This window comes from Procambarus clarkii, chromosome 44 (genome assembly GCF_040958095.1).
Source record: "Procambarus clarkii isolate CNS0578487 chromosome 44, FALCON_Pclarkii_2.0, whole genome shotgun sequence".
NCBI lineage: Eukaryota > Metazoa > Arthropoda > Malacostraca > Decapoda > Cambaridae > Procambarus > Procambarus clarkii.
This window is the reverse complement of record NC_091193.1, coordinates 6,638,763-6,710,851: the sequence shown is the minus strand read 5'-3', so window position 1 is coordinate 6,710,851 and position 72,089 is coordinate 6,638,763. Positions and strand designations below refer to the sequence as shown.

At 45.9% G+C, this 72,089-nt stretch overlaps 4 protein-coding genes across 4 annotated transcripts; 3 read left to right on the top strand and 1 right to left on the bottom strand.

The window, feature by feature from the left end:
* Window positions 1–22,652: 22,652 nt before the first annotated feature.
* LOC138350101 (uncharacterized) lies at window positions 22,653–23,966 on the top strand. Its single transcript, XM_069300394.1, has one exon. The coding sequence runs from the start codon at window positions 22,653–22,655 to the stop codon at window positions 23,964–23,966; it is 1,314 nt and encodes a 437-aa protein (XP_069156495.1).
* A 9,586-nt stretch (window positions 23,967–33,552) lies between these two features.
* On the bottom strand, window positions 33,553–39,114 carry LOC138350100 (glutamine-rich protein 2-like). Its single transcript, XM_069300393.1, has 4 exons — window positions 38,979–39,114; window positions 35,678–36,016; window positions 34,958–35,596; window positions 33,553–34,907 (listed from the first exon to the last, which is right to left on the bottom strand). The coding sequence occupies exons 1-4, from the start codon at window positions 39,112–39,114 to the stop codon at window positions 33,553–33,555; spliced, it is 2,469 nt and encodes an 822-aa protein (XP_069156494.1).
* Window positions 39,115–45,702: 6,588 nt separating this feature from the next.
* On the top strand, window positions 45,703–48,790 carry LOC138350099 (uncharacterized). Its single transcript, XM_069300391.1, has 6 exons — window positions 45,703–45,975; window positions 46,176–46,236; window positions 46,433–47,101; window positions 47,323–47,688; window positions 48,166–48,379; window positions 48,517–48,790. Exons 1-6 carry the CDS (start codon window positions 45,703–45,705, stop codon window positions 48,788–48,790), a joined length of 1,857 nt encoding a protein of 618 aa, XP_069156492.1.
* A 102-nt stretch (window positions 48,791–48,892) lies between these two features.
* Window positions 48,893–53,136, top strand: LOC138350098 (uncharacterized). Its single transcript, XM_069300390.1, has 8 exons — window positions 48,893–48,924; window positions 49,062–49,276; window positions 49,528–49,642; window positions 50,165–50,529; window positions 50,664–51,223; window positions 51,325–51,784; window positions 52,512–52,725; window positions 52,863–53,136. The coding sequence occupies exons 1-8, from the start codon at window positions 48,893–48,895 to the stop codon at window positions 53,134–53,136; spliced, it is 2,235 nt and encodes a 744-aa protein (XP_069156491.1).
* The last annotated feature ends 18,953 nt before the right edge of the window (window positions 53,137–72,089 follow it).

Here is a 72,089-nt window from a genome sequence, read left to right as displayed (position 1 = left end):
TTCTGTGCAACATCTCTCGTCTCGTATTTTACTTTGGATGGTGTTTTAGAATTCAACATGTTCAGTGCACTACATTGTGCAGTGACGGTTGGCGTCTCAGCTGACTCATGGTGAAAGATTTCTGTGTCCCCCACCATGGTTCCCTGAGATACCCTATCACCTGCCCTGAAGCGAAAAGTCTTATGTGAAAGATTGACAACTGGAATGAGTGCCCCTTTATCGAGCACTACAACTAAGTGATGAGGAATTAATAAGTTAACACATCTCCCAGCCACCTGAAGGGTGGTACCTGGTTGTATGTGACGTCCCACGGCTACTTTAATAAATTTAACAGAATGTGGTGGGCAACTCTGTTTGGTCAATGCATGCAATGCGCATGACCTCTTAACTGTGTCTGGAAGAGACTTAAAAATCAATTTTGGATAGTGCGCATTATATTTCAGCTTCCGTTTAATTGAAGCTACAACTGGGGGATGGTCGATCATCTCCACTGGGTAGAAAGTCTGTCCCAACTGCAACCTGCAGTTCCTAGCCCCTTTTTGAGCAGACAAGGAATAATCAAATCGCGACAGAAAATCAGTTCCCATTAAGATGTGACCAGGAAAATCAAGGTTCTCTACGATCGTACATGTGTGAGGCTGCAATTCCCCATCAATCTCAAAATTAACCGTACCTTGACCTACGATCTCAATCTTTTCCCCATTGACCGCTGTTAATGTCTTTGCGCAACGTTTAAGACGTGCATACTTAAAATTGCTGAAGGCTGACTTTTTAATTACCGTCGCCTGGCTTCCTGTATCAACAAAAGCTGTCAATCTCACACCTTCCACTTTCACCTCAAAAGTAGGCCTACCCTCACTAGGAGCCTGCTTTCATGCTCTCGTAATAGTGACTTTACAGTCCCTCTGTATATGCCCACGCATCCCGCAGGAGTAACACCTCCGCGGATCCCTGTTGTTACCCCGCTCAGGGTGGCTCGAACTTGCAGCTGAGGGCTGCTTCCCGCCTGATGAACCCGCGCCACAGTTACTCTGCTTGGCTCCCTCGCCTTTACTTACCGCCTCTACGTATGGCGACAACTGAATGACCGATGTCCCTGCGCGCGTCTGCCTGTCTAGGGCTGTGGCGGCCTGTTGGACTAGGTCTTTATAACTCTCACCCGCTCCCCCCGCAAGTAACACTGGCCCCATATCAGAAGGTAACGTTTTGCAGAACAATTGTTTAGCGAATCGCTCTCCCTGACTCGAATCTAACCCCAGTTCCTTAGTGAGGTCGTCAACCCTGCTCTTTAATATTGACCCAAAATCCTTGACAGTGCTTCGGTCATCCCTCTTAAGTGACTGGATATAAAAATAAGCCTCATCCTCTGACACCTTGTCCTTGAATCTGTCCCTAATCGCTTGGACAAACTGTGGCCAAGTCGTCAGGTGCTGAAACTCTGTCAGTCTCGCCAGTGGACCGGCTACGTCCACGCAAGCCCCCATAGCGAGAGTAATTTTCGAACTATCCTCTGGGACAGCCTCCAGCATCGAACTAATCTCACAAAGCCAGTCATCCACTCGGCGGTGGCGTTCCACCTTAATAAGCGGCAACTCCCTACCTCTGAGTGTCGGCAGAGTCAACTTGGGAATCAGACTCACAATTCCCGGTTTGTGTGACGCTGGGCTACTGGCAGTGGGTGGGTCCTGGGGTTGGGAACTGGGTTGAGGTTGGGGTTCGGGCTGAGGTACGGTGTGGGTGGCCTTGGGTTGGGGTGTGGATGGAGGTTGGGGTGGGTATGGGGTGGCCTGGGGTTGGAATGGGTATGGGTATGGGGTGGCCTGGGGTTGGAATGGGTATGGGTATGGGGTGGCCTGGGGTTGGAATGGGTATGGGTATGGGGTGGCCTGGGGTTGGAATGGGTATGGGTATGGGGTGGCCTGGGGTTGGAACGGGTATGGGGTGGCCTGGGGTTGGAATGGGTATGGAGTGGCCTGGGGTTGGGGGAAGGGTTGGTATGGGAACTGAGGATGGGGTTGGTATGGGAATTGAGGATGGGGTTGGTATGGGAATTGAGGATGGGGTTGGTATGGGAATTGAGGATGGGGTTGGTATGGGAATTGAGGATGGGGTTGGTATGGGAGGTGGGGTTGGGGTTGTTCATGTTCCCGTTGAACGGGTTGCTGTTCTCTACCGAGCGAAGTGGGACGTCCTACCATACTAACTGAGGCCCCCTGTCCATCTCCCTGTCTGCCCTGTTGGCATGGCGTCGATGTTATTTGTGGGGGAACCCAAGACGGCTCTCCCCACTCTTGGGACGACTCCTCGCAAGACTCCCCACTCATGTCAATAATAGTATCTCTACTGGGATGGAAAGATACCCTCGACTGCCCAGTCCCATGTAGAACCCGTGAACTCGTCGCTTCAGTCCCACTGACTCCACCTGTAACGTCAACTGAGCCACCTGAGTGGTCCCCAGTGGTGTCGGAAGAGGTGCTGTCCTATACACTTCCACTCCCACTGGTCCCTACTGACTGGTCACTGTCTGGGTTAAACATTTCCTGAGATTTCTGGTGTGCCATGTCTCTTGTAACTAACCTTTAGTACACCCTCGACCCGGACTCACTACAACCGTAACCTTATACAATATGAAAAAATCACAACTCTTTTTCCAAGAGAAAACTACTAAATTCCCAAAGTAGGAAATACACCGATTTATCGAGAGAATCGCTGAAGTGAATCCAATGAATGAGTGTCTGCCCCGCACTCGTGTCTGACTGTGAAATATCCCGCAGTTCTATTGCTGAAACCTAAGTCCTGTACGTTAAAAAAAATTAAAGAATCTAATTTATATAAAACAATTAAAATGATAACGCAACTAACGCGCAGCACTCGTGATGGATTAATAACGAATATTTCCTGTACTTGAATACTAAACGCGCTTGAAGTGAGCAGCGTGGCCCCTGATGACTGATGGAGCGGGACCAGCTGCGCTGAAAAAAAAACTAAGTCCCGCGCTTTTTCGCTTAAACGCTGAAAAATCAACGTTTTTGTTCTGAAGGAAAATAACTAGTTTTACGTCAATAAACCGCTCTAGCGATTAATATAGACACCCAGGACATATATTTGCTTACCAAAGATTGAATTTTTATAAAAAAACTGCCTTTTTACTCAAATACTGGACTCTGCCAATTTTCCTGACTCCGAGAGAAAAAATTCTATCACCCCAAATATCACAAAACGCCTTTAATTCACAAAACATTGGGGTTTCTCGTTCACAGATATAAATAAGTTATTATTTACTACTGACGTTGCATACAGAACAATGCTGACACATCGGGCGGTTCCAACACTCACTAATTCGAATTTTCGTCAAAATCAGAGATTTTCACCTCAAGTGGACTCTGACAAAATTACAACACGATTTTCTCGAAAAATAACTAATTCGGCAAAAGATGTAATTATCACTGTTTAATGCTTACGGACAGAATTACGTCCCTTGCGCGCACTAGAGAGTAATACTGACCCTAGAATATACACAAAACATGAAAATTCGAATTTTCGCCAAAAAGTCAGATTCTAGCCCAAGGCTGGACTTAGAAAATTTTTCACCTACGTTTCCACAAAAGAAAATTCAAAGTCTAAAAACACAATCCTACCGTCTGTGGTGTTTGTGTGTTACTGAGGAAGTCTTGGTTGTAGGGTTGATGTAAAGTCATGACTTGGTTACTGACTTTAATACTTAATATGATTACATGACTAGTAGCTACCAAGCTTGGCGGGCGTCCTGTACGCTCTCTTGTTTACCTCCTCTCTCTGGCGTCTCAGCCGCCGCACATAGAAAACGGATGGTACCATTTTCTGTGAACATGACATCCCTCCTTTTCTTTAAAAAGAATGAATACAGGATGTCTACCATGCTTGTAGCACAAAGCAAAGTTATTGACACAAAGTAAGTTATTACCATATCAAGAGATACTGCATACATTTAACATTAATTAAGCACACAAAGAATTTAAACAACTTAATCTTTTCCACAAATGATTTCAATGTTAAAAATACATATGCAATGTTAAACAAACATGAAAGAAACTGTAATACAAAGTTACAAAATATTGAATGAGAGATCTGCATTATTCAAACAATATTAAATTTAGTTTAGCATAATAAGTAAATACTTTTCATTACATAGGAACACAATTAATCATCAAATCGTGTAGGGCGTTTAACATGACGTTTAGGACGAGAGTCCTTAAATGCAATAACATCCCTTGATGAATTGTTTGTCGGGTTATAACTATTTTTTTCTTTTTCTTTTGCACGACTTTGCACTTCATCATTTTCTACACTAGTTGGAATCACTTTGAAATAGGCCATATTACGTGTTATACTATGATCTCTATTACTAGCTGTTACCATAGTTCCTTTTACACTAATCACTTTATATGGTTTTGTATCATACGGCATATCTAACTTTCCCTCTTTTTTCTTTTTAACGAGAACAGTGTCACCAACCTTTATGAACTGTTCCTTTGCACGTTGATCATGAGCAATTTTCATTTTGCCCTTGGCTAGTGCATCCTTCTGAGCGAGACGTTTATCCGTTACCTCGGCTGGCATGACGGGTAGTGCGATTCTCATAGGACGTCCAAATAAAAGTTCGCCAGGCGACTTGCCCAGTGTTCCATGTGGTGTTGCACGGTAGTTCCTGAGAAAAGCATACATAGCTTGTTTCCAGGATCGTCCTTCGGCATGAGCACAGCATACCGCTTTCATGAGAGGTTGCATGAATCTCTCAACTTCTCCATTTGCTTGAGGATGTAGTGGCATCACACGGCGGTGTTTGAATCCAATATGCTCAGCAAAGTTGACGAAGTCTTGTCCATTGAATGGCGGTCAATTGTCTGTCTTGACAACTTCAGGAATGCCAAAGTTTGAAAAGATCTTGTCGAGTTTCGGGATGACAGCCTTTGCAGATGTGGAAGTGATGATTTCTACTTCTGGATAACGTGAGTGATCATCAATGACTACCATCAAGTACTCTCCAGTTGGTAGTGGTCCGCAGAAGTCCATCGATACTTCCGTCCATGGTGCAGCAGGTAGTGGTGAAGGTTGTAGAGGTGTTGGTCTTGAAGCATCCTCTGCAGCTTGGCAGGGGACATAGGCATCATGCATATCCTTTGCTTGACGATCAATGCCAGGAAACCACACCTTTTCTCGTAGCAGCTGTTTCGTCCTAACAAGACCTTGGTGTCCTTGATGTGCAAGCTTCAGAGCACGTTGCTGGAGAACAGCTGGAATCACGATACGAGTACCTCGCAGCACAGTGTCGCGTTGTTGCGTAACACTTAATTCTGTCTGGATGCGTTCAAGTGCTTTGAATGCATCTTGGTCAACTCCTGAAGGTGGGATGCGTGGAAACTTTTTCTTAGTCAATGCATCCACTGTTGCTTGCAGAGTTGGGTCCTCTAGGGTTGCAGTACGGATTTCATCAAGAGTAAGAGCCTTAGGGACTGCATCACAGGTTAATGAGTGTACATATTCCTCGGCAACTTGCTGATGCTTGGTGATGGTGAAACTGTTGGCAGGATGTCGACTGATGTAATCAGCGGGATTGCCTGCACCCGGCTTGTATTTCACCGTAAAGTTGTATGGTTGCAGACGAAGAGCCCATCTCTCAATGCGAGCTGGTGGTTTGGACTTTGGATTATTGAAGATGGTCTCCAACGGTTTGTGGTCAGTGACCATCGTGGTGAAAGGCGCACCAAGCAGATACACATTGAAGTGTTCACAGCCCCATACAAGAGCAAGAGCTTCCTTCTCTGTCTGACTGTATCGTTGCTCAACATCTGTGAGAGAACGGCTGGCGTAGGCAATTACTACTCTGGAATCTGGTTGACCAGGTTTGTGTTGGGCTAAAACAGCACCTAATCCAACAGGACTAGCATCCACCGTTAACTCAGTGTCCATTGATGGATCAAAGTATGCAGCAGTCGCATTTTCTACTAGTGCATCTTTCACAGCATCAAATGCATTTTGCTCGATATCGCTCCAGTACCATGATGCATTTTTCTTCAGGAGCTCACGTAGAGGCTTCGTAATGGTAGCAAAATCTGGAATGAAGCGAGAACAGTAGTTTGCCATTCCCAGAAAACTATGTACTTCAGTGGACGTTGAAGGAGGTGCAGCATTCTTGATATCTGCAACTTTCTTAGGATCTGGAGACAGATCTTTGTCACTAAGTACATGTCCAAAGAATTCAATTTTACGTTGATTGAACTCACACTTTGCTCGGCTTAACGTCAGATTCTTTTCTCGTAAGCGTTGCAATGTTGCACGAAGAGCTTTGTCGTGTTCAGCTTGGGTACGGCCATAAACAATGATGTCATCAGACATGTTGTCAGCATTAGGTATGTCTTGCAATACCTGGCTGATGATGTGCTGGAATACCTCGGCAGCACTGTTAATACCAAAACTCAGGCGCTTGTACCTATACAGACCTCGATGTGTCGTAAACGTTGTGATGAATCGACTCTCCTCATCAAGTTCAAGCTGATGATAGCCCTTGTTTAAATCTAACTTGCTGAATACAGTTGCACCATTCAAGCGGTAGATCATATCATCTACAGTCGGTGTAGGATGGCGTTTACGCATTATTGCCTTGTTGGGAACACGCATGTCCACACAAATGCGTATCTCATCTGGATTCTTCGGCTTTGGTGGAGTGACAATTGGGCTTACCCATGGTGTTGGGCCTGTTACTGGTTCAATGATATCTAGTTCCATCAGCCTATCCAGTTCGGCATCAACTTTCTTGCGAGTATGGAATGGTTGTCGGCGATGTGGTTGGGCAACTGGAATTACATCTGGGTTGATATGCAGATGTACTTTGCTATCAGTATAACAACCTATGGATTTAAATCGATCCGAAAATTCAGCAACAATACCATCAACATTGTTTGCAGATTCCACTGCTACAGCATTAGAAAGCTGAAGGAGCCCCAATTTGGTTGAAGTCTTGTAACTGAGTAAAGACTCCTTTGCATTCCTAACAACATGGAATGTAGTAATGAGCATTGCATTCTTTGACTTAATCTCTGCAGTGAAAGTTCCAATCACTGGCAAGGCTACCTTTGAAGCATAGGCAGTGGCTTTGCCATTATAGTTTTCAAGCTTTGGGAACTGTTTTTTAAATTTTTCATAGTGGCACTCAGCAATGGTATCAATGTTTGATCCAGTGTCAATGAGAACTTTGAGACAAATACCAGCAATATATACTATAGTCTCTGGGTTGTTTGGAAGATCATTCCATTCTGTGATTGCTTGTACTCCATAAGTATAATCACATTCACTGTCATCTGAGACTGGTTGCAATGAAATGTTGTCTTGTACATTATTAACATTCTGGATATGAGGTGCAATATTGTGTTTACCACCTCGACCCCTATGACCTGATCCTCGTACAGTGCTTTTATTCATTGACTGTGGTTTCTTTAGTGCGGAACGACACATAGCACCAAAATGACCTAGTTTTCCACACTCATAGCACTTCTTACCTTGAGCAGGACAAACATTATCTTGGTGTGGGTAGTCTCCTCCACAATTGTAACATTCATTGTTGACACCCTCTGATGTGGGTCGTTGTGACTGCTTGAGCCTTGTTCCTTGACCCCAGTTGTGACGTGGTTCTCGGCTAAATTTACTGTTAGGTTTGCCATGATATCTTCTTTGATCACGGTGTCCTCCCTGAACCTTACGTACCTCATCACTGTTAGTAACAGTGGCAGAACCGTTATTAGCACTGCACTCCATGACACGAGCATCACGTGCAGCATCTTCCATTCGACGAGCAATATCCAGTATCTTGGTAAGAGAACTGTCATCATCAACAAGTTCTAGAGCTCTTCGACGAAGACGTGTAGATGTGCATGATTCAATTATTTGCTGTTTGATTTCTTTGTCAACATCAGCAAACTCACAATGGGCTGCTAAACCCTGCAGACGTGTGTGGTATTGATCCACAGTTTCATTAGAGAGTTGTTTTGCTCTCCTGAAATGCATAATTTCCATAGCAGTATTTTGCCTTGGTTTGAAATGCTCTGTTAGTTTGGCTTTGGCAGTGTCATAATCTTTGGCACCACCAGTGTCTTTCAGTGTGTCAAAGATGTCACAAACTCTATCACCTGCATAATGAAGTAGAAAGGCACGCTTTCTTTCAGCACTTTTGAAGTCAGAAACTATCAACAAATTTTCAAACTTTTTAAGCCATTTGACCCACCTCTGTGACAGGTTTGTCTGGTCACAGTCAGGATCAAATGCAGGAAACTGAGGTATATTTGCCATTTTTACTGAATAAATGTAACTTATCACTTAACTGTTCCTCAGAATATTAAACACTTACTGCACTGTATATGTTAGTCAAGAATTCACTGTAATTACTTTAATTTTGCAAAGCACACAAGCATTTTAATGCAAAAGTTCACAACAGTGCACAATATAGCAGCAACTGACTTCTTACCTAGCCCTTGTGTACATGTGTTGTTCCTACTCACAGCAGCACAGCAGTTGTCAGCAGTTGGTACAGCAGCAGCACAGCAGTTGGCACAGCAGCAGTTGGTACAGCAGTTGGTGCAGCAGTTGGTACAGCAGTTGGTACAGCAGTCAGTTCAGTGTGATGAATTTTGTAGCACGAAGCGTCGTTTCGTAACCAAAACATCAGGTTTTGTACACATCAAAGCGTCGTTTCGTACACAACGTCGGCAGATTCCTCAGTACACAGTTTCTTCAGCACAGCTTGGGTAGCACACAGCTTGGGTAGCACACAGCATTGGTTAGCACACAGCATCGTTTAGCACACAGCATTGGTTAGCACACAGCATCGGTTAGCATACAGCATCGGGTATGGCGCTCACAGCTTCTCTTCCTCCTCCAGGCAGCATGCTTCTCCCTTGTGTTTGAAACTGAACAAATACCTGCGTTCACAGTTCATCCTCGTCGCCAATGTGGTGTTTGTGTGTTACTGAGGAAGTCTTGGTTGTAGGGTTGATGTAATGTCATGACTTGGTTACTGACTTTAATACTTAATATGATTACATGACTAGTAGCTACCAAGCTTGGCGGGCGTCCTGTATGCTCTCCTGTTTACCTCCTCTCTCTGGCGTCTCAGCCGCCGCACATAGAAAACGGATGGTACCATTTTCTGTGAACATGACACCGTCTTACTGGTAAACACTAGAATAATATCATCCGCATCGACTGGGGAATCCTAATGATACCCAGATCATATACTTGACCCGCGAATACAAATTAATTACAGTTAACGACTTTCCGACGTTGACTTAGCCGAAAACTTATCCCGAAATACTTAGAAATATTTCCATAAGCTCTATTAAACATTTACACGAAATTACTATCCCTTAAACTCCTTCACTTACTATAGTGACCGACCTATAGCCCTAAGTCCAGAGGGTTAACTATGCTCTAGAAACAACGCCTCTGACTTAGACTAATACAACAGGGAATAGCAAAGCTTAGTGTACGCACTTAGCCTAATATGCAAGAAAATGCTAAACACTTGGATAAAAAAAAAAAATTTAACCGGGGATTGAATGTAAGGAAAAAAAAAAATTAATCTCTAGAACAACGCAAATAAACGGAATTACTTTATAAATTTAAGTATACTTAATTAAAAAATACACTCGACTTAATCTTATAATTGCTCCTACCGACTCGCCGTACCACACCTAGCCTAGGGGTCTCGACCATCTAGGTTCTAACAGAGCGACACGCAGCTTTCAGCAACAATTACGACTAGGGACGACTCAACCTCCACTAAGTGTGCGATCACTTAGTTGTTGAATCGCTGCTAGGTAGGTTACTAGTCCGTCCCTCGGAGGCCGCAACGCCCTTCACGGATTTACGTTTTTCCTAGCGTTTTGGATCGTCTAACAACGCCCTCGGATCTATCTCCTGGCGTCCCACAGATATATCCACCCAGACAGCCCACAAGGAACTGCTGTTGAGAGTATGGCGGCTCCCAACACCTCTGAATTAATTGCAATGGGTCGAGTATGGTACCCAGTCCAATCAACTCGGAGCGGTCTCCTATTCAATAAATCTTAACAGCCTAATCTTACTAACTAAACCTTAATCATATCAGCCCGCATGACCCAAGATTCGCCAATCCCCACTCAAATGCACTGTTGTGAGGCGCATGACTAATCCAGGCCCGCGGCTGTCTCCTTAGCATCCACGCACGTGTTCGAATGGCTAGACGCGTGAGCCTTTCAACAATTTCAAACAAAATTGTTGAAACCACCGCTGTGCACCATTGTAACACGGGGAGGGTTTCTCGATTTATCTAATCTTTCCTTCTTCTCCCCCTCTAGCCGTATTCTTACTTTTTATTCTCTACAAGGGACTCCAAAACTTTTACTAAAGCCGACTCCACGCCACGTGGTCCTAAGACGATTGACCGACTTAGGATTCTACAACCCGTATGACGTGACCTAGGCTTTGAGCAAAACCCTAGAGTCGCCTCCGCCGCCACCACCAGACCAGTAACACAGAGCAATGATCGAGGTCTGGATCGATCATGCGAATTAATCAACCTTGGGGCTTGATCCCCACTAGTAAACGATGACCTTGGAAACTTAAGAGTGTGGAATTAATTACACGGTAAAGATGACTTCCGATTTGGTATTAGAATCGGCGCCCAATCCAACTCTGCCTCGTGTGGACCACGTGACCAGGACAAGTAAACACATAAACACATGGAAATAATAAAAATGCAAAATATTAACTAATTAATTTATTAAAAGAAAAACTAAAACAAAATCTAAATGGTTATCACTCCCTACTTGACCTGAACGGCAATGAGTTGACTATCCCTATAAATAACAATAGCAACTATACCTCTATGTTTGTCCAGCTAAAGATGTTGGGCTGGTCTTGGGGGAGAGGTGAGATGGGTTGACCTTCCCCAGTTGATCTCGAGTTCACACTGATCTCTCCTTATCTGGTCTACCCCAGACTAGAGCATTGTATCCTTCCGCATAGTCTAAGTTTTACCAAGTTACTAGCAAGGTTTAAGTTATAACAATTAACCTCTGTTTGTACTGAATTGATCCAGACTGGTTGAATTATTTTACTGAAATTAAATTACACAAGTATCTAACGGCAGAGCTGTTCCCGTTCCCCAAAATGGTTAATTGAACTTTGAGAAATAGTAGACATGTCAACTCTGATGACCTATGACTGCCAGGTCACTCCGCCTTACAACTTAGATCTGATTCGTGATGTCACTGATGGTGACTTAACTCAATAATTAGAATACTCTTGATATTGTACCCAGTAATATTATACAATACAATTTTAATACAAAATGAATAAAGGCTAATTTCTCTAAATTACTGAATACTATAGGATGATTCATTATACGCAACTATGAACAGAGACGCCCGCCATTTGTGACTCAGACCTGCTAATCCCCAGGGGAATGTGTGTTGTAGAGGTCAGGTCCCTACACGAAACTTCTGGAACCTTCTGGAATAATTCTCACAACCAGCCTAGTTTGTTACAGTGGGTTGAGGTCTAAATAAATAAGGGTAGTATCGTCAGCAAACAATATAAGTTTGAGAATATTAGAGACATTAGTCAGATCGTTTATATATATAAGAAATAGAAGAGGTCCTAAGATACTGCCCTGTGGCACTCCAACGGTAATTGGTAGAGTGGAAGAAGTTGTATCATTGATGGTTACATATTGGTGTCTGTCACCAAGATAGGATCGGATGTAGTCAAGGGCAAGGCCTCGGATTCCATAATGCTGGAGTTTAAGTAAGAGGTAGTTGTGATTAACAGTATCAAAGGCTTTTCTTAGGTCAATGAAGAGTCCAATCGGAAACTCATTTTTGTCAAGGGCTGAGTAGATAACGTCAAGGAGACTAATGATTGCATCGTTGGTGCTCTTTTGGGACCGGAAGCCAAACTGGCAGGGGCTGAGTATGTCGAATTTTACGAGGTAGGAATAGAGCTGTTTGTAAATAATTGTTTCAAATATTTTTGATAGAATGGGTAGATTTGATATGGGTCTATAATTGTTTATGTCCGCCGGATTGCCTCCTTTATGGACTGGCGTTACTCTTGCTTTTTTGAGGATATCAGGGAAGGTGTGACACTCTATAGATTTGTTGAACAGATGGTTGAACATGTTGAACATGTTATCATACATACAGATTCGAGAACCGCCATTGAAACCTTGCAACAAGAACACATATGTGATAACATACATCTGATCACAAATGTCATATCATTAATGCAAACACTCAAACGACAAGGCCGACGGGTACTTATCAACTGGATGCCAAGTCATGTGGGAATAATAGGAAATGACATTGCAAACGAAGCTGCAAAACTTGCAACTAAGAGAAGAAATGTAGACATTTACATACCACAGAGTCTATCACAGATTAAAAAAGTAATTAGAAACAGAGCAATGCAAAAGATGTACAGTGAACAGAACACAGCAGTTGCAACATCAGGATCTGCGGGTTGGTACAAGAATTTAACCAACTACGAATCACTTAGTTTGATGAAAGGGAGCAGTAGAGCAACAGAAGTACACTTACATCACATCAGGCTTGGATACCCATGTGCATGGGAAACAGGCTTACAGGTTCCGGAAGATGAGAGGAAATGTCAGCACTGTGGAGAAATGCCCGACAGACCACTGGAACATTATCTAACACAGTGCACAGTTACAAACCCATTAAGATTTCAACTTGGATTCAACAGAGCAGAAGTTGTTAAACACATGGGGCAAAATCTTACTGAAGCGACCATACGAGTCATAAATACTCATACTCCGCCCAAGTAAAGCAGAAGCAACACTTAGTGGGCCAGCCAGAGGCTTAGGGCTCACGCAGGAATATCCCTGCAAAAAAAAAAAAAGCTTTAGCCTTTCCTCATAGATCATACCTCTCAGTTCCGGGACGAGCCTGGTGGCATACCGCTGAATCTTCTCTAACTTTGTCTTGTGTTTAACTAGGTATGGACTCCAGGTTGGAGCTGCATATTCCAGGATTAGTCTGACATAAGTGGTATACAGGGTCCTGAACGAATCCTTACACAAGTTTCTAAAGGCAGTTTTTATGTTGGCCAGTCTAGCATATGCCGCTGATGATATCCTTTTGATGTGGGCCTCTGGGGACAGGTTCGGTGTGATATCAACCCCCAGATATTTCTCTCTATTTGACTCTTGCAGGATTTCACCTCCCAGATGGTACATTGTGTTCAGCCTCCTGCTCCCTTTGCCTAATTTCATTACCTTACACTTTCCTGAGTTGAACTTTAGCAGCCATTTTCTAGACCATTCCTCCAGTTTGTCCAGGTTTTCCTGTAGTCTCTGTCTATCTTCATCCGTCTTGATTCTTCTCATAATTTTTGCATCATCAGTAAACATTGAGAGGAACGAGTCTATACCCTCCGGAAATTCGTTTACATATAGTAGAAACAGGATGGGTCCAAGTACAGAACCTTAGTAACATCTCGCCACTCTGATGTCTCCCCCCTCACCGTTACTTGCTGTTTCCTGTTGCTTAAGTACTCCCTTATCCATTGGAGCACCTTCAATTTTACTCCTGCCTGTTGCTCCAACTTTTTTAACAGCCATTTATGGGGTACTGTGTCAAAGGCTTTCTGGCAGTCCAGGAAAATGCAGTCGGCCCACCTTAAACTTTCCTGCCTAATTTTTGTTGCTTCGTCATAGAATTTTATTAAACCTGTAAGGCACGATTTACCATCTCTGAACCCATGTTGGTGGTGCGTTACAAAGTGCTTTTTGCCTGTCACCCTTCCTGTATATTGGGACTATGTTAGCTGTCTTCCAACTTTCTGGTAGGTCTCCTGTTTCCAGTGACCTGCTATAAACCATAGAGAGTGGCACACTTAGCGCTTCTGCACCTTCCTTTAGTATCCATGGTGAGATTCTGTAAGGCCCAACAGCCTTTGTTACATCCAGCTCCAGCAGACACCTTTTGACCTCATCACTAGTGAGGTTAAATTCTTCCAAGGTTGCTTGGTTTGCCTCTTCATTTAGTGCAGGGGCTTCTCCTTGTTCTATTGTGAAGACCTTCTGGAATCTCAAGTTGAGTTCTTCACACACCTCCTTGTCATTCTCTGTGTATCTGTTCTCCCCTTTTTTCAATTTCATCACTTGTTCCTTCACTGCTGTTTTCCTCCTAATGTGTCTGTGGAGCAGCTTTGATTGGGTCTTGGCTTTACTCGCGATGTCATTTTCATACTGTCTCTCTGCTTCCCTCCTCACTCTGAGGTACTCATTTCTAGCCCTCTGGTATCTCTCCCTGCTCTCTGGTGTTCTGTTATTTCTGTAGTTTCTCCATGTTCTTTTACTGAGTTGCTTCGCTACCTTGCATTCATGGTTGAACCATGGGTTTTTCTGTTGTTTTTTCGTTTTTCTCCTTGTGGACCAGGATAAACCTGTCTGCAGCTTTCTGGCCCTTCTGGGTGACAAAATCCATCGTGACCTGCACATTCTTGTCTCTAAGTTCTGTTTCCCATGGTATTCCCATTAGGAAGTTTATCTCGTCATATTTTCCTCTTCGGGAGTGTTGTACTTTGTGGTGTGGTCCTGTACTATGGTGGTGTGTGAGCCAGGAGTAATTTCACCAGTACTCGTGCTGCATGCGCCTAGGGTTACCTTCCCTAGGTGGCCTGTAAGTACTGCCCTTGTGGCTTGGGGCTATCGTCCACAAGTTGCTTGGGGGCTACCTCTCCTGAGGTCTTTTACTGCTCAGTAATTGCCCGCCCTTGGAGTCAGCTCTCTTTTTTATCTTCTCTGTTTGCTGTGGCCCCTTCGGTTCAAGATTACTTTGCGAAGTCTCTTTTCCTGTTGGCATTGGCCTCTGGGAGGTCGGGTTGGGGAGTTTCTGCTATTTTGGTCTTGGTGGTAGGTTTGTTTCTTTACAGCCGTCTCCTTCTTTTCTGGCGAAGAATGAGTTTACTGTTTTCCAGAGGGGTCCTTGGGTTGTTGATTCTTGGTTGGTTCGGCCAGGGGTGCATCATGTGTTGTGTTCGGTTGCGGCTCTTCCCAGTTACCTGTCCGCCACGGCCTCGGTGACCAGGGACGCACTTTGGGTTGACTCGGTTTCCTTTTTTCCCTGTTCCAGGGCTCGGGTCACCCAGGTTGTCTGCAGGGCTATTCGGTCCAACCAGTCTGCGGTCTATCCTCGTGCCCATGACGTTCGTAAGTCTGCTGTTTTGGCTGCCATCTTCGGTAATATATCTTCGGCTGACATTCGGGCACGGGGATTTTGGAGGTTGTTATAAATAATGGTGTATTGGCTTCTATGGGGAACTGGTACTATTAAGGGGTAAGGGTAGTTAGAAGACAGAGTATCAAATATGGGAGAGCTAAAAGGCCCGGCCCCCAAAATAAACTATCCACAGTAGTAATAACTTGCTACTAGACCATATATGTTAGTCTAAGGGTTGATCAAGGCGCTCCCACACTGGAAGAAGGGATACTCTGTAATTCATGTACTTATTTATTAACCCCTTAACAACCCCCCATATACACTCACACCAATAACAATAATAATAATAACTTTACCACACTATCTTACGTTAAAAGCCTTGGTCCACATAGACAGGATACAAGGTTTACACTAATAACAAGCTAGGGTAAAGTACTACTGGATAAGCACTGAAGCTGGATGCAGCTTAGGGTAGTGAGACCCCACGTGGTACCCTAATACAAAACACAACACTTAGGGTAAACAAAACACTGGCAAATACTACCCCCAGGTCTCACCAATATTTACTACCAGAGTAGGTAGTACTAGGTAGGTACTAGGTAGTACTAGGTAGTACTAGGTAGTACAGAGTAGGTAATACTAGGCAGAGTAGGTTGTAGCATTTACTAAGTGTACCAGAGTAGGTACACTTAGAAATCATACAATACTTAACTTAATGGTACAGGAACTTAAGGTAAGGGAAATAAGTAAGAGGAGAAGGGAGGAGATTAGGGATGCAGCCACAGAGTAGGTCTCGTCCGCACGAACGCCAGCCAGAGAAGAACCTCCTAGCGACCAGCTAGGCCTCCCATGTCGTGGTGCCGGAAGGAGCCTAATTGATCATGCAGCTAAGCACAATAAAGATCTTCCCCTATGCAACGTATTGTTACTTTACAAATGATTAGAAAGTATTAGTAAGCAAAGTTGGTGCCTATGTTATTATTTAATAATCAACCCCCAGCTCAGTCTTTAAATGCTCTTTGAGAAACAATAATAGTCTTACGTCTGGCAGGGAAGATACAAACAATTGCCGCTCGAGATGCACTCAACTGTACTACCAGAAAGTTTAATAGCTCAATTTTGACCTCTGGTTTCCACTGGAGAACCCAGGGTCGTAACAGAGGTCGAGCAGGGTCCTGGCCGCTAGATACCTTGTCAATGTTCCTGGCCCTAGTGGGGCATGTGTCGGATTGGGTCGGCCGCTGCAGCCAGTTATCTCGACTTCGAGTTGAAGAGCGAGTGGCGACCACCTTCCGGGTATGTCCCTCTTGTTATTATCTTTAGTTAAGTAGCTCTGAGAAGCCGATGGGGCTCTCCCCAGAAAACCAGAGTTGAATGTAATGAAACACCATTTTCTGGGTGAGACCCCGGAGTCTCCTTGGCAACCCTCCCTCTCTCCTGTCGGCGCTTTCGTGTTTTGTTTTTTTAATATCCAGCCTCAGAACTAACGGGTTGGATAGCCGGCACGGCACGGGGTTTGGGGGGCTCCCCCTTCCCCCTTCAGGGGGGGGGGGGAGCTGTGCAGACAACAGCACGGTAACGGTTGTGACATCATGCTCGTTTGCTTGTTTTTCATTTGGAGAGTTCTCTCCAACAGTTTGGCTTTCAGTAGCAATATTTTTAACCAGATAGGGTTTGTTTTGGGGCGCCTACCTTTCTGGGTGCCTGACCCGGTCGATGGCAGACATAGAATGCTACCAACCACACAGGAGTTTCTATAGGCCATTGCTCCTCGTGCCTCTCTGAGGGAGGCCAGGTTCTTGCTCAAGGTTCCCAGTGAGCCTAGAACTCCATTCACTTGACTGATGCCAGGGTCTAATACATTCATATCAACCCGGATAGCTCTGGGCAGTCTCCAGATCTCACCCAGAAATCTAAAAATGGCGTTTCATTACATTCAACGCTGGTTTTTTGATGAGGCAAATTAATTCAGTGATGTATGAACAGAACAGAAAATGAGAATGAGAAATTGCTGTGTAGTTTAATAAATTTTATTAATGAGGAACATGTAACATCATACATAGAAACTGAATGCAACATCAGCAGGTCCTGTGGTGCAGTGGTAAAACACTCTCCCAGTGCTTCGTGTACGATTTAAACTGAATTCGTATTCTGGCCTGGGAGAATTGACTAGGCGCCAATCCTTAATTGCAGCCTCTGTTCACTCAGCAGTGAGTGGATACCTGGTTAAACGATTTGGCAGGTCATATTCCAGAGAAAATTCAGCCCGTCCTCAGATCGAGTCCATTCCATCCAGTGGTCGACCCCAAAGATGTATTCATCAATTTTAACATGCTATCCATTCAAAATAAATATTTTCTCAAATATAGATTAATATTTAACAAAATAAAAATGTTCATTCAGGTAAAAGTACATAAACAACAGATGGGTTACAAACATAATGTTGTATACACACAGAAATCACAATAGCGTGATGCATCAAATGAACAAATCCACAAGGGCCGTGACGAGGGTTCGAACCGACGTCCAAGAGCATCCCAGACGCTGCCTTAATCGACTGAGCTACGACATGGTATAAGAATTGCAATCCGAAATTCTACTGAATTAACTTGGATCCTGCAGCCTCTCCGAGACACAAACCAGGATTTAACACAGTGTGTAATGAAGTAAGGGTGAAGAGGTAGAACGGCCTATTGACGTATGTCGAGTGCATGGGAGGAATTGTGTAAAATCCTGGTTTGTGTCTCGGAGAGGCTGCAGGATCCTAGTTAATTCAGTAGAATTTCAGATTGCAATTCTTATACCATGTCGTAGCTCAGTCGATTAAGGCAGCGTCTGGGATGGTCTTGGACGTCGGTTCCAATCCTCGTCACGGCCCTTGTGGATTTGTTCATAATGTTGTGTATGTTATTATAAATTAGCATACTGTGTAACTATATAATAATAATTTTTAATTATATTATTATTATTATAATAATAGTTGTATTTAATAATTATCACTCTTCCTTCTGCTTGGTCATGAAGGAAGCGGGCCTCGGGTGGAAGAGGGCTGTGACGATATCTGTCTGGAACCCGTAGGTGCGGGACCGGGCCGTCCACCTCCCGGGGCTCTTGCGGCCACAGGCTCTGCTTCAGGAGGCTGGAGTCGTTCATACTCTTGATGGGGTGGTTCTTCTCCGGCCCCGACCATGGCGGTCTCCGGGTTTGGAGTCCCTGCAGTGCCTTTTTTCACCAACTTGGAGGTCAACTCCGGAGCTCACAGTTCCAGCGACCAATCATATTGGCGTTTGCCTTTCATTGGAGACTTTCGACGCCGTGAAGAGGGGGGGGGGGGACCTGCTGCTTGAGTAACAGCTTCTCCTCCGTATCAACCTACCCAGGCTTTGCGCCCTGGAGAGGCCACTCCAGACCGACAACCAGAGCGCAACTCCATAGTCTCCTGAGACCTATGGATGCCTACTACTACTTCTACTGTGCATATTTAGGCATTGGTTAAATTAGATTAGGTGTTTTGGTTTTGTTGGCGATTATTTGTATTTGTAGTACGTGGGTGAAGCATTTACCAACCCGTCCTCGACTTAAGTCCATTACATCCAGCGGTTGACCCCACAGACACATTCATAAATTTTTACATGCTGTTTATTCAAAACAGGAATTCTGTTCATTCAAAACATAAAATAATATTATAATATATTGGCATATTGTGCATATATAGATATAGGTTAGGTTAGGTGTTTAGGTTCTGTTGGCGATTACTGTATTTGTATTTGTAGTACGTGGGTGAAGCATTTACAGCATTGTGAATCGAACAAACGTCGTTAATGAAGCACTTGTTCGGGAAATGTTCGAACGCCATCAGTTGTGAGTCATGTGAAACCGTTTCTATTCATAAACAGAGGGGTTTGGCTGATGCTTGGAATGGACTTTGGGTTTGTTGATGAGGACGGGCTGGAAAATTAGGATTAAGAACCTGCCCAAGATGCTACGCGTGCTAGTGGCTTCACAAAAATGTAAGAACTCTTGTGTATATAAATAAATAAAAACATGAAGAATGTATGTGGTTTGAACGGAAGGTAATGGAAGTAGCCCAGTGTTGCAAGCCTATACATTCGCTCGACCAAAGTTTAGTGCTGAAGAAAGCAAGAATCATAAAACGAAATATTAAAAAATATACATTTTTTAAGTGATTTTAGTATCAAAATGTGCACAGAGACATGTTTTTATTGCTTGTAATTAAAAAATTGTATAAATTAGAAAATAACATATATCAGACGCAACAGAATATTTACCTGAAGGACATTATTTGTTTAGTGACCTCGACAAGGACAGGAATATGTCCTTGAATATATTCCCTTATTCCTATATAATTCCTATATATGTATTCCTATATATTCCTATATAATTCCTATATATGTATTCCTATATATTCCTGTATATGTATTCCTGTGTTCCTATATAATTCCTATATATTCCTATATATGTATTCCTGTATTCCTATATAATTCCTATATATTCCTATATAATGTATTGCTATATATATATATTCCTGTATAAACAGGAATATGTCACATTATGTCAAAGGTCTCCCCCATTTGTCCAATGATTTTTTCAAGCCAGATTTTAACATTTAGCAGTGTTTTGGCATTTACAAATTCGAGAGGTAAGCAGTTCCATGGGGTGAAAAAACTCACTCACTCACTCACTTTTTCACTCACCCTGTGAGTGAAAAAAAACCATCTGTTCTCAATCGTATATTGTTGCTTGTTGAGCTTGAAACCGTTGCTCCTTGTTTATGTGACATCTGACCTTTCGAAGAGATGGTCTGGATCAATATCTTCCAACTTCCAGTATTTTAAACGTTTTTCTCGAGATCAGCTGTGTCATGTCTGGTGTTGTTACATGTGGCCTTCAACCGTTCCTGGAGGAGTCGATCAGCTGTGTCATGTCTGGTGTTGTTACATGTGGCCTTCAACCGTTCCTGGAGGAGTCGATCAGCTGTGTCATGTCTGGTGTTGTTACATGTGGCCTTCAACCGTTCCTGGAGGAGTCGATCAGCTGTGTCATGTCTGGTGTTGTTACATGTGGCCTTCAACCGTTCCTGGAGGAGTCGATCAGCTGTGTCATGTCTGGTGTTGTTACATGTGGCCTTCAACCGTTCCTGGAGGAGTCGATCAGCTGTGTCATGTCTGGTGTTGTTACATGTGGCCTTCAACCGTTCCTGGAGGAGTCGATCAGCTGTGTCATGTCTGGTGTTGTTACATGTGGCCTTCAACCGTTCCTGGAGGAGTCGATCAGCTGTGTCATGTCTGGTGTTGTTACATGTGGCCTTCAACCGTTCCTGGAGGAGTCGACTTAGTTCAACTTTAGCTCATTTATTATGCACCCCATACCCATCTTAGGGGCGGTAGTGGAAAGTGTTACAGAGGCACATAATGGGCTCAGGGACTGAACCCCATAATTTAGCTAAGCAAGGTACAGTCTTGATGAGCTAGTTACAAAATTCAATGCACATCGCCACACCAACAATGGGCTCTGGAATGATTTTTGTTGCCCGGTGTTGAACTTTCTCCGAAGCATCTATATCTTTCTGATGAGGTCTCCATGCTTGGATACAATAATGCAAGTGGAGGCACGCCACACGTTTATACAGGTGAATAACCACATTTTTTTCTGGACGTCAAATGTTGGCCTTATATAGTTCCTGAGGTTTAGTTATCCTTTTGTACTACAACTCTCACTTGAGCAACTTTCAGTGAATGATGAAACTCCGAGGTCTTTTCTTCATATGCTTCAGCTTCATCTGCTGTAAGTTAATGTGGTAGTTCTGACGTGGGTTGTTATGCCCCACTTGCAACGTGTTCAATTTTTCGATATTAAAAACCATTTGCCAGTCTTCTGACCATTTGTGGAGTTGGTGTAGATCTTTGTAAGACCTCAGTCTCCAGTATCATCTTGTGTGTTGGAGTGAGAGTACACTATACACACTTGGCCTCCCCACAGCAAGACATTGGAAAGTAGCATTAACACTACAAGCATGGCACTAGCATGCAAGAAGCTATGGGTGCAACTTAGATCATGACTCAGAAATGCAAATGTCATACAATCTTAGTACCTTTTTCTCGAATTAGATTACTTGTTTACTCCCTAAGGTAATATTTGCTCTATAGTAGAAACAGCGTGGCATAAGAGAACAGGGTAAATAATACTCGCCCATATTGGAGAGCGGTGACTGCAGAACACAGCAGGCGAGCCACAGTAGTCTCCGTGGTGTAGTGGTAAGACACTCGCCTGGCGTTCCGCGAGCGCTATGTCATGGGTTCGTATCCTGGCCGGGGAGGATTTACTGGGCGCAATTCCTTAACTGTAGCCTCTGTTTAACGCAACAGTAAAATGTGTACTTGGATGAAAAAACGATTCTTCGCGGCAGGGGATCGTATTCCAGGGACCTGCCCGAAACGCTACGCGTACTAGTGGCTCTACAAGAATGTAACAACTCTTGTATATATCTCAAAAAAAAAAAGTACTTGACCTCTCGCTGGTGAAGACACCCGCATGTGCTGACAAGACGACACTGCCTCCAGTCACACACACATTGACCACTTCTCTCACATGATGCAAGCTGGACAACAAAGAGAGAACTAGACAGACTGCATTTTCCTTGAGTATTATAAAAGAACATTGGATACTCTACCATATAGGTATAGGATACTCCTTCTCGAGGGAGAGACGCAGGCTGGCTGGCAGGCTGGTGTGTGAGGGAGGTGGGGGAGCACCTCTCATGAAGGAAGCAAACGATCACAGTCATATCAGAACGGAGAAAGGAAATGAGTGGAGTTCTGAAGGGTCGGTGCTAGGGGTCCATATTGTGGCTAATGTACATTAACGACCTCACAGAGGAAACTGGCTCTGTCGTTTGCTGATGATACAAAACTAATGAAATACAGCAAAATAAATCCAGACATTTTACCTAGGCACTGCAAAGTTATAAGGATAAGACTGCGTGTGAGACAACCTTTATCTTAGAAGAGAGTGAAGATGAGAGCAAGACTTGCACAACACCTGCTACAGATATCAGAAGCACTCCGGCTCTCTCCTCAAGGAGCCACTTCCCTATCGATTCAAGTACACAAATTTCCCTTCTGATTACGGCCACAATTCACCGTTGAAGCAACATGCCGCTTTTCCACCAGTAAAAGTCACCTTTGGAGAACCCTTTAGTTTAAACCTGAGGCAGTGCCGTCGTCAACCTGTTCAGCGGCGGAACATTTGATAAGATTACGGAGAAAATTAATTCCTCTCGACCTAATTTAGTGTCTTGGGTTAGATATGAGATGCGCGGCCAAGCAGGCGGCTCATACACGAATGACTTGGTCCTTGATAGTAATGTAGAGCGATGACATGAAAGTGTGTCTAGATAAACACCCCACAGGGACCATCACTGGGACCATCACTGGGACCATCACCAGGACCATCACTGGGACCATCACAGGGACCATCACTGGGACCATCACTGGGACCATCACTGGGACCATCACAGGGACCCTCACTGGGACCATCACTGGGACCATCACAGGGACCATCACTGGGACCATCACCAGGACCATCACTGGGACCATCACTGGGACCATCACAGGGACCATCACCAGGACCATCACCAGGACCATCACCGGGACCATCACCGGGACCATCACCGGGACCATCACTGGGACCATCACCGGGACCATCACCGGGACCATCACTGGGACCATCACAGGGACCATCACCAGGACCATCACCAGGACCATCACCGGGACCATCACCGGGACCATCACTGGGACCATCACTGGGACCATCACCAGGACCATCACTGGGACCATCACCGGGACCATCACCGGGACCATCACCAGGACCATCACAGGGACCATCACCAGGACCATCACCGGGACCATCACCGGGACCATCACCAGGACCATCACAGGGACCATCACCAGGACCATCACCAGGACCATCACCGGGACCATCACCGGGACCATCACCGGGACCATCACTGGGACCATCACCGGGACCATCACCGGGACCATCACCGGGACCATCACAGGGACCATCACCAGGACCATCACCGGGACCATCACCAGGACCATCACTGGGACCATCACTGGGACCATCACTGGGACCATCACCGGGACCATCACCAGGACCATCACTGGGACCATCACTGGGACCATCACTGGGACCATCACAGGGACCATCACTGGGACCATCACCAGGACCATCACCAGGACCATCACTGGGACCATCACCGGGACCATCACCAGGACCATCACCAGGACCATCACCAGGACCTTCACCGGGACCATCACTGGGGCCATCACCAGGACCATCACCGGGACCATCACCGGGACCATCACTGGGGCCATCACCGGGACCATCACCGGGACCATCACTGGGACCATCACTGGGACCATCACCAGGACCATCACCGGGACCATCACCGGGACCATCACTGGGACCATCACCAGGACCATCACCGGGACCATCACTGGGGCCATCACCAGGACCATCACCGGGACCATCACCAGGACCATCACTGGGACCATCACCAGGACCATCACCAGGACCATCACCGGGACCATCACCAGGACCATCACCAGGACCATCACCGGGACCATCACCGGGACCATCACCGGGACCATCACCGGGACCATCACCGGGACCATCACCAGCTTGAGTTAATATCATGAAGGTTGAGAGTCTCAGAGTTGGCAACACTACAAACCGGACAAAATAGGACAGATCAAAATAGGACAGGACAAAATAGGACAGGACAAAATAGGACAGGACAAAATAGGACAGGACAAAATAGGACAGGACAAAATAGGACAGATCTCATTGAAACTGTTCAAATAGTGAACAGTTGTGAGGAAGGTGATGCCTACATCAGCAGGTGAGGTGTAACACAAACAAGGAGCAACGGTGTAATGCTCCACAAGCCGTACTGTATTACTGAAGACTGGAGATTCCTTTGCACCCACAGGGTTATAAACCCATGGAACCGCCTACCCGCCGATTCTGTAAATGGAGGTTCCTTTTGTGATTTTTTTTTTTTTGAGATATATAGAAGAGTTGTTACATTCTTGTACAGCCACTAGTACGCGTAGCGTTTCGGGCAGGTCCCTGGAATACGATCCCCGCCGCGAAGAATCGTTTTTACAACCAAGTACACATTTTACTGTTGCGTTAAACAGAGGCTACAGTTAAGGATTTGCGCCCAGTAACTCCTCCCCGGCCAGGATACGAACCCATGACATAGCGCTCGCGGAACGCCAGGCGAGTGTCTAACCACTCCACCACGGAGACTGGTCAAGTCTAAGCTGGAGACAAGTCGCCGGCTTCCTGTCCTCGTTGAGGCGACAAACCCTCAGGTAAATTCAGGTAAATACTCCTAATCATCGTTTCTGGTGATTTAAGTAATAAAAGTACAGTAGTGTACACGCTCATATTATCAAGAGAGGTATGCATCGTTGGAGCAAGATAAGACACTGTGTGATGTGCCGCCTTACGTGGTTATCTTTGAGAACACTGATAACCAGGCTGAAGGAAGACAGTGTCCAAAGGTTTTCATCATACAGATAAATATCTTGAGAAATAATAGTGTTCTGCTGCCCAATTTGGACTTAATTGAATGTCAGTTCAACCTTCATGCTCACTTGACCCGCCATTAAGAGTAAGTGGACGCAGTCAGATATTACTGTTCACTTATTCTTTATTAGATTAGTAAGAAAATACATACCAGTCTGCAAAACAAATAAACACACAAACACAAACAGTGAGAGCACGTCACAGGGAGCCGAATGATAGTCATCATTATCTATGTGATAGCGGGGGTGATAGCGGGGGTGAGAGGTCAGCAAGTGGTGTCCCGACTATTTTAAGCATTCCAAGATCAAGTTGTAGAAAGTGGAGTGGCGATTGTCTGAAAGAAGATATACAAATTTGGGAAGGCTTATGGCAGGCGTCACACTGAAGCAGACGAACCAAAACAAAGAAAATGGCCGCCACCATGGACACTTAGCTGCCAACATGTGCGACACATTTCAAAGGATTTACTGAGGAAGACCTAAGAAATTGAGGCCTTATGCGCAGTTTAGTGAACATTGAGGATTTGATAAATATTTATAAAGGAAAACTTTTTATATATGAAGAATCAACAGTAAGAGGAAATTACCAACTTGACTGTCAAGGTGACGGAACGGGAATTACATTTTTTCACTTTATTTATATTTACATTCATGTATTTTACATTCAGTTTATACATTACATTTATTTACATTCTTGTAAAGCCACTTGAACACATAGCGTTCCAGGCAGGTCCTTAATTCTAATTTAATTTTCCCTGGAATACGACCCGCCAAATCGTTTAACAAACAGGATCTAGATTCACAAAGCTCCATGTATTTCTTCGTAAGTAGGTTTGCTACGAAGGTTCCTAGGTATGCCCTAAGAAGATGCTTAAGTGCAATTCAAGTAGGGCCACTTAGGAAGATATTTGGGTTCTGGGTCTGGTTCACCTGCGTGCCGATAGAGGTCACTACTGTGTTTCGTTTGGCCAATCAGAGAGCAGCAACATTCTTCATATTGAAGATTTAGCGCTGGCTTATAGGAGCTCTACTGCCTCCTATTTACGTCGAATTTTCTTATAAAATTAGTATATTTCGAAGTAAAACAATGTTTTTTCAACTTCTACAGCCAGCACCGACATTGTAGTAAACAAATATGTTACATTTGTTGTTTACCTACGTAATTCTAAGAGATACTGTGTAGCTGTCATTGTTGCTCGGAAGATGCGCTGACAATTATTGTATATATTTACTGAATTTACCCAAGGGCCACTAACTATCTAGTGACCTCGAAGAGGACAGAAAGCCGGCGGCTTGTTAAAGGGCCCGCCAATTGTCTTAATGATATTTTTTAGCTGGAATTTGGCATTTACGGCTTCAGCGGGTAGGCAGTTCCATGGGTTTATAACCCTCTTGTTGGAAAAAAACATCTGGTTTTTCAGTCCTACTTTAGAGGACATACTCTCCAACACTATATCTGTGATTGCCCTGTTATCAGTGACTTCATACCAAATGGTATGAGGTACTTTCAGCTCTGTAATTACTTCATACACTCAGGAATATTGGAAGATATTCTTGTGCTGCACCCAGATTTTGCCAGTGGAGGCTAATAGATCAGCATTAAGTATTTTGTTCTCTCCTAATTCCATGTATGACTGGCCATCCTGTGAGGTGAGGATGTTGGGTGAGCTTGTAGCTGGTTTTTGATCTACACTGTGTGGTCCTTCATACAGAATAGGGAAGCAGCACATTGCTGTGTATACCTAAACATGTTAAAAAATACATTGTTTGAGAGGAGTCTTGTAGAAACTGGTAAGAGTAATTATAATATAATGTTTCCATGATTCAGTGCTTACCTCTTGTGAAAATCGTGAAGTTGTTGTTTAGTCAGAGTTGATTTGTTTTTTGTATTGAGGCTGGTATTTTCTCCCTTGATTCTATGTATGCCTAACCATCTTGTGAGATGGGAGAATTAGATAAACTTATAGCTAGTTTTTTATCTACACTGTATAACATTCCATATAGAATAGGGTAGCCGCACATTAATGTGTATACCTAGACTTCTTAATAAAAATATCAGTAATAAAGATTTTAAATTATAGTTTGTATTATTACCATTATTATCCTTATTAAATCATGTTAACCATGGATCATTAAGATCTCATGTTGATATATAATAGTCATATTTCTTTTGAACTGCTAATCATTTTTTAATCATTCATTAAATTGTGCATTATGTCTCAATTTTTCACTTCTTTGGATATACTGTAGAGTACAAAAAGATAGGATAAAAATAAACCAGTAATACTTTTTTCATTATATTTTTTATTTAAATAACTGCATCAATATTTTTACAGCTGACAGGATTTGTTTTACCATACAGGTGCATTATTTGTCAAAAAAAAAAAATGGTTTATTGTTACACACAATGGTGCTCCATAGCCTTCCCGGCTTGGTGCCTTCTTTAAACACTTACTTACTGATTAATAAATAAATAATAATAAATAAATTTTATTCATGAAAAGTACATACATAGTTTATTTACAAACATAATGTTGGATGTATAGGTAGAGGTAGTACACACAACACCTAAACCCACTAGTACTCACAGCGTGTCGGGCAAGGTGTGGTGAGGAGGGGGAACACTTAGACTAAAACTTAATAGTAATCGGGATTAGGTATAAATTGTGTTGAAAGAAGGAATAAAAAATAAAAAAATTGGGGTAACATAAGGGAGCCGGTCGGCCGAGCGGACTGCACACTGGACTTGTGATCCTGTGGTCCTGGGTTCGATCCCGGGCGCCAGCGAGAAACAATGGGCAGAGTTTCTTTCACCCTGCACAAGTCTCCTTCACCTGCAAAACCTGCAAAACACCTGCACAAGTCTCCTGAACACCTGACACGGGCGCCTGACAGCAGGTTGGACAGCGCTTCGGATTCGTAGTCCTGATATACCAGGGTTCGATCCCCGGTGGAGGCGGAGAGAAATGTGCAAAATGTGTCTTTCACCCTGATGCCCCTGTTACCTGACAGTAAATTGATACCTTTGAGTTAGACAGCTGCTACGGGCGGCTTCCTGGGGGACGGAGGTGTAACGAAAAGGAGGCCTGGCCAAGGACCGGGCCGCGGGGACGCTAAGCCCCGAAATCATCCCAAGATAACCTCAAGATAACCTGCCACGGGGACGATGCCTGTACCAGTATTTCCTGTTGATCGTTTCAGGTCCATAAATTGTTTCCACAACTAAATTGTGTTCCTGCCGCTGCTCTTTTGTTATCTCGTGACCTTCCTGCGCGCCCTTTATTATTTCCTCTATATTATCCTCACGCATTACTTCCTCTACTGCTGCGTCTATACTTCCAGCGTTATTCTCATCAATTGTTCCATCAATATTCTCCTTGATACTCCTAAGTTTACTGAGCTTGTCATTGTATTTAATGCAGGAAAAGTGAGCGGGTTTTGTCATCAATATCCTGGTTGTTGCGGCCTCGGGTAAGGCGACCAGAGTTACTCCTGCAATGGTCACCACTGTGAGACCATTACTTGCAGTAAATATAGATATCCCAGACATTGTTACAGTGTCACACGTTTTGTAAGAGCAGCTGCTGGCTTGGAAGAGGGGCCACGCCGTCTCCGACCCGGTTTATATAACCTCGACTCAATGTGCGCGCAGCTTGGGGCGGTTAAAGTCAGCTTCCAGACATACGTTCTCTTCCACTCAGAAAACCCACCGTTTTTGGGAAAAACAGTGTTCTTTTCTTGGTCCTGTCACAGCTCTTTATACGCGTGGTCCCTGGCCCCTGTGTCAGCGACGCTGCTGCCCTCCCTTATGTGTTGTTGTTGTCTCACGAGAGGCGGGAATGTTTAGATCGGATTCACTCTCAGGTTATCACGTGCGGTCTTGGCGGCCTTGTCCCTGTGATCTTGGTGGACAACACCTGTGTGATGGTATCCATACAAATGAGTCTGTAACTCTTGCTCTGTGTATTAGTAATGTTGTTTACAATGTTAGTTACAATAACAATAATGTTAATTCCCAGAGTGTGTGTACAAGGAACACGAGACAAGTGAACACCTGCAGGAACACGAGTTACCTACACTAAAGGAGCCACTGTCAGCGGGTGGCCAAACATACGCGATATAAATTGTATTAATTTAAATAAATATCTGCAACTGGAGTTGCTAGTAAGTTGCCACTGTTGTTGACAGGGTGTGCAACTGGGCGATGCAGGCTGTGTGATGCAAGTGCAGAGATACATGTTAAGTCACCTTAATAACTATACTTGTATACGTATTCTACTTAAGTAGGGACACACACCCGACCACAGTCGTAAGTATATCAAATACACAAGGCTACAAAATTCATCCCAGAATTATAAGTGATGCACTTAACAATAATAACGAAGGAGGCATATTGCCTATGTATTAGTAATCCTAAATAACACCATTTACATTAGTAAAGGTGGCCACACCTTTACTAATTACTCACTTACATATGTATCTAGCATTATATGTGTTAATGCTACACTAATGGTACACCAGCGGTACCAGGAGCTACACACACTAATGGTACACCTGGGGTACCAGGAGCTACACTAATGGTACACCTACAGTACCAGGAGCTACAATAATGGTACACCTGCGGTACCAGGAGCTACACTAATGGTACACCTACAGTACCAGGAGCTACACTAATGGTACACCTGCGGTACCAGGAGCTACACTAATGGTACACCTACAGTACCAGGAGCTACACTAATGGTACACCTGCGGTACCAGGAGCTACACTAATGGTACACCTACAGTACCAGGAGCTACAATAATGGTACACCTACAGTACCAGGAGCTACACTAATGGTACACCTACAGTACCAGGAGCTACACTAATGGTACACCTACAGTACCAGGAGCTACACTAATGGTACACCTGCAGTACCAGGAGCTACACTAATGGTACACCTGCAGTACCAGGAGCTACACTAATGGTACACCTGCGGTACCAGGAGCTACACTAATGGTACACCTACAGTACCAGGAGCTACACTAATGGTACACCTACAGTACCAGGAGCTACACTAATGGTACACCTACAGTACCAGGAGCTACAATAATGGTACACCTACAGTACCAGGAGCTACAATAATGGTACACCTACAGTACCAGGAGCTACACTAATGGTACACCAGCGGTACCAGGAGCTACACTAATGGTACACCTGCGGTACCAGGAGCTACACTAATGGTACACCTGCGGTACCAGGAGCTACACTAATGGTACACCTGCAGTACCAGGAGCTACACTAATGGTACACCAGCGGTACCAGGAGCTACACTAATGGTACACCAGCGGTACCAGGAGCTACAATAATGGTACACCTGCAGTACCAGGAGCTACACTAATGGTACACCAGCGGTACCAGGAGCTACACTAATGGTACACCTGCGGTACCAGGAGCTACACTAATGGTACACCTGCAGTACCAGGAGCTACACTAATGGTACACCTGCAGTACCAGGAGCTACATTAATGGTACACCTGCGGTACCAGGAGCTACACTAATGGTACACCAGCGGTACCAGGAGCTACACTAATGGTACACCTGCAGTACCAGGAGCTACACTAATGGTACACCAGCGGTACCAGGAGCTACACTAATGGTACACCTGCGGTACCAGGAGCTACACTAATGGTACACCTGCGGTACCAGGAGCTACACTAATGGTACACCTGCGGTACCAGGAGCTACACTAATGGTACACCAGCGGTACCAGGAGCTACACTAATGGTACACCTGCGGTACCAGGAGCTACACTAATGGTACACCAGCGGTACCAGGAGCTACACTAATGGTACACCTGCGGTACCAGGAGCTACACTAATGGTACACCAGCGGTACCAGGAGCTACACTAATGGTACACCTGCGGTACCAGGAGCTACACTAATGGTACACCAGCGGTACCAGGAGCTACACTAATGGTACACCAGCGGTACCAGGAGCTACACTAATGGTACACCTGCAGTACCATGAGCTACACTAATGGTACACCAGCGGTACCAGGAGCTACACTAATGGTACACCTGCGGTACCAGGAGCTACACTAATGGTACACCTGCGGTACCAGGAGCTACACTAATGGTACACCTGCGGTACCAGGAGCTACACTAATGGTACACCAGCGGTACCAGGAGCTACACTAATGGTACACCTGCGGTACCAGGAGCTACACTAATGGTACACCTGCGGTACCAGGAGCTACACTAATGGTACACCTGCGGTACCAGGAGCTACACTAATGGTACACCAGCGGTACCAGGAGCTACACTAATGGTACACCTGCGGTACCAGGAGCTACACTAATGGTACACCAGCGGTACCAGGAGCTACACTAATGGTACACCTGCGGTACCAGGAGCTACACTAATGGTACACCTGCGGTACCAGGAGCTACACTAATGGTACACCAGCGGTACCAGGAGCTACACTAATGGTACACCAGCGGTTCCAGGAGCTACACTAATGGTACACCTGCAGTACCAGGAGCTACACTAATGGTACACCTGCGGTACCAGGAGCTACACTAATGGTACACCAGCGGTACCAGGAGCTACACTAATGGTACACCTGCGGTACCAGGAGCTACACTAATGGTACACCTGCGGTACCAGGAGCTACACTAATGGTACACCTGCGGTACCAGGAGCTACACTAATGGTACACCAGCGGTACCAGGAGCTACACTAATGGTACACCAGCGGTACCAGGAGCTACACTAATGGTACACCTGCGGTACCAGGAGCTACACTAATGGTACACCTGCGGTACCAGGAGCTACACTAATGGTACACCTGCGGTACCAGGAGCTACACTAATGGTACACCAGCGGTACCAGGAGCTACACTAATGGTACACCTGCGGTACCAGGAGCTACACTAATGGTACACCTGCGGTACCAGGAGCTACACTAATGGTACACCTGCGGTACCAGGAGCTACACTAATGGTACACCTGCGGTACCAGGAGCTACAGTAATGGTACACCTGCGGTACCAGGAGCTACACTAATGGTACACCTGCGGTACCAGGAGCTACACTAATGGACCCTCTCCTACACTAACCATTTCCCACAAAACTTATAATAAAAAGACAAACAAATTGAGCCAAACGTGTGAGGGGGTAAAACAATGCTAAGACACGTTAACATAAAGAGATCGTTATAGAAACTACGAAAATAATGCCCAAAATGTTACACTTAAGGGTGATAGTCACAGACTATTACAATATGGAGTCAGTACTTGTAGCAACAGTACACTTGTTTACTTACATTAATAACATGATGGAAATACAAGGTGTAGTTTACATGGAGGTTGTAATTACCTAAGTGTAATTACCTAAGTGTAGTTACAGGATGAGAGCTACGCTCGTGGTGTCCCGTCTTCCCAGCACTCTTTGTCATATAACACTTTGAAACTACTGACGGTCTTGGCCTCCACCACCTGCTCCCCTAACTTGTTCCAACCCTCTACCACTCTGTGAAAGTGAATTTTATTTAATTTGTTTGGCAGCTTTGTTTATAATTAATAATTATGCAGGCGATGAGTCACAATAACGTGGCTGACGTATGTTGACCAGACCACACACTAGAAATTGAAGGGACGACGACGTTTCGGTCCGTCCTGGACCATTCTCAAGTCAATTGTGATGAGGAGGTAGGGACAGGCAATAAATAGGCAAGAGAGAGCTGAGGAGGAAAGTCAGGTGTAGGGGATAGTAATAATGAGAACTGCAGCAGGCCTATTGGCCCATACGAGGCAGCTCCTATTATAACCACCGAAGGAGATAGTAATAGGAAAAAGGAGAGGATAGCAAGGGAGCGTAGGAGAAGACAATGAACAGAAAAAGGGAGAAGAGAGAAAGAAAGGGAAAGAGAAAGAAAGAAATAAATGGAAGGGGGAAAGCTTATGTTAAGTCACGTTTGTTAGAAAGATTAGAGCATTTGAGTATATACTGTGAAAGGGAAGAGTCCACAGCAACAAAGCCAGGACTCAAGTTCATGTTGGGTACATTGTTAATAAGAGCCGATTCTACAAGACGGCGTCTGTGTAGAGTAGAGGCAGGAAAGATTATTTTGGAGGAAGACCAATCAATGGGATGATTAGAATTCCTAACATGACAGAAGAGAGCATTGTTAGTGTCTGCATACTTAACACTTCTCTTGTGTTCTTTAAGTCTGTCATTCAGTGTACGGCCATTATCACCAAAGTATTGGAGAGGACAAGACGAACAGGAAATAGAGTAGACACCAGCAGCGTTAGAAGCAGGAGGAGCAGTGTGAACTAGATTGCTACGAAGTGTGTTAGTTTGTCGAAAGGCGAAACGTCGTCGTCCCTTCAATTTCTAGTGTGTGGTCTGGTCAACATTAATAATTAATAATAATTTAAGTTAAGCTAGCTTAAAACTATGACCTGACCCTGAGCTACTTATTGCCCAACCTGCTCAGTCGTGGACTATTCTATGCATTTTTTCTGAAGATCCTTTTGCTGCCATAATATTCTGAGGCATAGTTTAGCGTTTGATCAATTCTGGAGCCGCCTCGGCCCCTGCAATACTTGCGTGTGCTTAATAATATTCTCAAACTCGTTACGACAACACTGCGGCTTGCGAACAACTTTTACACAATATTTGGTAATTTGCTTTAGAAGTTTCAACATTTTGAGAGGTCATTGTTATCTGTTGGAGGTTCAGTTCCTGAGCTGATTGTGGGTATGTGTAGCGTCTCCCCCCCCCCCTCTACCCTCCTGTGGACGGCTGCTGACTGTCTGATGCCCGCCGCTCCAGGTATGGCCACACCAAGCTGGGCCGCTCCAGGTATGGCCACACCAAGCTGGGCCGCTCCAGGTATGGCCACACCAAGCTGGGCCGCTCCAGGTATGGCCACACCAAGCTGGGCCGCTCCAGGTATGGCCACACCAAGCTGGGCCGCTCCAGGTATGGCCACACCAAGCTGGGCCGCTCCAGGTATGGCCACACCAAGCTGGGCCGCTCCAGGTATGGCCACACCAAGCTGGGCCGCTCCAGGTATGGCCACACCAAGCTGGGCTGCTCCAGGTATGGCCACACCAAGCTGGGCTGCTCCAGGTATGGCCACACCAAGCTGGGCTGCTCCAGGTATGGCCACACCAAGCTGGGCTGCTCCAGGTATGGCCACACCAAGCTGGGCTGCTCCAGGTATGGCCACACCAAGCTGGGCTGCTCCAGGTATGGCCACACCAAGCTGGGCTGCTCCAGGTATGGCCACACCAAGCTGGGCTGCTCCAGGTATGGCCACACCAAGCTGGGCTGCTCCAGGTATGGCCACACCAAGCTGGGCTGCTCCAGGTATGGCCACACCAAGCTGGGCTGCTCCAGGTATGGCCACACCAAGCTGGGCTGCTCCAGGTATGGCCACACCAAGCTGGGCTGCTCCAGGTATGGCCACACCAAGCTGGGCTGCTCCAGGTATGGCCACACGAAGCTGGGCTGCTCCAGGTATGGCCACACGAAGCTGGGCTGCTCCAGGTATGGCCACACCAAGCTGGGCTGCTCCAGGTATGGCCACACCAAGCTGGGCTGCTCCAGGTATGGCCACACCAAGCTGGGCTGCTCCAGGTATGGCCACACCAAGCTGGGCTGCTCCAGGTATGGCCACACCAAGCTGGGCTGCTCCAGGTATGGCCACACCAAGCTGGGCTGCTCCAGGTATGGCCACACCAAGCTGGGCTGCTCCAGGTATGGCCACACCAAGCTGGGCTGCTCCAGGTATGGCCACACCAAGCTGGGCTGCTCCAGGTATGGCCACACCAAGCTGGGCTGCTCCAGGTATGGCCACACCAAGCTGGGCTGCTCCAGGTATGGCCACACCAAGCTGGGCTGCTCCAGGTATGGCCACACCAAGCTGGGCTGCTCCAGGTATGGCCACACCAAGCTGGGCTGCTCCAGGTATGGCCACACCAAGCTGGGCTGCTCCAGGTATGGCCACACCAAGCTGGGCTGCTCCAGGTATGGCCACACCAAGCTGGGCTGCTCCAGGTATGGCCACACCAAGCTGGGCCGCTCCAGGATGGCCACACCAAGCTGGGCCGCTCCAGGTATGGCCACACCAAGCTGGGCCGCTCCAGGTATGGCCACACCAAGCTGGGCCGCTCCAGGTATGGCCACACCAAGCTGGGCCGCTCCAGGTATGGCCACACCAAGCTGGGCCGCTCCAGGTATGGCCACACCAAGCTGGGCTGCTCCTGGTATGGCCACACCAAGCTGGGCCGCTCCAGGTATGGCCACACCAAGCTGGGCCGCTCCAGGTATGGCAACACCAAGCTGGGCCGCTCCAGGTATGGCCACACCAAGCTGGGCCGCTCCAGGTATGGCCACACCAAGCTGGGCCGCTCCAGGTATGGCCACACCAAGCTGGGCCGCTCCAGGTATGGCCACACCAAGCTGGGCCGCTCCAGGTATGGCCACACCAAGCTGGGCTGCTCCAGGTATGGCCACACCTAGCTGGGCTGCTCCAGGTATGGCCACACCAAGCTGGGCTGCTCCAGGTATGGCCACACCAAGCTGGGCCGCTCCAGGTATGGCCACACCAAGCTGGGCCGCTCCAGGTATGGCCACACCAAGCTGAGCCGCTGCAGGTATGGCCACACCAAGCTGGGCCGCTCCAGGTATGGCCACACCAAGCTGGGCTGCTCCAGGTATGGCCACACCAAGCTGGGCTGCTCCAGGTATGGCCACACCAAGCTGGGCTGCTCCAGGTATGGCCACACCAAGCTAGGCTGCTCCAGGTATGGCCACACCAAGCTTGGCTGCTCCAGGTATGGCCACACCAAGCTGGGCTGCTCCAGGTATGGCCACACCAAGCTGGGCTGCTCCAGGTATGGCCACACCAAGCTGGGCTGCTCCAGGTATGGCCACACCAAGCTGGGCTGCTCCAGGTATGGCCACACCAAGCTGGGCTGCTCCAGGTATGGCCACACCAAGCTGGGCTGCTCCAGGTATGGCCACACCAAGCTGGGCTGCTCCAGGTATGGCCACACCAAGCTGGGCTGCTCCAGGTATGGCCACACCAAGCTGGGCTGCTCCAGGTATGGCCACACCAAGCTGGGCTGCTCCAGGTATGGCCACACCAAGCTGGGCTGCTCCAGGTATGGCCACACCAAGCCAAGTATGGTTATACCAATATAGTACCGGTTAATTTATGATTGATATAGATATGCAATGCCAGTTAACATTGTATGAATTACCAATCCAAATCCATCTAATTTTTCTTCTTCAATATCCAGTTTAAAAGTATAAATCCACATGCTTGCTGATCCGCGAGTGGACCAGCCTAGGTCCTGGTTATTTATTTCTATACAAAAAGGTACCATAGAGTGAGACAGTAGACACACGGGGTGCAGGAGGGCAGACACAGACACACGGGGTGCAGGAGGGCAGACACAGACACACGGGGTGCAGGAGGGCAGACACAGACACACGGGGTGCAGGAGGGCAGACACAGACACACGGGGTGCAGGAGGGCAGACACAGACACACGGGGTGCAGGAGGGCAGACACAGACACACGGGGTGCAGGAGGGCAGACACAGACACACGGGGTGCAGGAGGGCAGACACAGACACACGGGGTGCAGGAGGGCAGACACAGACACACGGGGTGCAGGAGGGCAGACACAGACACACGGGGTGCAGGAGGGCAGACACAGACACACGGGGTGCAGGAGGGCAGACACAGACACACGGGGTGCAGGAGGGCAGACACAGACACACGGGGTGCAGGAGGGCAGACACAGACACACGGGGTGCAGGAGGGCAGACACAGACACACGGGGTGCAGGAGGGCAGACACAGACACACGGGGTGCAGGAGGGCAGACACAGACACACGGGGTGCAGGAGGGCAGACACAGACACACGGGGTGCAGGAGGGCAGACACAGACACACGGGGTGCAGGAGGGCAGACACAGACACACGGGGTGCAGGAGGGCAGACACAGCCTAAGCTACTCTGTCGCTTTGACATGTATTTTATTGTCTAAATAAATGTACTTGAACTTGAACTGACGCGCACTATTAAGACCTTTTAATAGTCGAGAACATTCCATACAGTTTACTATGGAAACTAAGGTAAGAAAAGTCTCCCCTTTCTGGACTTTAGTGTAGGTAAAAGCAACGATCAGTTTACCCTCCGTACAGACAAGAAGAGAAGGGAATTTTCAGGGGAAAGCACCAAGTCATTACGACTATATGGAACTTGGAAGGGATCAGGATAAGGATTTGGGATGGGACGAGGGGGAAGGAATTTTGCCCAACCACTTGGACGGTCGGGGATTGAACGCCGACCTGCATGAAGCGAGACCGTCACTCTACCGTTCAGCCCATGTGGTGTACATACAAGAAAAAGACACATACAAACTCATATACATTTTGTGCATATCATTCTAATTCAGTTAAGCGGTGTACTCACCGGTCTTTATCCAAGAGCTTATAGGACTTGTGGACCGTCTTACCTAGAACCACTTTTACTTATATAAGAGGTTGTTGGGACCTAGATTATCCCTCGTGGTTCAGTGAAGACGTCCACAGTAAGGCTAAAGTCATCCTTCACTCTGTAACTGAGAGACGCACTTGGAATCTTGGTAAGAAAATAGTTTTAAAATCGTCATGTAACCCTCATTTAAGTAAACTGACCCGTAAGGTAGCGGATACAAGGCATAAAATCGTTTTCAATTACCCAAATACAATTAGGGAAAGGATTAGTAAGAATAGAGTAGGAGAGGATAGAAATCCAGGCGGGGATTATATATTACCTTGTAGAGGGTGTAGTGAAGTCTGTGTGTGTGTGTGGGGGGGGGGGGGAAACAGGGCAGAAACTTGAAGTTAGAATTGAAGAGCCTAAGACACGGTGTAGGATCATGGCTGGTACGGTGCTGTAACTTACCAGAGTTGGGAAGAGCATAAGACACCGTGTAGGATGATGGCTGGTAACGGTGCTGTAACTTACCAGAGTTGGGAAAAGGATCACAATATTGATTTTAAAAAGTGTGAAATAATCTATAAAAGTAATAATATTAGAACTAGAAGGGTAGTGGAAGAGGTTCTAATAAATTCTCTGAATACTTTCGCTGACAAGAAAATCTTTACTTTCGAGGATAACTTTACTAAGAAAATAATTCTAAGTGGATTAAAATTAGATCTCAATAAATGGTTGGATGTAAGCAGCCTCATTGGCCGCGTTCCTTGGGGGTATAGCGAGGGTTGCGAGCGACACCATCCACATGAACACATGGTTTTTTTTTTGAGATATATACAAGACTTGTTACATTCTTGTACATATTAATGACAACTCCAGTTAGAATATTGGGATCACAGAGAGGAGACCTGACCATAATTCTGTAGAAGACATTACCGGCAGTCTTCCGTAGAAAGCCGGTCGGCCGAACGGACAGCACGCTGGGCTTGTGATCCTGTGGTCCCGAGTTCGATCCCAGGCGCCGGCGAGAAACAATGGGCAGAGTTTCTTTCACCCTATTTCACCCTTTCACCCTGTTACCTAGCAGTAAAATAGGTACCTGGGTGTTAGTCAGCTGTCACGGGCTGCTTCCTGGGGGTGGAGGCCTGGTTGAGGACCGGGCCGCGGGGACACTAAAGCCCCAAAATCATCTCAAGATAACCTCAAGATAAAGGTGCACTGGCAGTCGGTAATAGCGGTGACCTGGTCAGAAGGTCAAGAAGGATAAGATGACTGGACCAAGCAAGTTACAGCCCTATTACCGTGCCAGGTACGTCCACTACGGGCTCACCATAGCCCGTGCTACTTGGAACTTTTTGTTCCTAGTAGCTGAATCTAAAACAACAACACAGGATAACAGTTCACCACTCTTGCAGGCAAACCACGCTACACTCCAGGTGCTCCTGATAATCCGAGCCATTGAGGCATTACCAGAGAACATGACACACACAGAGTGCGACTCCTCGAAGTCTACAAGAGCTCTGAGCGCGAAATAGCAGCCACTGACAAGGAAACATCAGTGGGACCAGTTGACGTCCATGTGCATGATAACGAGGCCACGGTAATCGTCATAACAAAAGCGGACCTACAGAAGATCCGGAACGCCGGGTCCCCACTACTGGAGGCCAGCCTCTCAACAATTCCTCCCAGACAATTCACTGCCGGGAAAACGATATTAGTGAAGAGGCTGAACCGCTGGTCAGCGGGTGAGGCACCGGACACCATAGTGCGGCAAGTGAACAAAGAAAACTCTACTATGAAAGCGATGACAGCTCTTCTCATCAAGACTACCGACGCCACTCGACCCACGATGAAAATAACCTTCGAAACAGCAGAACAGGCCCAGGAAGCAGTGAAGAACGGGTTCAAGTGCTTTGGAATCACCTCCTCCCCAAACCAGATCGCCATGGAGAAGGTCTACAACGTGAGACAGTGCTACAGGTGCCTCGTCTATGAGCACTTCTCTAACAAGTGTCCAGAACAAACGGCCAAGTGTAACTCTTGCTCCGGCACTCACAACGACAAGGACTGTACCGCCACCACCAAGAAATGCGCGAACTGTGGAGAACAGCACGCCGCCACCTCCTTCCTCTGCACAAGAAAGAAGCAGGAACTGAAGAAAATTAAAGAGAAGACCACCAAACCGCCGACCACCCAGAGGCAAGTCGCCGTGACCTTAGACCTGACCAGTTCCCGAGCCTTCCTTCTATAAGCCAGATACAGACTACGACCGTACCAGCCCTGCCAAACAGTGGCTCCTCCCATCAGATCCACACTCCACACTGGGGACCTAAGGACCAACCAGCACCCTCACAGTCCCTAGCATCACGTGCAGGCATTATCCCTGGTCTTATTCAACTAGCGGAGAGGCTTGCCGGACCAGACAATCAACGATTCGTCAAGGCGCTGTTCTTAGTCAACAGCCTGGACCCCATCATCGCTCTGGATGTAAGTCTGACTGATCTACTACCACTCCGGAGACTACCACCAGGTCGAGGACGATCTCGACACCACACCACGAGGTCGATCTCAACACAGATTCCAGAACGACCCAAGACCCGGGCGGCACAGAGGTATTTCCCTCCCCAGCTCCCAACACTCCTACCATCACCACCTCAACAGACGTGCTGTCTACAAATACTAACAGCACCACCAACACTCCTGAAATAGCTTCTACCACTAATACACGACACCTGAGCCTACCTCAGGCTGCGAGAAGAAAGACGAAATCACCAACTACGGAGGTTACGGACCCCTCAGACGAGAAAATCTTAGTAGGAGCTCCACCGCCGCAGCACAATACGCCACCTACTCGGTACAAGACCTCCTCATGGAGGCCACATCACCAAACTCCAACGACACCACGGCTCAGCCAGTCTCAGTCAAAGAAAAAAGGGAAGACCTAGAGGTCTACACTAACCCCACCAGCTCCATAACTGGTACAGCCAGCCCTCTGAGGCTGAAATTCATCATGAAGACCCCCATCCATCCCCAGATCTCCAGTATCAGCTATTGAGACAGATAATGGCTCCAAAGAGCCTCCACTTACTGGCTCACCATAGCCCGTGCTACTTGGAAGTTTTTGCTCGGAGTAGCTGAATCTAAGAAAACAACAAGAGGGTAGCAGCCTCATTAAGCGTTGAGATGTAAGTCTCGTGCCAACCACACACTCAGACTGTTATAAGTCATCAGCAAGAGTAATGAACGTGCGCTCCTCATGGCGGTTATTACAACAACAACAAACAATGACGTCACCGGGTATAGGTGCCATGAATACAAATGAGCATCGGATCTTAACATTACAAACCTAATCTTAAGTGACTTTAGTCCTTAAGATTAAGGTCAGTGTTAAGATTAAGGTCAGTGTTAAGATTAAGGTCAGTGTTAAGATTAATGTCTTAGGTAATCATTAATCCATACCTTAACACAGTTATTCGCAGTTGTGATCGGTTGTTCTGTCAGTGATTATACCAGAGACAAGAGGGGGGGGGGGCGGTTATATTAGTCCATATGTGGCAACAGTTATTTACCAATACCGATCCAATCTTAGCACTAGCACACCTGCTACAACTCAAACAGGGTTGTAGCAGGTGTTTGAGTAATTCGTGTGGGCTTGGTGATTGTGAGGATTAGCATTAGCATTAGGAGTTCATGCTGTTTAGCAAGTTGTCAACTTGGGGCTATTTTGTTGACCAAGTTGAAGTCCTCTACATGATGATGTGGTGTTTGTTGAGTTTGTTGTTGATGGTTAGCTTCATTATATTATCTGAGAGTGTAGGTCAAGTTCAGGTTCAGGTATGTTTATTGAGGCAAGAAAGAAATACATCTCAAAGGGATAGAGGAGTAGCTATATATATATATATATATATATATATATATATATATATATATATATGTATATATATATATATATATATATATTAGTATATTTTGGTAGCAGTCTTTCCTGTAGACATATATTATTAAATATGACCGAAAAAATATGACTTTTTCGGTCATATTTAATAATATATATATATATATATATATATATATATATATATATATATATATATATATATAATATATATGTACAGGGGTATGTAACATTAACAATTGTGCAACTAGCTTCAAAAGATTGTCACTTGTTGAGCTAAACGAACTATGTGGTTCAGTTCCTGAACCCATTATGTGCCTCTGTAACCCTTCCCCCACCCCCTCCCCCCCGCCCACGGGATGGGTATGGGGTGCATAATAAGAAAGCAACTGACAGACTGTGTCGCTAATAACACTGGTGTAAGCAAAGTTCTCTTGATAATAAATAGCTGTACCACCTCCTATTTTGTCTGGCCTGCAGTTGTGAATGGCTTTATAACCAGCTAAGTTATTTACTTGGGTCTGGTCTTTACTTCGTCACGTGTCTATGATGATAGTGAACGATAGTTTAGAGCCTAGTGCTTCCACTAGTGCATTTATATCATCAAAATGTTTACTAAGTAATCTGACATTTTGGTTGAATTCTGATAGACTTGGTGTTATTTTGGAGTTTGCAGGCGATGAGTCACAATAACGTGGCTGAAGTATGTTGACCAGACCACACACTAGAAGTTGAAGGGACGACGACGTTTCGGTCCGTCCTGGACCATTCTCAAGTCGACTTGAGAATGGTCCAGGACGGACCGAAACGTCGTCGTCCCTTCAACTTCTAGTGTGTGGTCTGGTCAACATTTTGGAGTTTGTTTTGTGCAAGGTTTGTTGTGTAGTACCTGCAGTAGTGGTGTAGGTATGTGATGGTTAGCGGTGTCTGAGCCGTCCTCCCACATGGTCACATGTTAATTGTTGTATAACTTTAAACAAAGCGCATTCCCATTACACTTGGAGGGAAAATGAAGACCTGAAAATTAACAGAGAAGGCCTTGAATGGGTTGACCATTATCGGTACCTCGGGGCAGGGCCGGCCTCAGGAACTGTGGGGGACATATGGGAACATTTGCGGTGGGGCCGTCTCAAAACTGTCACACTGGAAACAATTGACTCCTCCATTTAACATTTAAGATCTCACGAGCACTGTGTCTACACCGACGGCTCAGTCCAATCTTCTACTGGACGGACTGCAGCAGCGTGTAGGTTTTATAAAAGTAATATTTGCACACAGACTGTCAGTGTCAGGTTAAACAACTGGCTGACCTCCACACAAGCAGAACTAGCGGCATTACAACTAGCTACTAGAACATTAAAAACATTGGAGGAGGCATAATATTTTGTGATTCAAATTCTGCTCTTCAAGCAATCGAAAACTTCTCCTGGAAGATTAACAGTGAGCACATCATACTAGCAATTATAAATGACCTAATTGCTGCGCAGAGTAAAGGGTTTTGAATCTCCTTAGTATGGATACCATCACACATAAATATAACCCATCATAATGAGACAGACATTGCAGCCAAATTAGTGCGTAACAAAGATGAAGTTGAATTAGATCTTGGTATCTCCATCTCTGCTGTCAAAACTATATTGGTCCAAACACTCAGGTCTGATAGGAGAGAAATTACTGACTCCCAACGACCTGAAAGCACCAGTATAAAAAGCTATGATTTGTTCGGATCTGAAACCTATGTTTATGGGCAGCACTAAACGTCCACCAGACTGTGCGACACAGTGGCTGCCAGTATCAGGTTAGGTTACCGTTACCTGTGGCAGGTGGCTACTGTTACCTGTGGCAGGTGGCTACTGTTACCTGTGGCAGGTGGCTACTGTTACCTGTGGCAGGTGGCTACTGTTACCTGTGGCAGGTGGCTACTGTTACCTGTGGCAGGTGGCTACTGTTACCTGTGGCAGGTGGCTACTGTTACCTGTGGCAGGTGGCTACTGTTACCTGTGGCAGGTGGCTACTGTTACCTGTGGCAGGTGGCTACTGTTACCTGTGGCAGGTGGCTACTGTTACCTGTGGCAGGTGGCTACTGTTACCTGTGGCAGGTGGCTACTGTTACCTGTGGCAGGTGGCTACTGTTACCTGTGGCAGGTGGCTACTGTTACCTGTGGCAGGTGGCTACAGGTGACGGATCTCCCAACCCTGAGTACTCTAGGTGCAAACTCTGTGAGCAGGAACTGTGGCATGATCTCCCACACTACATCACCGAATGCCCAGTTATCAGGCCATTCAGATTCGTTAGCATGAGGTACCTGGAGCCTTGCAATTACTTTATTCACTCTCGTGTCCTTGAAGATATCCTCATAATGCACCCAAAATTTGCCAGTGCAGACTACTGAACATATGGCCCTGTATGACTAGTCACCCTGCGAGATGGGAACTTTTAGTACCACTGCTACCTTATTCACTCTTGTGTTGATGATATCCTCATCAACCAGAGTCTGCCAGTGCAGACGGATCGCGTGCCTCTGTATGACTAACCATCCTGTGTGATGGGGATTTCAGCATCACGTAGCTAGCTTTTTGACACACTGTACTCCACTTAATATAGCCTAGGGTAGCTGCACAAATGCAGATGTACCTAAATGTGCTAATACAAAAAGGAGGCCTCCAGGGTGAGAGCCAAGGTCTGTTTTAGTTTAGTTTAGTTTATTTATTATGCACCCCATACCCATCTTGTGGGCGGTAGAGGAAAGAACTACAGAGGCACATAATGAGCTCAAGGACTGAACTCCAAAATTAATTTAATAACTAATGCGGTCTTGATTTTTTGTTTGCAAGGATATTCCTGCGCGGGCCCTAAGACCTCTGGCTGGCCCACTGCGCGGGCCCTAAGACCTCTGGCTGGCCCACTGCGCGGGCCCTAAGACCTCTGGCTGGCCCACTGCGCGGGCCCTAAGACCTCTGGCTGGCCCACTGCGCGGGCCCTAAGACCTCTGGCTGGCCCACTAAGTTTTACTTGTTTCTGTTTGACTTGGGCGGAGTGTGAGTAGTTATGACTCGTATGGTCGCTTCAGTAAGAGTATGTATGCCTAATGTGGTTAATAACTTCTGCTCTGTTACATCTAAGTTGAAATCTTATTTAGTGTGCAGCGGTGTTGATGAGGCAGTTACACAGCTTCACGAACATACCGACAGTTGGGTCGACGACGACAAGTACGATGAGTGAGGCAAAATTAAAAAAAAGGAAAACTAGGTTCTTTAATTAATTAAATGGCTTATGGAAGCAAGAGAATTATTGACACAAACCGCTAGATATTTACTAATACAGGAACCACTAGATAGTCCTCCAGTGGAGAACTATCTAGTACGTTCGTGTTTATATAATAGAATGTGGGAGGATACATTCTAACTGGCATTCTTAGCCAAGTAAGAGACTGTATTACACGACAAGAGCAACGGGTGTTGACAGTGGCTACCAACACCCCCACCGTAGTTGGTGACCCAGCACTGTGCACCTGACACCACTTGTGCCACACTACGGTGCCGTCCAGCACTGTGGCCCTGACACCACTTGTGCCACACAACGGTGCCGTCCAGCACTGTGGCCCTGACACCACTTGTGCCACACTACGGTGCCGTCCAGCACTGTGGCCCTGACACCACTTGTGCCACACTACGGTGCCGTCCAGCACTGTGGCCCTGACACCACTTGTGCCACAGTACGGTGCCGTCCAGCACTGTGGCCCTGACACCACTTGTGCCACAGTACGGTGCCGTCCAGCACTGTGCACCTGACACCACTTGTGCCACACTACGGTGCCGTCCAGCACTGTGGCCCTGACACCACTTGTGCCACAGTACGGTGCCGTCCAGCACTGTGGCCCTGACACCACTTGTGCCACACTACGGTGCCGTCCAGCACTGTGCACCTGACACCACTTGTGCCACACTACGGTGCCGTCCAGCACTGTGGCCCTGACACCACTTGTGCCACACTACGGTGCCGTCCAGCACTGTGGACCTGACACCACTTGTGCCACACTACGGTGCCGTCCAGCACTGTGGACCTGACACCACTTGTGCCACACTACGGTGCCGTCCAGCACTGTGGCCCTGACACCACTTGTGCCACACTACGGTGCCGTCCAGCACTGTGGACCTGACACCACTTGTGCCACACTACGGTGCCGTCCAGCACTGTGGCCCTGACACCACTTGTGCCACACTACGGTGCCGTCCAGCACTGTGCACCTGACACCACTTGTGCCACACTACGGTGCCGTCCAGCACTGTGCACCTGACACCACTTGTGCCACACTACGGTGCCGTCAAGCACTGTAGACAGACGCGCTGCTTCATAAACACCTCCAGTCTTCCCCGGGGCGCAGGGGAAACATTTGACCATTCTCAACACAACAGGATCCCCCACACATACTAAACTCTCTCACTCGTGTTCACTGATGCACTCGCATCGTAATTATGGAGTTCTTCGTCATTTTTTGGTTCATGATAATTCTGGGGTTCATGATAATTCTGGGGTTCTTGATAATTTTGGGGTTCATGATAATTCTGTGGTTCTTGATAATTCTGTGGTTCTTGATAATTCTGTGGTTCATGATAATTCTGTGAGTCTTGATAATTCTGGGGTTCATGATAATTATGTGGTTCTTGATAATTTTGGGGTTCATGATAATTCTGTGGTTCTTGATAATTCTGTGGTTCATGATAATTCTGTGAGTCTTGATAATTCTGGGGTTCATGATAATTCTGTGGTTCTTCATAATTCTGTGGTTCATGATAATTCTGGGGTTCATGATAATTCTGGGTTCGTGATAATTCTGTGGTTCTTGATAATTCTTTGGTTCTTGAAAATTCTGTGGTTCTTGAATATTCTGTGGTTCTTCATAATTCTGTGCTTCTTGATAATTCTGAGGTTCTGGATAATTCAGTGAATCATGATAATTCTGTGGTTCTTGATAATTCTGTGAATCATGGTAGTTCTGTGGTTCATGATAATTCTGGGGTTTACGATAATTACATTGTTCATGATATATCTGGATTCATGATAATTCTGGGGTTTACGATAATTACATTGTTCATGATATATCTGGATTCATGATAATTACGTAGTTTATTATAATTCTGGGATACATGATAATTCAGTGGTTCTTGATAATTCTGCGGTTCTAGATAATTCTGTGATTCATGATAATTCTGGGACTCATGATAATTCTGGGGTTCTCTATAGTTCTGTGGTCCTTGACAATTCTGTGGATCATGATAACTCTGGGGTTCATGATAATTCTGGGGTTCATGACAATTCTGTAGTTATTGATAATTCAGTGGTTCATGATAATTTTAGCGTTCATGATTATTCTGTGGTTCATGATATTTCTGTGGTTCATGATAACTCTGTGGTTCTTGTTAATTCTGGGGTTCATAATAATTTTGGGGTTCATGGTAATTCTGGGGTTCATGATAATTCTGTAGTTCTTGATAATTCAGTGGTTCATGATAATTCTAGCATTCATGATTATTCTGTGGTTCATGATAATTCTGTGGTTCTTGATAATGAGGTTCATAATAATTCTGGGGTTTATGATTCTTCTGTGGTTCATGATAATTCTGTGGCTCTAGATAATTCTGTGGTTCATGATAATTCTTGCGTTCATGATCATTCTGTGGTTCTAGACAATTATTTAGTTCATGATAACTCTGGGGTTCATGATAATTCTGGGGTTCATGACAATTCTGTGGTTTATGATAATTCTCAGGTTCTTGATAATTCTGTGCTTCTTGATAATTCTGGGGATCATGATAATTCTGGGGTTCATGATAATTATGTGGTTCTTGATAATTGTGTGGTTTATGATAATTCTGTGGGTCTTGATAATTCTGTGGTTTATGATAATTTGGGGTTTACGATAATTCTGGGGTTCGTGATAATTCTGGGGTTCATGATAATTTTGTGGTTCTTGATAATTCTTTGGTACTTGATAATTCTGTGGTTCTTGATAATTCTGTGGTTCTTGATAATTCTTTGGTACATGATAATTCTGTGGTTCTTGATAATTCTGTAGGTCTTGATAATTCTGTGGTTCCATACAATTCTGTGGTTCTTGATAAGTCTATGGTTCGTGATAATTCTGTGGTTCTTGATAATTCTGTGGTTTTTTATAATTCTGTAGTTCTTAATAATTCTGGGGTTTATGATAATTTTGGGGTTCGTGATAATTCTGGCGTTCATGAAAATTATGTGGTTCTTGATAATTTTGTGGTTCTTGATAATTCTGTGGTCCTTGATAATTCTGTGGTTCATGATAATTTTGGGGTTCAAGATAATTCTGAGGTTCATGATAATTCTGTGGTTCTTGATAATTCTGTGGTTCTGGATAATTCAATGGTTCATGATAATTCTGTGGTTCTTGATAATTTTGTGGTTCATGGTAGTTGTGTGATTCATGATAATTCTGGGGTTCACGATAATTATGTTGTTCATGACATTTTATGATTCATGATAATTATGTGGTTCATGATAATTCTGCCCTTCATGATAATTCTTTCCTTTGTGATAAATCTTTGGTTCATGATAATTCTGGGATACATGATAATTCTGTGATTCTTAACAATTCTGTGCTTCATGATAATTCTGGGATCATGATAATACTGGGGTTCATGATAATTCTGTGGTTCTTGATAATTCTGTGGTTCATGATAATTCTAGCGTTCATTATTCTTCTGTGGTTCTTGACAATTATGTAGTTCATGATAATTCTGAGGTTCATGAAAATTCTGTGCATCATTATAATTCAAGGGATCGTGATATTGCTGGGGTTCATGATAATTCTGTGGTTCCTAATAATTCTGTGGTTTATGATAATTCTGAGGTTAATTCTAATTCTGGGATCATGATAATTTTGTAGTTCTTGATAATTCTGGGGTTTATGATAATTCTGGGGTTCGTGATAATTCTGGGGTTCATGATAATTCTGTGATTCTTGATAATTCTGGGGTTCATGATAATTCTGTGGTTCTTGATAATTCTGTGGTCATTGAAAATTCTGTGGTTCATGATAATTCTGTGGTTCTTGAAAATTTTCTGGTTCTCGATAATTCTGTGGTTCATGATAATTCTGGGTTTATGATAATTATTTTGTTCATGATATTTCTGGGGTTTATGAAAATTATGTGGTACATAATAATTATGTCGTTCATGACAATTCTGTCGTTCATGATAATTCAGGCGTTCATGATAAATATATGGATCTTGATAGATCAGCGGTTCATGATAATTCTGTGGTTCTTGATAATTGTGTGATTCTTGATAATTCTGTGGTTCATGATAATTCTGTAATTCTTGGTAATTCTCTGGTTCTTGATAATTCTGTGGTTCTTGATAATTCTGTGGTTCTTGGTTATTTTGTGGTTCTTGATAATTCTGTGGTTCTTGATAATTCTGTGGTTCTTGATAATTCTGTGGTTCTTGGTTATTCTGTGGTTCTTGATAATTCTGTGGTTCTTGATAACTCTGTGGTTCTGGATAATTAAATGCTTCATCATAATTTTGTGGTTCTTGATAATTCTGTGGTTCATGGTAGTTGTGTGATTCATGATAATTCTGGGGTTAAATATAATTTTGTTGTACGTGACATGTCTGGATTCATGATAATTATGTGGTTCATGTTAATTATGTGGTTCATGATAATTATGTGGTTCATGATAATTCTGTCCTTCATGATAATTCTTTCCTTCATGATAAATCTTTGGTTCTTGATAATTTTGGGTTACATGATAATTCTGTGGTTCATGATAATTGTAGGGGTCATGATAATTCTGGGGTTCATGATAATTCTGTGGTTTATGGTAATTCTGGGGTTCATGATAATTCTGGGAATCATAATAATTCTGGGGTTTATGATAATTTTGTGATTCTTGATAATTCTGGAGTTTATGATAATTCTGGAGTTCGTGATAATCCTGGGGTACATGATAATTCTGTTTTCTTTGATAATTCGTGGTTCTTGGTAATTCTCTGTAACTTGATAATTTTGTGGTTCATGATAATTCTGTGATTCTTGATAATTCTGGGGTTCATGATAATTCCGTGGTTCTTGATAATTCTGTGGTTAATGATAATTCTGAGGTTAATGATAATTCTGGGGATCTTGATAATTCTGGGTTCATGATAATTCTGTGGTTCTTGATAATTCGTTGGTTCTTGAAAATTCTCTGGTTCTTGTTTATTCTGTTGTTCATGATAATTTTGTGGATCTTGATAATTCTAGTACCTCCTGTTTCTAGCCCTAAGCGGCGGAAGGGCGATGACCGACGAGCGAGTGTCCCAGTTTTGGAGCTTGCCTTCTCCCCTGGCGTATGGGGTTCGCGCCCCTGCGTCTTCGGGTTGGTTCGTCTTCCGGCTGTGGCCTCCTCCGGCCCCAAGCCCGGGCGTTCGCGCCCGCCGCGATCCGCTCCGAGGACATTATCAGGTGGGGAGTTTGACTGGGGCGGTACATCTGTCAAATGATAACGCAGGTGTCTTAAGGCCAGCTCAGCGTGGACAGAAACCTCGCGTAGAGCAAAAGGGCAAATGCTGGCTTGATCCTGATTTTCAGTACGAATACGGACTGCGAAAGCAAGGCCTATCGATCCTTTTGACTTTAGGAGTTTTAAGCAAGAGGTGTCAGAAAAGTTACCAGCTTTACCAGTTATACATGATATTACCAGTTATACATGATAATTCTGTGATTCCTAATAATTCTGTGATTCCTAATAATTCTGTGCTTCATGATAATTCTGGTGATCGTGATAATTCTAGGGTTCATGATAATTCTGTGGTTTATGATAATTCTGGGGTTCATGATAATTCTGGGATCATGATAATTCTGGGGTTCATGATAATTTCGTAGTTCTTGATAATTCTAGAGTTTATGATAATTCTGGGGTTCGTGATAATTCTGGGGTTCATGGTAATTCTGTTTTCTTTTATAATTCTGTTCTTCTTGGTAATTCTGTGATACTTGATAATTATGTGGTTCATGATAATTCTGTGATTCTTGATAATTCTGGGGTTCATAATAATACCGTGGTTCTTGATAATTCTGTGGTTAATGATAATTCTGGGGTTCATGATAATTCTGGATTCATGATAATTCTGTGGTTCTTGATAATTCTTTGGTTCTTGAAAATTCTATGGTTCTTGAATGTTGTTGTTCTTGATAATTCTGTGGATCTTGATAATTCTGTGGATCTGGATAATTCAGTGCATCATGATAATTCTGTGGTTCTTGGTAATTCTGTGGTTCATGGTTGTTCTGTGGTTCATGATAATTCTGGGGTTCACGATAACTATTTTGTTCTTAATCTTTCTGGATTCATGATAATTATGTGGTTCATGATAATTCTGAGATACATGATAATTTAGTGGTTCTTGATAATTCTGGGGTTCTAGATAATTGTGCGATTCATGATAATTCTGCGGCTCATGATATATCTGGGGTTCTCTATAGTTCTATGGTCCTTGATAATTCTGTGGTTCATGATATTTCTGGGGTTCATGATAATTCTGGGGTTCATGATAATTCTGTAGTTCTTGATAATGCTGGGGTTCATAATAATTCTGTGGTTCATGATACTTCTGTGGTTCATGATAATTCTGTGGCTCTTGATAATTCTTTGATTCATGATAATTCTTGCATTCATGATTATTCTGTGGTTCTTGACAATTATGTAGTTCCTAATAACTCTGGGGTTCATGATAATTCTGGGGTTCATGACAATTCTGTGGTTTATGATAATTCTGAGGTACTTGATAATTCTGTACTTCATGATAATTCTAGGGTTCATGATAATTCTGTGGTTTATGATAATTCTGGGGTTCATGATAATTCTGGGGTTCGTGATAATTCTGGGGTTCATGATAATTCTGGGGTTCATGATAATTCTATGGTTCTTTATAATTCTGTGGTTCTTGATAATTCTGTGGTTCTTGATGATTCTGGGATCATGATAATTATGTAGTTCTTGATAATTCTGTGGTTTCTTATAATTCTGTGGTTTCTTATAATTCTGTGGTTCTTGATAAGTCTGTTCATGATAATTCTGTGGGTCTTGATAATTCTGTGGGTCTTGATAATTCTGTGGTATATGATAATTATGTAGTTCGTGATAATTCTGTGGTTCATGATAATTCTGTGGTTCATGATAATTCAGTAGTTCTTGATAAGTCTGTGGTTCTTAATAGTTCTGGAGTTTATGATAATTCTGTGGTTCGTGATAATTCTGGCGTTCATGATAATTCTGTGGTTCTTGATAATTCTGTGGCTCTTGATAATTCTATGATTCATGATAATTCTGGGGTTCATGATAATTCTGTGGTTCTTGATAATTCTGTGGTTCATGATAATTCTGGGGTTCATGATAACTCTGAGGTTCATGATAATTCTGTGGTTCTAGATAATTCAGTGGTTCATGATAATTCTGTGGTTCTTGATAATTCAGTGGTTCATGATAATTCTGTGGTTCTTGATAATTCTGTGGTTTATGGTAGTTGTGTGATTCATGATAATTCTGGGGTTCACGATAATTATGTTGTTCATTATATTTCTGGATTCATGATAATTATGTAGTTCATGATAATTCTGTCCTTCATGATAATTTTTTCCTTATTGATAAATCTTTGGTTCTTGATTATTCTGGGATACATGATAATTCTGTGATTCATAATAATTCTGTGCTTCGTGATAATTCTGGGTCTCATGATAATTTTGTGGTTTATGATAATTCTGGGGTTCATGAAATTCTGGGGATCATGATAATTCTGGGGTTTATGATAATTATGTTGTTCATGACATTTTATGATTCATGATAATTATGTGGTTCATGATAATTCTGCCCTTCATGATAATTCTTTCCTTTGCGATAAATCTTTGGTTCATGATAATTCTGGGATACATGATAATTCTGTGATTCTTAACAATTCTGTGCTTCATGATAATTCTGGGATCATGATAATACTGGGGTTCATGATAATTCTGTGGTTCTTGATAATTCTGTGGTTCATGATAATTCTAGCGTTCATTATTCTTCTGTGGTTCTTGACAATTATGTAGTTCATGATAATTCTGAGGTTCATGAAAATTCTGTGCATCATTATAATTCAAGGGATCGTGATATTGCTGGGGTTCATGATAATTCTGTGGTTCCTAATAATTCTGTGGTTTATGATAATTCTGAGGTTAATTCTAATTCTGGGATCATGATAATTTTGTAGTTCTTGATAATTCTGGGGTTTATGATAATTCTGGGGTTCGTGATAATTCTGGGGTTCATGATAATTCTGTGATTCTTGATAATTCTGGGGTTCATGATAATTCTGTGGTTCTTGATAATTCTGTGGTCATTGAAAATTCTGTGGTTCATGATAATTCTGTGGTTCTTGAAAATTTTCTGGTTCTCGATAATTCTGTGGTTCATGATAATTCTGGGTTTATGATAATTATTTTGTTCATGATATTTCTGGGGTTTATGAAAATTATGTGGTACATAATAATTATGTCGTTCATGACAATTCTGTCGTTCATGATAATTCAGGCGTTCATGATAAATATATGGATCTTGATAGATCAGCGGTTCATGATAATTCTGTGGTTCTTGATAATTGTGTGATTCTTGATAATTCTGTGGTTCATGATAATTCTGTAATTCTTGGTAATTCTCTGGTTCTTGATAATTCTGTGGTTCTTGATAATTCTGTGGTTCTTGGTTATTTTGTGGTTCTTGATAATTCTGTGGTTCTTGATAATTCTGTGGTTCTTGATAATTCTGTGGTTCTTGGTTATTCTGTGGTTCTTGATAATTCTGTGGTTCTTGATAACTCTGTGGTTCTGGATAATTAAATGCTTCATCATAATTTTGTGGTTCTTGATAATTCTGTGGTTCATGGTAGTTGTGTGATTCATGATAATTCTGGGGTTAAATATAATTTTGTTGTACGTGACATGTCTGGATTCATGATAATTATGTGGTTCATGTTAATTATGTGGTTCATGATAATTATGTGGTTCATGATAATTCTGTCCTTCATGATAATTCTTTCCTTCATGATAAATCTTTGGTTCTTGATAATTTTGGGTTACATGATAATTCTGTGGTTCATGATAATTGTAGGGGTCATGATAATTCTGGGGTTCATGATAATTCTGTGGTTTATGGTAATTCTGGGGTTCATGATAATTCTGGGAATCATAATAATTCTGGGGTTTATGATAATTTTGTGATTCTTGATAATTCTGGAGTTTATGATAATTCTGGAGTTCGTGATAATCCTGGGGTACATGATAATTCTGTTTTCTTTGATAATTCGTGGTTCTTGGTAATTCTCTGTAACTTGATAATTTTGTGGTTCATGATAATTCTGTGATTCTTGATAATTCTGGGGTTCATGATAATTCCGTGGTTCTTGATAATTCTGTGGTTAATGATAATTCTGAGGTTAATGATAATTCTGGGGATCTTGATAATTCTGGGTTCATGATAATTCTGTGGTTCTTGATAATTCGTTGGTTCTTGAAAATTCTCTGGTTCTTGTTTATTCTGTTGTTCATGATAATTTTGTGGATCTTGATAATTCTAGTACCTCCTGTTTCTAGCCCTAAGCGGCGGAAGGGCGATGACCGACGAGCGAGTGTCCCAGTTTTGGAGCTTGCCTTCTCCCCTGGCGTATGGGGTTCGCGCCCCTGCGTCTTCGGGTTGGTTCGTCTTCCGGCTGTGGCCTCCTCCGGCCCCAAGCCCGGGCGTTCGCGCCCGCCGCGATCCGCTCCGAGGACATTATCAGGTGGGGAGTTTGACTGGGGCGGTACATCTGTCAAATGATAACGCAGGTGTCCTAAGGCCAGCTCAGCGTGGACAGAAACCTCGCGTAGAGCAAAAGGGCAAATGCTGGCTTGATCCTGATTTTCAGTACGAATACGGACTGCGAAAGCAAGGCCTATCGATCCTTTTGACTTTAGGAGTTTTAAGCAAGAGGTGTCAGAAAAGTTACCAGCTTTACCAGTTATACATGATATTACCAGTTATACATGATAATTCTGTGATTCCTAATAATTCTGTGATTCCTAATAATTCTGTGCTTCATGATAATTCTGGTGATCGTGATAATTCTAGGGTTCATGATAATTCTGTGGTTTATGATAATTCTGGGGTTCATGATAATTCTGGGATCATGATAATTCTGGGGTTCATGATAATTTCGTAGTTCTTGATAATTCTAGAGTTTATGATAATTCTGGGGTTCGTGATAATTCTGGGGTTCATGGTAATTCTGTTTTCTTTTATAATTCTGTTCTTCTTGGTAATTCTGTGATACTTGATAATTATGTGGTTCATGATAATTCTGTGATTCTTGATAATTCTGGGGTTCATAATAATACCGTGGTTCTTGATAATTCTGTGGTTAATGATAATTCTGGGGTTCATGATAATTCTGGATTCATGATAATTCTGTGGTTCTTGATAATTCTTTGGTTCTTGAAAATTCTATGGTTCTTGAATGTTGTTGTTCTTGATAATTCTGTGGATCTTGATAATTCTGTGGATCTGGATAATTCAGTGCATCATGATAATTCTGTGGTTCTTGGTAATTCTGTGGTTCATGGTTGTTCTGTGGTTCATGATAATTCTGGGGTTCACGATAACTATTTTGTTCTTAATCTTTCTGGATTCATGATAATTATGTGGTTCATGATAATTCTGAGATACATGATAATTTAGTGGTTCTTGATAATTCTGGGGTTCTAGATAATTGTGCGATTCATGATAATTCTGCGGCTCATGATATATCTGGGGTTCTCTATAGTTCTATGGTCCTTGATAATTCTGTGGTTCATGATATTTCTGGGGTTCATGATAATTCTGGGGTTCATGATAATTCTGTAGTTCTTGATAATGCTGGGGTTCATAATAATTCTGTGGTTCATGATACTTCTGTGGTTCATGATAATTCTGTGGCTCTTGATAATTCTTTGATTCATGATAATTCTTGCATTCATGATTATTCTGTGGTTCTTGACAATTATGTAGTTCCTAATAACTCTGGGGTTCATGATAATTCTGGGGTTCATGACAATTCTGTGGTTTATGATAATTCTGAGGTACTTGATAATTCTGTACTTCATGATAATTCTAGGGTTCATGATAATTCTGTGGTTTATGATAATTCTGGGGTTCATGATAATTCTGGGGTTCGTGATAATTCTGGGGTTCATGATAATTCTGGGGTTCATGATAATTCTATGGTTCTTTATAATTCTGTGGTTCTTGATAATTCTGTGGTTCTTGATGATTCTGGGATCATGATAATTATGTAGTTCTTGATAATTCTGTGGTTTCTTATAATTCTGTGGTTTCTTATAATTCTGTGGTTCTTGATAAGTCTGTTCATGATAATTCTGTGGGTCTTGATAATTCTGTGGTATATGATAATTATGTAGTTCGTGATAATTCTGTGGTTCATGATAATTCTGTGGTTCATGATAATTCAGTAGTTCTTGATAAGTCTGTGGTTCTTAATAGTTCTGGAGTTTATGATAATTCTGTGGTTCGTGATAATTCTGGCGTTCATGATAATTCTGTGGTTCTTGATAATTCTGTGGCTCTTGATAATTCTATGATTCATGATAATTCTGGGGTTCATGATAATTCTGTGGTTCTTGATAATTCTGTGGTTCATGATAATTCTGGGGTTCATGATAACTCCGAGGTTCATGATAATTCTGTGGTTCTAGATAATTCAGTGGTTCATGATAATTCTGTGGTTCTTGATAATTCAGTGGTTCATGATAATTCTGTGGTTCTTGATAATTCTGTGGTTTATGGTAGTTGTGTGATTCATGATAATTCTGGGGTTCACGATAATTATGTTGTTCATTATATTTCTGGATTCATGATAATTATGTAGTTCATGATAATTCTGTCCTTCATGATAATTTTTTCCTTATTGATAAATCTTTGGTTCTTGATTATTCTGGGATACATGATAATTCTGTGATTCATAATAATTCTGTGCTTCGTGATAATTCTGGGTCTCATGATAATTTTGTGGTTTATGATAATTCTGGGGTTCATGAAATTCTGGGGATCATGATAATTCTGGGGTTTATGATAATTTTGTAGTTCTTGATAATTCTGGGGTTTATGATAATTCTGGGGTTCGTGATAATTCTTGGGTTCATGATAATTCTGTGGTTCTTGATATTTCGGTGGTTCTTGATATTTCTGTGGTTCTTGATAATTATGTGGTTCATGATAATTGTGTGATTCTTGATAATTCAGTGGTTCATGATAATTCTGTGATTCTTGATAATTCTGTGGTTCATGGTAGTTCTGTGGTTCATGATAATTCTGTGGTTCACGATAATTATGTTGTTCATGATATTTCTGAATTCATGATAATTATATGGTTTATGATAATTCTGTCTTTCATGATAATTCTTTCCTCCACGATAAATCTTTGGTTCATGATAGTTCTGGGATACATGATAATTCTGTGGTTCTTGATAATTCTGCGGTTCTAGATAATTCTGTGATTCATGATCATTCTTTGGCTCATAATAATACTGGGGTGCTCTATAATTATGTGGTTCTTGATAATTCTGTGGTTCATGATAATTCTGGGTTTCATGATAATTTTGGAGTTCATGATAAATCTGTGGTTCTTGATGATTCAGTGGTTCATGATAATTTTTGCGTTCATGACTATTTTGTGGTTCATGATAATTCTGTGGTTCTTGATAATTCTGGGGTTCATAATAATTCTAGGTTTCATGATACTTCTGTGGTTCATGATAATTCTGTTGCTCCTGATAATTCTGTGGTTCATGATAATTGTTGCATTCATGATTATTCTGTGGTTCTTGACAATTATGTAGTTCATGATAACTCTGTGGTTCATGATAATTCTGGGGTTCATGACAATTCTGTGGTTTATGATAATTCTGAGGTTCTTGATATATCTGCGCTTCATGATAATTCTGGGGATCATGATAATTATGGAGCTCGTGATAATTCTGGGGATCATGATAATGCTGTGGTTCTTGATAATTCTGTGGTTCATGATAATTCTATAGTTCTTGATAATTCTGTGATTCTTATAATTCTAGAGTTCATGATACTTCTGTGGTTCATTATAATTCTGTTGCTCTTAATAATTCTGTGGTTCTTAATTATTCTGGGGTTTATGATAATTCTGGGGTTCGTGATAATTCTGGGGTTCATGATAATTCTGGTGTTCTTGATAATTCTTTGGTTCTTGATAATTCTGTGGTTCTTGATAATTCTGTGGTTCATGATAATTCTGTAGTTCATGATAATTCTGTGGTTCCTGATAATTCTGTGGTTCTTGATAAGTCTTTGGTTCATGATAATTCTATGGTTCCTGATAATTCTGTGGTTCATAATAATTCAGTGGTTCATAATAATTGTGGTTCTTGATAATTCTGTGGTTCATGGTAGTTCTGAGGTTCATGATAATTCTGTCCATCATGATAATTCTTTCCTTCATGATAAATCTTTGGTTCATGATAATTCTGGGATTCATGATAATTCTGTCGTTCTTGATAATTCTGTGGTTCTGGATAATTCTGTGGTTCATGATAATTCTGGGTTTAATGATTATTCTGGTTGCATGATAATTCAGTGATTCTTGATAATTCTCTGGTTCATGATAATTCTAGAGTTCATGATTACTCTGTGGTTCTTTATAATTAAGTACATTATAACTCTAGGGTTCATAATATTTCTGGGGTTCATGATAATATAATAGATCTTGATAATTCTGTGGTTCTTGATAATTCCGTGGTTCATGATAATCCTGGGGTTAATGATAATTATATGGTTTATGATAATTCTGAGGATCTTGATAGTTCTGTGCTTCATGATAATTCTGGGGATCATGTTAATTCTGTGGTTTATGATATTTCTGGGGTTCATAATAAAGCTGGGGTTCATGATAATTCTGTCCTTATGATTATTCTGTCGTTCATGATAATTCTGTGGTTCATGATAATTCTGTGGTTCATGGAAGTTCTGTGGTTCTTCATAATTCTCGGGTTCATGATAATTATGTTGTTCATAATATTTCTGGGCTTCATGATAATTATGTGGTTCATGATAATTCTGTCCTTTATGATAATTTTGTCATTCATGATAATTATGTGGTTCTTGATAATTCTGTCGTTCATAATAATTCTTTTGTTATGATAATTCTGTGGTTCATAATAATTCCCTTGTTAATGATAATTTTGTGGTTCTTGATAATTCTGTGGTTCATGATAATTCTATGGTACATGATAATTCTGTGGTTCTTTTTAATTTCGTGGTTCTTGATAATTCTGTGGTTCATGGTAGTTCTGTGTTCTTGATAACCCTGGGGTTCATGACAATTATGTTGTTCATAATTCTGTGATAATTCTGTAGTTCATGATAATTCTATGGTACATGATAATTCTGTGGTTCTTTTTAATTTCGTGGTTCTTGATAATTCTGTGGTTCATGGTAGTTCTGTGTTCTTGATAACCCTGGGATTCATGACAATTATGTTGTTCATGATCATGATAATTATGTTGTTATCATAATTAATTATTGTTATCACCTTGGGGTGGACCGCTGGGTGGACTGGACTTGGTGTGAGGCCGGGTTGGGGCCGCCAAGCGCCATCCCAACACTGTGTTTATCTGCAACAAGGAACCTCAGTTTTCCGTCGACTGGCGACGTGCATTATTGCTGCAGGGCCTCTTGTCCAGTGTCGTGGTGGCCACCAGTGTCGCGGTGGCCACCAGTAGTGTGGTGGCCACCAGTAGTGTGGTGGCCACCAGTGTCGTGGTGGCCACCAGTAGTGTGGTGGCCACCAGTAGTGTGGTGGCCACCAGTAGTGTGGTGGCCACCAGTGTCGTGGTGGCCACCAGTGTCGCGGTGGCCACCAGTAGTGTGGTGGCCACCAGTAGTGTGGTGGCCACCAGTGTCGTGGTGGCCACCAGTAGTGTGGTGGCCACCAGTGTCGTGGTGGCCACCAGTGTCGTGGTGGCCACCAGTGTCGTGGTGGCCACTAGTGTCGCGGTGGCCACCACGACACTGGTGGCCACCAGTGTCGCGGTGGCCACCAGTAGTGTGGTGGCCACTTGTAGCGTGGTGGCCACCAGTGTCGTGGTGGCCACCAGTGTCGTGGTGGCCACCAGTGTCGTGGTGGCCACCAGTAGTGTGGTGGCCACCAGTGTCGTGGTGGCCACCAGTGTCGTGGTGGCCACCAGTGTCGCGGTGGCCACCAGTGTCGCGGTGGCCACCAGTGTCGCGGTGGCCACCAGTGTCGCGGTGGCCACCAGTGTCGCGGTGGCCACCAGTGTCGCGGTGGCCACCAGTGTCGCGGTGGCCACCAGTGTCGCGGTGGCCACCAGTGTCGCGGTGGCCACCAGTGTCGTGGTGGCCACCAGTAGTGTGGTGGCCACCAGTAGTGTGGTGGCCACCAGTGTCGTGGTGGCCACCAGTAGTGTGGTGGCCACCAGTAGTGTGGTGGCCACCAGTGTCGTGGTGGCCACCAGTGTCGTGGTGGCCACCAGTGTCGTGGTGGCCACCAGTAGTGTGGTGGCCACCAGTGTCGTGGTGGCCACCAGTGTCGTGGTGGCCACCAGTAGTGTGGTGACCACCAGTGTCGTGGTGGCCACCAGTGTCGTGGTGGCCACCAGTAGTGTGGTGACCACCAGTGTCGTGGTGGCCACCAGTGTCGTGGTGGCCACCAGTGTCGTGGTGGCCACCAGTGTCGTGGTGGCCACCAGTGTCGTGGTGGCCACCAGTAGTGTGGTGGACACCAGTAGTGTGTTGGCCACCAGTGTCGTGGTGGCCACCAGTGTCGCGGTGGCCACCAGTGTCGCGGTGGCCACCAGTGTCGTGGTGGCCACCAGTGTCGTGGTGGCCACCAGTGTCGTGGTGGCCACCAGTAGTGTGGTGACCACGTCACTGGTGGCCACCAGTGTCGTGGTGGCCACCAGTGTCGTGGTGGCCACCAGTGTCGTGGTGGCCACCAGTGTCGTGGTGGCCACCAGTGTCGTGGTGGCCACCAGTGTCGTGGTGGCCACCAGTGTCGTGGTGGCCACCAGTAGTGTGGTGGCCACCAGTAGTGTTTTGGCCACCAGTGTCGTGGTGGCCACCAGTGTCGCGGTGGCCACCAGTGTCGCGGTGGCCACCAGTAGTGTGGTGGCCACCAGTCACCACCGTGGTGGCCGGCACCCAACTCGGGTGCTTGAGCGTTAACCTCATGCGCAGTATAATGCGTACCAACGCATCATGTTATGTTACCATCGCCATACAGACTTGACCTCATTTTGTGGGCCAAAGCTCTTCTGGCCAGCACTACACAAGTGTATAATGCTTTAGAAATGTTTGTGGTGTGGTAGAGGTGTGCAGGGAGCTGCCCGCACCCTCCCACCCGCATGCACACTCTAAACTACTTCATGTTAAACTGCTTGAGATAAAGATGACTATATAACACTGGACGAAGCGGGCTACCAGCCCGTGTGGTCATCACGTGGGGGCCGTGGTGCTCAGGCAGCAACCGGGGGCTGTGGCGCTCAGGCAGCAGCCGGGGGCTGAGGCGCTCAGGCAGCAGCCGGGGGCTGTGGTGCTCAGGCAGCAGCCGGGGGCTGTGGCGCTCAGGCAGCAGCCGGGGGCTGTGGCGCTCAGGCCGCAGCCGGGGGCTGTGGCGCTCAGGCAGCAGCCGGGGGCTGTGGCGCTCAGGCAGCAGCCGGGGACTGTGGTGCTCAGGCAGCAGCCGGGGGCTGTGGTACTCAGGCAGCAGTCGGGAGCTGTGGTGCTCAGGCAGCAGCCGGGGACTGTGGTACTCAGGCAGCAGCCGGGGGCTGTGGTACTCAGGCAGCAGCCGGGGACTGTGGTGCTCAGGCAGCAGCCGGGGGCTGTGGTGCTGAGGCAGCAGCCGGGGGCTGTGGCGCTCAGGCAGCAGCCGGGGGCTGTGGTACTCAGGCAGCAGCCGGGGGCTGTGGCGCTCAGGCAGCAGCCGGGGGCTGTGGTGCTGAGGCAGCAGCCGGGGGCTGTGGCGCTGAGGCAGCAGCCGGGGGCTGTGGCGCTGAGGCAGCAGCCGGGGGCTGTGGCGCTGAGGCAGCAGCCGGGGGCTGTGGCGCTGAGGCAGCAGCCGGGGGCTGTGGTGCTCAGGCAGCAGCCGGGGGCTGTGGTGCTCAGGCAGCAGTCGGGGACTGTGGTACTCAGGCAGCAGCCGGGGGCTGTTGTGCTCAGGCAGCAGCCGGGGACTGTGGTACTCAGGCAGCAGCCGGGGGCTGTTGTGCTCAGGCAGCAGCCGGGGACTGTGGTACTCAGGCAGCAGCCGGGGGCTGTTGTGCTCAGGCAGCAGCCGGGGGACTGTGGTACTCAGGCAGCAGCCGGGGACTGTGGTGCTCAGGCAGCAGCCGGGGGCTGTGGTACTCAGGCAGCAGCCGGGGGGCTGTGGTACTCAGGCAGCAGCCGGGGGGCTGTGGTACTCAGGCAGCAGCCGGGGGGCTGTGGTACTCAGGCAGCAGCCGGGGGCTGTTGTGCTCAGGCAGCAGCCGGGGGGCTGTGGTGCTCAGGCAGCAGCCGGGGGCTGTGGTGCTCAGGCAGCAGCCGGGGGCTGTGGTGCTCAGGCAGCAGCCGGGGGGCTGTGGTGCTCAGGCAGCAGCCGGGGGGCTGTGGTGCTCAGGCAGCAGCCGGGGGCTGTTGTGCTCAGGCAGCAGCCGGGGGCTGTTGTGCTCAGGCAGCAGCCGGGGGCTGTGGTGCTCAGGCAGCAGCCGGGGGCTGTGGTGCTCAGGCAGCAGCCGGGGGCTGTGGTGCTCAGGCAGCAGTCGGGGGCTGTGGTGCTCAGGCAGCAGTCGGGGGCTGTTGTGCTCAGGCAGCAGTCGGGGGCTGTTGTGCTCAGGCAGCAGCCGGGGGCTGTTGTGCTCAGGCAGCAGCCGGGGGCTGTGGTACTCAGGCAGCAGCCGGGGGCTGTGGCGCTCAGGCAGCAGCCGGGGGCTGTGGTGCTCAGGCAGCAGCCGGGGGCTGTTGTGCTCAGGCAGCAGCCGGGGGCTGTTGTGCTCAGGCAGCAGCCGGGGGCTGTTGTGCTCAGGCAGCAGCCGGGGGCTGTTGTGCTCAGGCAGCAGCCGGGGGCTGTTGTGCTCAGGCAGCAGCCGGGGGCTGTTGTGCTCAGGCAGCAGCCGGGGGCTGTTGTGCTCAGGCAGCAGCCGGGGGCTGTTGTGCTCAGGCAGCAGCCGGGGGCTGTTGTGCTCAGGCAGCAGCCGGGGGCTGTTGTGCTCAGGCAGCAGCCGGGGGCTGTTGTGCTCAGGCAGCAGCCGGGGGCTGTTGTGCTCAGGCAGCAGCCGGGGGCTGTTGTGCTCAGGCAGCAGCCGGGGGCTGTGGTGCTCAGGCAGCAGCCGGGGGCTGTGGTGCTCAGGCAGCAGCCGGGGGCTGTGGTGCTCAGGCAGCAGCCGGGGGCTGTGGTGCTCAGGCAGCAGTCGGGGGCTGTTGTGCTCAGGCAGCAGCCGGGGACTGTGGTGCTCAGGCAGCAGCCGGGGGCTGTTGTGCTCAGGCAGCAGCCGGGGACTGTGGTACTCAGGCAGCAGCCGGGGACTGTGGTACTCAGGCAGCAGCCGGGGACTGTGGTGCTCAGGCAGCAGCCGGGGGCTGTGGTACTCAGGCAGCAGCCGGGGGGCTGTGGTACTCAGGCAGCAGCCGGGGGGCTGTGGTACTCAGGCAGCAGCCGGGGGGCTGTGGTTCTCAGGCAGCAGCCGGGGGGCTGTTGTGCTCAGGCAGCAGCCGGGGGGCTGTGGTGCTCAGGCAGCAGCCGGGGGCTGTGGTGCTCAGGCAGCAGCCGGGGGCTGTGGTGCTCAGGCAGCAGCCGGGGGCTGTTGTGCTCAGGCAGCAGCCGGGGGGCTGTGGTGCTCAGGCAGCAGCCGGGGGCTGTGGTGCTCAGGCAGCAGCCGGGGGCTGTGGTGCTCAGGCAGCAGCCGGGGGCTGTGGTGCTCAGGCAGCAGCCGGGGGCTGTGGTGCTCAGGCAGCAGCCGGGGGCTGTGGTGCTCAGGCAGCAGCCGGGGGCTGTTGTGCTCAGGCAGCAGCCGGGGGCTGTTGTGCTCAGGCAGCAGCCGGGGGCTGTTGTGCTCGGGCAGCAGCCGGGGGCTGTGGTGCTCAGGCAGCAGCCGGGGGCTGTGGTGCTCAGGCAGCAGCCGGGGGCTGTGGTGCTCAGGCAGCAGCCGGGGGCTGTGGTGCTCAGGCAGCAGCCGGGGGCTGTTGTGCTCAGGCAGCAGCCGGGGGCTGTTGTGCTCAGGCAGCAGCCGGGGGCTGTTGTGCTCAGGCAGCAGCCGGGGGCTGTGGTGCTCAGGCAGCAGCCGGGGGCTGTGGTGCTCAGGCAGCAGCCGGGGGCCGTGGTACTCAGGCAGCAGCCGGGGGCTGTGGTGCTCAGGCAGCAGCCGGGGGCCGTGGTACTCAGGCGGCGCTCACAGCCAGCACTGTGAAGCATGATAAACGTACAGGAAGTAGTGCGTGAACCGGAGACTGTACTCGGGGTCCAAGGATTATGACCTCCCTTGTGTGGTGGTGGCGGCATTGGTCTTCATTGTGACCTAAACCACACAAATATAACCTATTTTATACAAATATACTCCTCATGACATACCAGAAGACATTCTAAGGAAACTACTCCAAGCTTGTACTAAAGAGGCACCCTTCTTGAGCCCGGATGGGCACATGTATAAGCAAATAGATGGGCCATGGATTCTCCCCTAGGTGTCCTATTTGTGAACTTCTACACGGGTATCATCGAACAGAAGGTCTTAGTTGACATGAACTTGAAACCTGCCATATACTGCAGGTATGTTGACGACATTTTTACACAGGTACCTGATGTCAAATGTCTGCAGGAGCTGAAGGAGGCATTCGAGCGGAATTCTGTGTTGAGTTTTACTTACAAGATGGAGAAGGATGGGAAGCTGCCCTTTGTAGATGTAATAGTCACGGAAAGGAGCAGAGGTTTCCACACTGCAGTCTACACTAAGGAAACAAACATAGGAATGTGCCTTAATGCCAACAGTGAATGCCCAGACAGGTACAAGAGGAGTGTTGTCAACGCTTACATCGACCGTGCTCTCAGTAACAGCTCAGGATGGAAGCAAGTTGAAGAAGAACTCTGTAGGGTAAGGCAGGTCCTAGTTAACAACGGCTTCTCCAATGGTTTCGTTGAAGACAGCATAAAAAGAAAGGTGAAATGCCATGCAATCTCTGAAGAGTCAACTAACACAACACCTGTACCCCCTATTAGACTATTTTACAGGAACTTCTTTTCGACAGCTCATAAAATGGAGGAAAGGGTCCTGAAAGATATTGTTAATAGGAACGTTATCTCTACAGACAAAAATCAGAAGATACAATTGATGATTTACTATAAAACCAAAAAAACGGCCAACCTACTCATGAAAAACTCTCCAGACACAAAGCAGAACGCCTTAAAGGAGACCAACATCGTATATATATACGATGTTGGTCGATGTATCGTATATATATATACGATACGATGATATATACGATATATTTCCCATATATCAGAAAAAAGATAGGGCCAAGTACAGAGCCCTGTGGGATTCCACTGGTGACTTCTCCCCAGTCTGAGGACTCAACTCTCACAGTAACTCTCTGCGTCCTGTTGTTTAGGTACTCCCTTATCCACTGGAGCACCTTACCAGTTATTCCTGCCTGTTTCTCCAACTTATGCTACTGTCTCTTCTGGGGTACTGTGAAGAACTTTGTGACAGTCCAGGACAATGCAGTCTGCCCATCCTTCTCTTTTATGCTTAATGCACGTTGCTTGGTCATATAATTGTATTAAACCTGAGCCACGACTTACCATCCCTGAACCCATGCTGGTGGTGCATTACAAAGTCCCTTCTCTCCTGATGTGCTACCAGGCTTCTTCTCACCATCTTCTCCATCACCTTGCATAGTATACAATTTAAGGACACTGGTCTGTAGTTCAGAGCCTGTTGCTTATCCCACTTTTTGTATATTGGGACTACGTTAGCTGTCTTCCAACTCTCTGGTAGGTCTCCTGTTTGCAGTGACTTGTTATTGACCATAGATGGTGGCAAGCAAAGTGCTTCTGCTCACTCTTTTAGCATCCATGGTGAGGTTCCATCAGGTCCAACACCCTTAGTCACTTCTAGCTCAAGCAGATACCTCCTAACCTTATCACTGGTAAGTTGAGTATCTTTCAAGTGTGTGTGTGTGTGTGTGTGTGTGTGTGTGTGTGTGTGTGTGTGTGTGTGTCTGTGTGCGCGTGTGTGTGTGTGTGTGTGTGTGTGTGTGTGTGTGTGTGTGTGTGTGTGTGTGTGTGTGTGTGTGTGTGTGTGTGTGTGTGTGCGTGTGAGTGCGTGTGAGTGTGCACTCGCCTTCTTGTGCTTGCGGGTGTTGAGCTCTGGCTCTTTGGTCCCGCCTCTCAACTGGTTGTTAGCTGAACATGTCTACAAGAGCGCCACAATGGTTATAGTGGACCGGCTTGTTCCTGAACACTGTCAATATGTTCCTCCTGCCTGGAACATACCTGGAGAGGGTTTCGGGAGTGCTTCTACTCCCCGAGCCCGGCCTGAGGCCAGGTGTTGAACATGACTGTATATGTTTGTTTATAGAACGGTAGGACGGCAGATCACTGTACCCTTGTTATCTAACCCCTTTCCCCAAACCCTCCCCCCTCCCCCCCACGCCATCCCCCTCCCCCTCACACATTAGACCCTGGCTGCCGTGAGAACGGTTAGTGTGTTAACAAGCTTGTTCCCCGGTAGTTATCATAACAGGTTTACATCCCGTCCAAGCTCCAGCACCAGGCTAGCTAGGAACGCTCCTAGCCCCAAGCACCAGGCTAGCTAGGAACGCTCCTAGCCCCAGCACCAGGCTAGCTAGGAACGCTCCTAGCCCCCAGCACCAGGCTAGCTAGGAACGCTCCTAGCCCCCAGCACCAGGCTAGCTAGGAACGCTCCTAGTCCCCAGCACCAGGCTAGCTAGGAACGCTCCTAGCCCCCAGCACCAGGCTAGCTAGGAACGCTCCTAGTCCCTAGCACCAGGCTAGCTAGGAACGCTCCTAGCCCCCAGCACCAGGCTAGCTAGGAACGCTCCTAGCCCCCAGCACCAGGCTAGCTAGGAACGCTCCTAGCCCCCAGCACCAGGCTAGCTAGGAACGCTCCTAGTCCCCAGCACCAGGCTAGCTAGGAACGCTCCTAGCCCCCAGCACCAGGCTAGCTAGGAACGCTCCTAGCCCCCAGCACCAGGCTAGCTAGGAACGCTCCTAGCCCCCAGCACCAGGCTAGCTAGGAACGCTCCTAGTCCCCAGCACCAGGCTAGCTAGGAACGCTCCTAGCCCCCAGCACCAGGCTAGCTAGGAACGCTCCTAGCCCCCAGCACCAGGCTAGCTAGGAACGCTCCTAGCCCCCAGCACCAGGCTAGCTAGGAACGCTCCTAGCCCCCAACACCAGGCTAGCTAGGAACGCTCCTAGCCCCCAGCACCAGGCTAGCTAGGAACGCTCCTAGCCCCCAGCACCAGGCTAGCTAGGAACGCTCCTAGCCCCCAACACCAGGCTAGCTAGGAACGCTCCTAGCCCCCAGCACCAGGCTAGCTAGGAACGCTCCTAGCCCCCAGCACCAGGCTAGCTAGGAACGCTCCTAGCCCCCAGCACCAGGCTAGTTAGGAACGCTCCTAGCGTGTGTGTGTGTGTGTGTACTCACCTAGATGTGCTTGGTTGAGCTTTGGCTCTTTGGTCCCGCCTCTCAACTGTCAATCAACAGGTGTACAGGTTCCTGAGCCTACTGGGCTCTATCATATATATCTACATTTGAAACTGTGTATGGAGTCAGCCTCCACCACATCACTGCCTAATGCATTCCACCTGTTAACTACTCTGACACTGAAAAAGTTCTTTCTAATGTCTCTGTGGCACATTTGGGTACTCAGCTTCCACCTATGTGCCCTTGTGCGTGTACCACCCGTGTTAAATAATCCATCCTTGTCTACCCTGTCAATTCCCCTGAGAATTTTGTATGTGGTGATCATGTCTCCCCTAGCTCTTCTGTCTTCCAGCTACGTGAGGTGCAGTTCACGTAGTCTGTCCTCATAACTCATGCCTCTTAGATCTGGGACTACCCTAGTGGTATACCTCTGAACTTTTCCAGCTTCGTCTTGTGCTTGACAAGGTACGCGCTTCATGCTGGGGCCGCATACTATAGGATTGGTCTTACATATGTGGTATACAAGGTTCTGAAGGATTCCTTACACAGGTTTCTGAAAGCAGTTCTGATGTTAGTCAGCCTCGCATATGCCGCTGATGTTATTCTTTTGATGTGGGCTTCGGGAGACAGGTTTGGCGTGATATCAACTCCCAGATCTTTCTCTTTGTCCGTTTCGTGAAGGACTTTATCTCCCATTCGGTATCCAGTGTTTGGCCTCCTAGTGCCTCCTCCTAGTTTCATTACCTTACATTTACTTGGGTTGAACTTTAGTAGCCATTTGTCGGATAATTCCTTCAATTTGCCTAGGTCATCTTGTAGCCTCTTTATATCTTCCTCTGTCCTGATCCTCCTCATAACTTTTGCATCATCAGCAAACATTGAGAGGAACGAGTCAATTCCTTCTGGGAGATCATTTACGTATATCAGAAACAGTATAGGCCGAAGGTCTCATCCCTGTGGAACTCCACTGGTGACTCCCCTCCACTCCGAGACCTCACCCCTCACAATGTCTAGCTGTGTCCTGTTGCTTAGGTACTCCCTTATCCAGTGGAATACCTTCCCTTTCACTCCTGTCTGCATCTCCAGTTTGTGCACTAGTGTCTTATGTGGTACTGTGTCAATGGCTTTCAGGCAGTCTAGAAATATGCAGTCTGCCCAGCCCTCTCTCTCGTCTAATTTTTGTTGCCTGGTCATAGAACTCAATTAAACCTGCTAGACATGATTTGCCATCTCTGAACCCATGCTGATGTTATGTTACAAATTTATTTTGCTCCAGATGTTCCACTAGCTTTTTTCGCACAATCTTCTCCATCATCTTGCATGGAATGCAAGTTAGGGACACTGGCCTGTAGTTCAGTGCCTCCTGTCTATCACCCTTCTTGTATATTGGGACTACATTGGCCGTCTTCCAAATTTTTGGCAGTTCCCCTGTTGCCAGTAATTTGTTGTACACCATGGAGAGTGGCAGGCACAGAGCTTCTGCTCCTTCCTTTAGAATCCCTGGTGAGATTTCATCCGGGCCTATAGCCTTTGTCACGTCCAAATCTAGCAGATGATGCCTCACCTCCCCACTGGTAATCACAAACTCCTCTAGTGGTGTCTGGGTTCGTGTTCCCTGCTTTATCTCTGGGACCTCTCCATGCTCTGAGGCGAAGACCTCCTGGAATTTCTTATTGAGTTTCTCGCACACTTCCTTGTCGTTTGTAGTGAATCTTTCTGCCCCTATCCTCAGTTTCATTACCTGTTCCTTCACTGTTGTTTTCCTCCTGATGTGGCTATGCAGCAGTTTGGGTTGAATCTTTGCCTTGCTCGCTATGTCATTTCCATATTGTCTCTCTACCTCTCTTCTAACCCTGATGTATTCATTCCTGGCGCTCTGGTATCTTTCTGTGCTCTCTAGTGTTCTGTTGCTTCTATAGTTTCTCCATGCCCTTTTACTTAGCTTTTGCTAGCTTACAACTCTGATTAAACCATGGGTTTCTCATCTTCATATAATTTTTTTCTTTTTAGACTGGGACGTACTTGTCTGCTGCCTCCTTACTCTTGTGTGTGATGTAGTCCATCATGTCTTGAATCGTATTTCCTCTGAGCTCTGTTTCCCAAGCTATATCAGTTACGAATTTTCTCATCTCCTCATAGTTTCCCTTCCTGAATGCTGGCCTCTTGCTTTCTGGTCCCTTCGAGTACATTTAACCCTTCTTCGATCAGATACTCAAACAACAGTACACTGTGATCACTCATACCCACGGGGGCTTCAAGACTGTTTTCCCTTATGTCTGAATCGTTCAGAGTGAACACTAGGTCGAGTCTTGGTGGTTCATCATTGCCTCTCATTCTCGTGGGACCCTTGACATGCTGACTTAAAAAATTTCTAGTCGTCACCTCCAGCAGTTTCGCTCTCCATGTTTCCTCACCTTTATGTGGTTCCCTGTTTTCCCAGTCTATCCTTCCATGATTAGAGTCCCCCATGATGAGCAGATGGGATCGGTTTCTACAGGCAGCAGCGGGTACCATCTCAATGATAGTGTTAACTGCCATGTTGTTTCTGCCATACTCTTGCCTGGGTCTTCTTTCATTTGGTGGAGGGTTATATATCACTGCTACTACTACTCTTGGTCCTCCCATCGGCATGGTGCCTGTTGTGATGTGTGTGTGTGTGTGTGTGTGTGTGTGTGTGTGTGTGTGTGTGTGTGTGTGTGTGTGTGTGTGTGTGTGTGTGTGTGTATGTGTGTGTGTGTGTATGTGTGTATGTGTGTACTCACCCATTTGTACTCACCTATTTGTGCTTGCGGGGGTTGAGCTTTGGCTCTTTGGACCCTCCTCTTAACTGTCAATCAACTGATGTACAGATTCCTGAGCCTACTGGGCTCTATCATATCTACATTTGAAACTGTGTATGGAGTCAGCCTCCACCACATCACTGCCTAATGCATTCCATCCGTTAACTACTCTGACACTGAAAAAGTTCCTTCTAACGTCTCTGGCTCATGTGGGTACTCAGTTTCCACCTGTGTCCCCTTGTTTGCATCCCACCAGTGTTGAATAGTTTATCCTTGTTTACCCGGTCGATTCCTCTGAGGATTTTGTAGGTTTTGATCATGTCTCCCCTTATTTTTCTGTCTTCCAGTGTCGCAAGGTGCATTTCCCGCAGCCTTTCCTCGTAACTCATGCCTCCTAGTTCTGGGACTAGTCTAGTGGCATACCTTTGGACTTTTTCCAGCTTAGTCTTGTGCTTGAGAAGGTATGGGCTCCATGCTGGGGCCGCATACTCCAGGATTGGTCTTACATATGTGGTGTACAAGACTCTGAATGATTCCTTACACAGGTTCCTGAACGCTGTTCTGATGTTAGCCAGCCTCGCATATGCCGCAGACGTTATTCTTTTTATGTGGGATTCAGGAGACAGGTTTGGTGTGATATCAACTTCTAGATCTTTCTCTCTATCCTTTTCATTAAGTACTTCATCTCCTATTCTATATCCTGTATCTGGCCTCCTGTTTCCACTGCCTAGTTTCATTACTTTGCATTTACTCGGGTTGAACTTCAACAGCCATTTGTTGGACCATTCACTCAGTCTGTCTAGGTCATCTTGTAGCCTCCTACTATCGTCCTCAGTTTCAATCCTCCTCATAATTTTTGCATCATCGGCAAACATTGAGAGAAACGATTCTATACCCTCTGGGAGATCATTTACATATACCAGAAACAGTATAGGTCCAAGGACTGACCCCGGCGGGACTCCACTCGTAACGTCTCGCCAATCTGAGACCTCACCCCTCACACTGATTCGTTGTCTCCTGTTGCTTAGGTACTCCTGTATCTAACGGAGTACCTTCCCTTTCACTCCAGCCTGCATCTCCAGCTTTTTCACTAGCCTCTTGTGTGGCACTGTATCAAAGGCTTTCTGACAATCCAAAAATATGCAGTCTGCCCACCCTTCTCTTTCTTGCCTTATTTTTGTTGCCTGGTCGTAGAATTCAAGTAACCCTGTGAGGCAGGACCTGCCATCCCTGAACCCATGTTGGTGCTGTGTTACAAAGTTCTTTCGCTCCAGGTGCTCCACTAGCTTTCTTCGCACAATCTTCTCCATCATCTTGCATGGTATGCAGGTTAGGGACACTGGCCTGTAGTTCAGTGCCTCCTGTCTATCCCCTTTCCCCTATCCCCTGTGTGTGTGTGTGTGTGTGTATGTGTGTGTGTGTGTGTGTGTGTGTGTGTGTGTGTGTGTGTGTGTGTGTGTGTGTGTGTGTGTGTGTGTGTGTGTGAGTGTGTGTGTGTGTGTGTGTGGGGTTGCGTGCGTGCGTGTATACACCCCACGTTACCATTGCCACACATCAGGTGTCTGGGGCACGCCACCTCCAACATGGCGTCTCCGTCATTAAAACTTCCTCCATAATGACACAGCTCCACGCTGGCCCATGGCGAGCCCCGTGCCGCGCCAACACTTAGCCCCTCCTCTCCTGTCTCCACCTGTCTCCACCCACCAGTACTGTCACCACGCCTGTCTGCACCTGTCTCCACCCACCAGTACTGTCACCACGCCTGTCTCCACCTGTCTCCACCCACCAGTACTGTCACCACGCCTGTCTCCACCTGTCTCCACCCACCACTACTGTCACCACGCCTGTCTCCACCCACCACTACTGTCACCACGCCTGTCTGCACCTGTCTCCACCCACCAGTACTGTCACCACGCCTGTCTCCACCTGTCTCCACCCACCAGTACTGTCACCACGCCTGTCTGCACCTGTCTCCACCCACCAGTACTGTCACCACGCCTGTCTCCACCTGTCTCCACCCACCAGTACTGTCACCACGCCTGTCTGCACCTGTCTCCACCCACCAGTACTGTCACCACGCCTGTCTCCACCTGTCTCCACCCACCACTACTGTCACCACGCCTGTCTCCACCCACCACTACTGTCACCACCTGTCTGCACTTGTCTCCACCCACCAGTACTGTCACCACGCCTGTCTCCACCTGTCTCCACCCACCAGTACTGTCACCACGCCTGTCTCCACCTGTCTCCACCCACCAGTACTGTCACCACGCCTGTCTCCACCTGTCTCCACCCAC

Bases quoted from the DNA above. Each gene is read 5' to 3' on its own strand.
- LOC138350099 (XM_069300391.1), top strand. From the start codon at position 45,703: ATGCACTCGCATCGTAATTATGGAGTTCTTCGTCATTTTTTGGTTCAT. The intron at 47,102-47,322 runs GTGTGGTTTATG...ATAATTCTGTAG, and splicing joins TTATGTGGTTCTTGATAATT to GTCTTGATAATTCTGTGGTT. The intron at 48,380-48,516 runs GTTTATGATAAT...GGATCTTGATAG, and splicing joins GTGGTTCATGATAATTCTGG to ATCAGCGGTTCATGATAATT.
- LOC138350100 (XM_069300393.1), bottom strand. From the start codon at position 39,114: ATGGTGTCCGGTGCCTCACCCGCTGACCAGCGGTTCAGCCTCTTCACT. The intron at 36,017-38,978 runs GTAGGTCCGCTT...TACCTGGAGCAG, and splicing joins CCCGGCGTTCCGGATCTTCT to CCCAGCTTGGTGTGGCCATA. The intron at 35,597-35,677 runs GTGTGGCCATAC...TACCTGGAGCAG, and splicing joins ACCTGGAGCAGCCAAGCTTG to CCCAGCTTGGTGTGGCCATA.
- LOC138350101 (XM_069300394.1), top strand. From the start codon at position 22,653: ATGAAAGTGTGTCTAGATAAACACCCCACAGGGACCATCACTGGGACC.
- LOC138350098 (XM_069300390.1), top strand. From the start codon at position 48,893: ATGTCTGGATTCATGATAATTATGTGGTTCAT. The intron at 48,925-49,061 runs GTTAATTATGTG...TGATAATTGTAG, and splicing joins ATGATAATTATGTGGTTCAT to GGGTCATGATAATTCTGGGG. The intron at 52,726-52,862 runs GTTTATGATAAT...GGATCTTGATAG, and splicing joins GTGGTTCATGATAATTCTGG to ATCAGCGGTTCATGATAATT.